Source organism: Armigeres subalbatus, chromosome 3 (genome assembly GCF_024139115.2).
Source record: "Armigeres subalbatus isolate Guangzhou_Male chromosome 3, GZ_Asu_2, whole genome shotgun sequence".
Taxonomy (NCBI): Eukaryota; Metazoa; Arthropoda; class Insecta; order Diptera; family Culicidae; genus Armigeres; species Armigeres subalbatus.
The window spans coordinates 243,402,161-243,471,373 of NC_085141.1; the positions used below are offsets into that span (position 1 = coordinate 243,402,161).

The following is a 69,213-nucleotide window of genomic DNA, read 5'->3' on the forward strand; positions in this document are numbered from 1 at the left end:
ACAACCTAGTCCGGAGGATGTGTAAAGACGAAGTTGGCTGGAACGCCGTTTTATCGGCTATCGTCCAAATCGTCTCGGAGCTACACAGAAGGTGGCGCGTGGACTCGAGGGATGGCTAGTTCAGGCGCAAATAAGAGGTGGTCCAAGGGTTCGGAGTCGGCTTCATGGGTCATACCGGTGCTCTGTGGTCGAACTCGATCCTTTTATCGAACAAGTGGCCGCGTGAAGAACAACATGGTATCGTCGCTTTCGCGGCGTCGGTCAACCGGGCGGGTTCCAAGCCCGAGAACGGAAAGGGGTCCTCGTCAAGGCTGGGGCAGGCGTAGGCACCGCGTCGGCAAGTCCCTCTGTGTGCTGGCGAATAGGCCCTATCGCAGAGAGGGGGTGCACGCGGCATCATCATTCTTGATACCAGTCGTGCAGAGGGAAGCAGGCGCGAAGTAGACCCTTCCCACCTTCCGAGGACATAGGGCTTGGTAAGGTCACCTAGAAAGCCGGCAATGCGCTGGCACGATACCATGGTGTTCTTCTATAAAAGCGAGTCACGATGTTCGATGCTGCAAGGACACGCAGCTAACCTCGAGGGTGCGTTATGCACTGGCCCCCCTTTGAAGCATTACTTTCTGGTTGTACCGAAGGGACGATGGGCTTGGCGGCAATGGAAACGGTTTAGCGGGTCGGGGATGCAGTCCTGCCTCCCTCGTTTGCTGTTGGGGGTGGCCCCTAACCCCGCACTTCCTGGACAACCCAGGATGTCTGTTGAGCAGATTCCCCCTCCATTGCTTAGGAAGAAAAAAAAAAAGAGGTACTGCCGAGAAGGAAATGGTTTGGTGTAATTGCATCCTTTTCATTATCTTCTGTTCCCGCATACGTCAGTGGTCGGGAATTAACCAAATACTCCGCTTCCGCTAAAGTGGTCGCCCAGAATTTCGTCGTTCATTCGACCACCGTCATTAAGCATCACCATTGCGGCTTTGACAGACCTCACCATTCGCTCCCACACGCCGCCCATATGAGGAACGAATGGCGGATTGAAGGTCCACTTACTTCTAGCATCGTGTTGGCGCAGTCTCGATCGATTCTTTGCAACTCTTTCCGAAGCTCCCGACTGACCCCTTGAAATTTTGAAATTGAATTTTTTTCCGACTGCCTGAAAATTGGTTCCATTGTCCGAAAAAATGTGAACCGGTGAACCACGTTGCCGAATGAAACGTCTGATAGCTTGCTTGCAAGATTCAGAGCTTAGACTATACGCTACCTCACAGTGGACGGCCCGTACAACCAGGCACGTAAATAGTGCTACGTAACGCTTCTCCTTGTGCCTACCTACGGTGACATCGATCGGCCCGAAGTAATCAAGTCCTACGTAGCTAAAAGCTCTGACATAGGGATGCAAACGTTGGATAGGAAGTGGCGCCATACGAGGTAGAACCGGCTTACTTTTCCGTAGCCGACATTTCAAACAATTACGAATAACTTCGGCCACAGCTGTCCGTAGTTTTGGAACGAAAAACGCTTGACGTACTTCGTTTACGATGATTTCCTTCGAACCATGTCCTAATCGAACATGATAATCTGCCAATATCTTCGTCGTTATTTCGTGGCTTCTTGGCAATATGACAGGGAAACGGGTACCCCACGCTACAAAGGCTGCTGAGCACGTCCTTCCTTCCATTCTGATGACACCATCTTCGTCCAAGAACGGTGAGTTTTTGTAGAGCTGACTTGACTTTTCGATATATATACATCCACTGGTCACGTGGAAGTTCCATATTTCTTTTCAGAATTATCCACAGAATTATCTTTTCAGAATCACCACAATAAACATTCACCTTTCGCTAGCTCTTCTTGCTGGATTGCCACAAAATCTGCTGAAACTGCTAATTTATGAGCGTTTTCAGTGTTTATTGCTTCAATGGGTAACCCAATCCGCTTTCGTTTACAGTTAGAGACAAAGCGATACACCATTGCCACTGTTCGCACTAATGTTCGCCATTTAGATATGCGTGTTACGTCGATGATATGTCGAAGAATAGCTATATGATGAAGCAGGTAGCATGGTCTTAGATCCTCCGACACAACGGACTTTGTCTTCGGTTGCTCCGGCCACAAATCTATAGTTTGACGGAGAAAATGTGGACCATTAAACCACGTACCATCCGGGTTCACGGTAGTTCCAGCTCCCCATTTTGTTATATTATCGGCTACATTCCTCCTCGACGGGACATATTTCCAGCAATTGATATTCGTCGTGTGGATTATTTCCGCTATACCGTGTGCCACATACGGTTTGTACTTACGGCTGTCAGACCTAATCCAGGATAGAACCGTCATTGAATCTACCCACAAGAATACTTCCTGAACCGGGACGGGCAACGTTGTTTGCAACGTGTTCATCATTCTCGCACCTATCACTGCGGCTTGCAGCTCCAATCGTGGTGTCGAGGTGAGCTTGAGTGGGGCGACCTTCGCCTTAGAACCTACCAGGGAGCAGCGGATACCCTCCGCTACTTGGAAACGCAAATAAGCTACACAGCCATAGGCATGACGCGTCGCCGGCATCACAGAATATATGTAGCTGAATACAAGTTACGTCCGTGATGGACTCATTCCCAAAAAAACATCTTGGAACTTCTACCTTTTCTATATTGGGAAGAAGTTTTGTCCAGTTTATCCATTTGTCGTAGATCTCATCCGTCACCGGTTGATCCCATTCGGTGCCACTTCTCCAGTTTTCTTGAATGATGATCTTTCCATGCACCAGTAGAGGAGAAAGGAACCCAACCGAATCGTAGAAGCTCATGACACACTGCAGAATGATACGCTTTGTGGGTCGCCTGTTTACAACTTGGTATGGAATCAATTTTTCTTACAACCCCATGGAAAAAGTGAACACATCTTCTTCCGGTTTCCAAAGTAGCCCTAACACACGTTCCGAATCTGTGGTTTTATCGTAGCACAATGTCTTCGTTGTTCGGCCTTCTTCTCCCAGTGCAGTAAGGTGAATTACTCACCCAATTGCGGATTTCAAACCCACCAAACGCATGTACCTTCCGCACGTCAAGTGCCCGTTGAATCGCTTAATCTTCGTTGTCAGCACTGTCAAAATAGTCATCGACATAGTGTCGATTAACGATGGCTTCTGCGGCGTCTGGATACCAATTCGCATGCTCTCGAGCATTCGCATCTTTTGTGTAATGTGCACAACATGGCGAACATTTCGCCCCAAATCCGCATCCGAAATAAAATAAAATCGGCCCAAATATGAGCCGCATCCGAATCTGAAGAAACATTTCTTTCACATCGCCTCCAAACCCAATTCGCCTTCCTCTGAAGTAGTTGATAATGTTCAACATAGAAACCAACAGGACCCTTCAGCAACATGTCATTGAGTGAGATTCCGAGTCGTTCCGGTAACACTCACAAATGGAGCTTGTGAGTTAGCGACCTATGCCTTCCTGGACGAGGGTTCTACCAAGACACTATTGGAGAAAAGCGTAGCTACCAAACTGGGGCTGAAAGGAGCTGTAAGACCATTAGATCTAACATGGACTTCTGGAGTTACTAGGACTGAAAAAACATCGATGAGTGGGCGTTTAAAGGTGTCGAGAATCGAACCAGCGATACTTATTAACAGATGTACACACTGTTGAACGACTAAATTTACCAAGACAAAGTGTTAATTTCAATACAGTGGTGTCGAGATTCGATCACTTGCAAGGATTGTTTGTCGAAGAACAGAATGATGCAGAACCGACCATTTTGATCGGCCTGGACATCCTCGATTTGATGGTGTGTGGTGCGCACCAGTGTGATGTTTCGTTGGACCAAGTACTGAGAAATTATTTCACTATAGAAGAGGCCGGAATTACGTGCCCGTATCTCGTGGAATCCGATGAAGACCGAAGAGCTCGTGTTATTTTGGAGCAAACCACAAAACGTGTTCTTTGGGTTTCTAAGAGAGCCTTCTTATAGGCCGTACACAAAGTGACGTATAAAACACTGCCGTAAAAAGAGGGTTGAGTGTAATTCGGGATACTGGCTCATCTGAAGTAATGGCATTCGGGCTAGTGACTCATCCGGGGTAATAACGTTCGGGGTAGTGGCCTTCGGGGTGATGGCATTATGGGTAATGGAATTATGAGTAGTGTCGTAGAGTCGAAAAAACAGAAATTCATCATGAATTATAATTTAGAGTCTGATGTCCAATATTTGAACGTTAACTGGACTGCTGATTGGATTATCCTAATTTTCTTCTTCTTCTTATTGGCATTACATCCCCACACTGGGACAGAGCCACCTCGCAGCTTAGTGTTCATTAAGCACTTCCACAGTTATTAACTGCGAGGTTTCAAAGCCTGGTTACCATTTTTGCATTCGTATATCATGAGGCCAACACGATGATGCTTTTATGCCCAGGGAAGTCGAGATAATTTTCAATCCGAAAATTGCCTAGATCGGCACCGGGAATCGAACCCAGCCACCCTCAGCATGGTCTTGCTTTGTAGCTGCGCGTCTTTCCGCATGGCTAAGGAGGGCCCCTAATTTTACTTTACCTTTTGACGTAGGACTTACGTCTCTCTTTACTATACCGGGTGTCATTTCAAAATTTCTTAATCGGCCGCGTTACGCTGTGTTGAAAGATTTCAAACGTTAATAGCTTTTACCCTAGTGAACAGATTTCTGCAGTTAACCCCTCAATCGACAGCTTTCAAGTATGCCTTTCATGTTAATGCTTGATAATATCCGAAAACTTTTTTCAACAGGCCTAAAACTGTTTTCAAAGCAAAACATTGAATTCACGAAAACCTATAAATATGGGTACCGCATAATTCTTGCATCATTCCATTACCACGCCACGTTCTGATTGGTGCAGACTAGACCTGTGCGCCGGTCATATCATCGGCGGCGGCGGCGTGGTGGTCACTTTTGCTCCGGCGGCGGCGGCGTCACGGCGGCGCGCCGTTGACTTTTATCGGCGGCGGCGGCGGCGGCGTGAACCGGCGTGGATGAAAAAATCAATGGCTGAAAAAATCAATTTTACCGTGGATTTTTGGATTAACGCGGTTTGATTCACACGGTAGGAATAGCCCGTATAAAAACCGACTTCAGTGGATTAAAATTTCAATATTCTGCGTTTGCCGATCATCAAACAGCACATTCAAAATAGTCAATTGCAGCCGATACTAACCAATACCTGATTTCAAAATGTTATTTGAATTACCACTATTTTGTTACTCTTTGATTTTGATTAATCAAATTTAAACAATAAATCCTGCTACACTTTTTCGTGACCCCTAAGTGCTAAGAATTAGATTTCGGAGTCATAGAACAAATAGGTAATAACTTTTTTCAAAAGTCTAACTTTTTTCAAAAGTTATTTCCAATTTAGGATTTAGATACACTCCAGTCGCTTTGATCTCAAAATAACTAAGTTTCAGAAAAAATCTAATATTTTCCTGAAATTTTCCTGAATATGTCAACAAAGCTCTTGGTGGAGTTTCTGAAAGAATTTCTGGAGGAAACTATGATTTTTTTAATTCCTACAGGCATTTTTCAGTAAATTTCATTAGGAATACCTTCGTAAAATCCTATGACAATGTCTGCACAATTTTTCTATTTTAGAAAGAATAATCCATTCAGATTTTTTTGGGAAGTTCCTTTAGTAAAACATTAAATATTCCTGCAGGAATTCATTCCGAAATTTATTAAAGAATGAGCTATTTTCTGACGGAATTCCTAAGAGAATTTTTTAATGGACTTTCCGAGAAAATTCCTGAAGTAGTGTTGGAAAGTGTAGTAGGAACCTTTTAACAAAATTTTGAGCAAATCCCCAGACATTTTGAAGGAATTCCTAACAGTATTTCCAAAATGCAACAGTGGCTGCTTCCGCATCTTCCTCGATTGCACACCCCAGAGCCAACGTCCTGTTCCAGGTTCTTTTGCTGGTCTTCAAGTTCTTTTGCTGGTCTCTCTTCCTGCATACGCACTACATGTCCAACCCACTGTAATCTGCCTTATTTTATCAACCTGCCTATGTCTGCATATACTTGGCTTAACTCGTGATTCATTCATTCGTCTGCTCCATTTACCATTTTCCACCACGCTGCCAAGTATTGAGCACAGTATTTTCAACTCAAACACTTTGAGAATTTGATAATCTACATCTTTTAACGTCCATGATTCATGGCCATACAGGACGACTGAACGAATCAACGATGTGTACAGAGCTAGTTTTGTCAGTGTCTGTAGGTAGCCTCACGAAGTTACAAAAGAATTTTCTGGAGGAATTTTCAAAGGATTACCCTGAGGAATTCTCTTTTAAATTGCTTAAAGTAGTTTTGGAAGAGTTACTATGGGAATTTCAGGAACAATCATTGTCAAGGAACTTGCTAAGGAATTCCTAGAGGAATTACTAAAAAAAATTTCCGAAGGAATATCAAATTGATTTACAAAAAAATTCCAAAGCAAAACTCCGAAGCTGACAGATATTTCCAAAGTAATCCGTTAATAAATTTCTGAAGGAGTTTTTAGAGATTTTAATTGGAATTTTGAAACAATTTCCTACACACTTATTTTTTTTACCAGGATCTCAGCAAAATGTTGATCTTTTACCGAGAATCGCACAGCCGTGCCCCAGCAAACATGCTTTTGTCGAGATTTTTGTCAAAATTACTGATAATCAGCAAATAATTTGCCGAAAATCAGCTAACAAACGCTATTTTTGACAGAATATCGGTTATTTATTTTGCTGACCGTGCTGTGCGGATTTTTGCCGAGCTGCAGAATAAAAACTGAGTGTGTAAGGAACTCCTAAAACATTCTCTGTAGATATTTCATAAAGAAGGATTTTCAGAAGGTATATCCGAATTTTTGAACGAAGTCTTGACGGAATGTCCAGAGGAATTTTCGGAGATATCTAAGACTGTCCGAAGTTTCTTCAGGAGTTACTTTGAAAAAAAAAAAAACCTGCAGGGACTTCTACGGATATTCCTTCAAGAACTTGTTCAGGAATTCTTAAGAAAATTTCGGCCTAGAACTTTTCAAGGAATTCCAAAAGAGTTCTTAGAAGAAGTTCTTGATGAATTTTCGGGGAAACACCTCAACGATTTTCCCGACGTTTTCTCAAACAAATTTCTGAAGGAACTTTTTCCGAACTAGTTCCTGATAGAAATTTCAGAATATAGCTGAAAGAATTTTCGAAAGACTTTCTGGAATTCGTTTCCGGAGGAGTTTTTGTAGAACTTCTTGAGGTAATATCCGAGGGAATTCCTGGACGAATCTCCATAGGATTTTTTGGAGAATTACAAAAAAAGTCCTGGAGAAATCTAGGAATTACTTCAGAAATACCAGTAGGCATTTCCTCTGAAATTCTATTAGAATTTATTTCATAAATTCCTTTGAGAATTCCTCCGGAAATTCCTTCAAATATTCCTTCAAATATTCCTTCAGAAATTCCTTTAGGGGTTGTCCATAAACCACTTAGACTCTTGAGGAGGAGGGGGTTCAAAAAATTCTACGTCAGTCTACGAAGGGGGGTAGGGGTATACGAAAAGTCTACGTAGACTCTTTTTATTTATTTTTATTTTTTTACTAAAATATCTTTTGATTTTCGGCAGGAACTTCTTTAGAAACTACAAGTGATTCTTTAGAATTTCCACGGGTAATTATGTCGCACTTCGAAGAAAAATTATTTAGAATTTACAAAGGAAGCATTTTGGAATATCCAAGAAGAAGTCTTAGGAAGGCATTCTTTGGAACTTGTAAGGGGAATTCTCCGAAATTTCCGTGAGAAATTCTTCAAATTTTTCTTAATTTCTGAAATTCTTGGAATTTTCGCGAGAAATTCTTTGGACATACATTTAAGCGAAATTTTTCGAAATTTAACGGCAAATTCATCGGCAGTTCTAATGAAAATTCTTTGGAATTATCGATGGAAAAAGAAATTGTTGAAAACTTTAAGGAGAAATTATTTGAATTTCCCACCAAAAACTCTTTGAGTTTTTACAAAAAGTATTTGTAATTTTCATGAAAATTTATTCTATTTTTTTACGATAAATTCAACACAAATTTAACTGAAATCCTCCATAATTTCCATCGAAAATTATCTGGAAAACTCTTTGGAATGTCCATAGGATTTTTTTTATTTTCTTCAGGAAATTGCTCCTACTTTGCAAGAGAAATGTCAAAATATCGTAGGAAACCTTTAGCATGGTTTCAACGGGAAATAATTCAAAATTTTCACGGAAAATTACTCGAAATTTTAACGGGAAAACTTTTGGAATTGCGATTTCAACGGAATGGAATTTTTAAGAAAAATATCGGAATTATCACGGAGACTTCTTCAGCGTATTACCTGGAAACTTTGAAGGTTATTAGTCGGGAAATTCTACGGAATTTCTACGACAAACTTTTTGGAATGTAGACTTGACGTTCTCGGAATTTCAACTCGAAATTTTTCGAAATTCTTAAAATTCTTGAGTTTTCTGCCGGTTCACATGAAGAACTAAAATTCAGATGCGTGACAGATTTTAAGCAGTGGCGCGCCTATGCAAGTGCCGGTGCCGGTGGCGCACACCTCTAGGAGGAATCAAATCCAACAGAAATTAAATTAATTGGCTTCGAGATTTGGTTTCAGGAGCTATGGACAGAGGATTGAATTTGATTTCGTTTTGATATTGTTGTTGGTATTGATATTGAGTTGGATTTTGTTCAGTTTGATTTTGTTAGGTTTGAAATTTGAATTTTACTGTAGTGTTTACAATGGATTTGAAAATGGATTTGTATATCTGAATTACTGAAAACGTGGTTGATTTCCAATTTTTTTCCAATCACATATGACATTTTGTTAAATTTGAAAAAGTCTACGTAGGCTTCAAGGGGGTGAGGGAGGGGTTTTGGAAAAGTCTATTAGGGGGAAGGGGGGGTGGCTTTGAAAATGTGAAAATTCGGCCTACGTGGTTTGAGGGAAGTTGTTTAGAAATACTTTCAAAATCTCTTAAAGTAGTTTAAACGGGAATTGTTTTCGAAAATACATTTAGAAATTCCTCCCTCCAGAAATTTCTTCAAAAACTTCTCCAAAAATTCATTTAAGAGCTCCTCAAAAAAATTTCCTTGAATAATCTAAAAAACTCCACCAAGAATTCCTTTGGATATTTCACCAGGGATTTCTTTAAAAGTTTCTTCGAAAAGCCTCCGGGATTCCTTCTTAGATTTCTTCCAGGAAATCCATTGAAAATTAATTAGATAATGAAATAGTTTTCGGTGGAGTTGCTAAGTGAGTTTTTGAAAAAAAAAACAAATAAATTAAACAACTAGCACTAAAAAAATCCGAAGGTATTACTGGAAGAATTTCGTAAAGAACCCATGAAGGCATTTTCGATGGAATTCCTGCAGGAAGTTCTGGAAGAATTGTCGGAGAATGTTTTAAAGGAATTGCTGGAAGAAGTTCTGAAGAAATTCCTTATGAAAATTTGGAAGAAATCCCTTATGCAATCTCTGGAAGAATTTATTTGAAGAATTCATATAATAATTGCCGAAGAAATTCATGAGGAGGTATTCTTTTAAAAAATTGAAGAGTTGCTAAACAGTTTTTGAAGAAACTCCAAATGGAATTTCTTGAGAAATTTATTAAGAAATATCCGGAGGAATCGCTAAAGAAACTTCCGAAGGAATTCCTTAACGATTTTCCTAAGGAATTCTTAACAACATTTTCGAAGAAATTACTGAGACAATTTTTTGTATGCATTCCATAAGGAATTTCCTGCAGAAATTCGTGAAGGATTTTCTGAAGAGATCCGCAATGGAAAGAATTTTCGGAGAAATTTTGTAAGACATTTCCGGAAGAATACATAAAGTAATTTTCCAAGGTTTTTTATTGAAGCTTTTCGGAGGAATATCTGGAGGAATTTACTAGGAAATATACCAAGTGGTTTTGGCGCTTTGGGGATGTATTCAAACCTTCACAAAAGCTTATGTGCCACAACAAACATAATTTGTGAGTCATCTACAGGCAGTGACACTCTGTGCAAGAAATTCTGCTCTTTGATTTTACTCCATCTAAACGATGGATATTTAGTAAATTCAAATAGCCTTCTATAAGTTGCACTTACTTAGTAAAGATTGTAAAATCGTTTGGATGAAGTAAAATTAAAGGGCAGACTTTTTTGTACTGGGTGTAGACTGCCTACAGATTTAGGTGCCCGACTGAATAAGGCTTTGGCTTAAACGAATTCCAAAGACCATTTCAACATTTTTTGTATTATTCTACTTAGTAGATTAAATCTATTATATACAGCCTAATTAAAATTCACAACTAATCAACCAACCAATTCATTATCCAATGTTTGTCATAACACTGTCTTAGAGGCACCATCACTTGAGGTAGATTTGAAATTGAATTCTGACGAGTTCCACCTCAACAACATTCTAACAACTAACTAACAACAACAATCATAACACGAGTTTAGTACTATTCCAATCAATTCCACCACGTTGTATTGTCTTACAAATACGTATTTCGTCTCTGTAAGGCCATCTTCAGTGTCTCTTATTTTACTCGACTCGACTCAAGTTAATTGATTTTTTTTTATTACGATCAGTCATCGGCGTGGCAAAATTATGATCGGCGGCGCGCCGACCCAAAATCGCCGGCGGCGGCGGCGTGAGTAAAACCACCGGCGGCGGCGGCGCGGCGCGGCGGCGCACAGGTCTAGTGCAGACGTCAACGATTGAGCTCACGCTAGGTCTGCTAAGAAGGCATAAAATAGCGCAGCGCGAATTTTTCCTCTTAATCTGACCGAAACAGGCAAAGCAATAACAGCATCACATCGTCGGATTTTTTGAACGGTTGCATCATCGTCTCAGCCACGCATTCGCAAACCTAAAGCCTTTTTAAGAGCAAGGCGGAATCGTCAGCATTCTCAGGTCAGCATCATCGGCATTTTCAGCCCGGCATTGTCGAGAAGCCAACAGTAAGCGCGGCACGGCGGTGTGTGACGATAGAGTGTCGACGACAACACTACTGATCAAGTTTTCTCGGCCGATGGCAGCAGCGGTTAATCGTTTGGTATTCCTGCAGACATCGATTCATAATGTTTTAAACAATCATAAACTCCCAGTTGAACCGCTCAAGAGAAACTTTACATCTAACATTGTGAATGGATTTTTTCAGAACCACTAATATACTTACTAAAGAGTTTTTCGCAATAGAATCATTTTGAAAATGTAGTACAATCAACCAATTAGAGAGCGTTCGCGTGACAATTTTATTAATTCGCGTTCATGGCGATGAATTGTTACAAAATTCTGTCTTCCTCGCTCACGACAAAAGAAAATGCGTTTCTTATTCTAAGATTTCAACGAAAATTTTTGAAATTTCTCCATTAGAATTCCAAAAATTGTCATTGTTTTGAGTCTAAATATTTCAATTTAAAATTTGATTTATTTGTTGATGTGAATAGGTAAATAGGTAATATAAAATAGGTAACGTGATTTTGTGTTTCAGCAAATATACTCTATTACCACTATTACCACTCTAACTAATTTGCAGAGTTAACGCAGTAGCGTCGCGGTATCACAAAAGACAAGCAATGTAGTGAAGAGACATTGCGAGGGGTGCCAAAACGTATAATTCAATGTGCAGCATAACTTGTCGAAATAATATGCTAGAAATCATCACATTATCCCATTTTGGAATCTTAGTTTAAAAATGAAATGTTGAAAAATGTAATTAAAATTAAAAAAAAAATGTAAAATTAGTGTAATATTTGCAATTATCGCACCCCTGGCAATCATTTTTAGGCGTTAGTCATCTTTGGTAACCCAAGATAGTGTGAATGTGCTGTCTGTTGTCCAATATATGGGGATTCTCGAAGTGGACCATGTTGTTAATATACTATACTATATACTATATATGTGACAAATCATTTTCGCTTGGTTGGTCAACGTAAAGGTAGAACCAACAAATGTATTCATCAAAGAGGTGGAACATCGGCTTAAGTTGCAATGCTATAATGAAGAAATCATTCGCTTTATTGATCAATGTAAAGGTGTAGCCATCAGCTGATTTACAATGGTATTATTCATCGAAAAGGCGGAGCTTCGGCGGATTTCCTATGCTATAGTTCATCTTTTTTTGGCAATTATGGCATTGAAAATACTTCGAATGTCCCATATATAATTATTTTGATAGTGAACTCTTTTATTCATTAGTAATTATTTAGAAAATAATAATTTTGAAATGTTTTATCACTTTAATTAACCACGACTAGCAATGAGCAAACGATGTTCAATGGTCTTATTCATCAAAGGGCGGAGCTTCGGCTAGCGTTCTGATATAATGATAAAATCATGGCTCACGCGAGTTTAGTTCCTGCTCAAATTTTATCTTGAGCGGTCGGTAGAGAACCAACATCCAGCGACAGGGACAGGCCTGACAATAGTCATCGTCGCAGCAAGAAAAACCGCAGTAGCGACGAGATTTATTGTCTTCATTGCTACTCGACGCATCGTCAATGATGCGCACAACGTTAGCTTTCGTCGTGCAACCAAATCGTCATGACGACAGCGAAGAACGATGATTTCATACCATTATTCTTCAAGCGGCAGCTGCCCTGCGAAGATTTTTATTATTTCTTTGTGAAAATGAATTTGAAGTAACGTATGAAGATGTTATAAATGCTATCGAAACATTTATGTTACCAAAGTTCGTACTATTTCTTTATTCTAGACGTCATTATGTTTTTAACTACTCCGTCTATAATGACGTGCAATCGATTATGTGAAGTAGTGACGACGGAAATCGTCTTTTTACTTTTGGCTGCACGACTATCTTCGTGGTAGGCATGCGGCATGAAGAAACCGAATAGGTGTCGCGTCGGGCAATGTTATGACGAAGACTATATTTTTTTCGCTATCTTCATACGACGAGAATGACTATTGTCAGCCCGGACAGGGGATGATGATATTGCCGTCTCTAGAAATCAAAGAATTATCTTTTTACATACATTCATCAACGACAAAAAAAATTCAACATTAGATGAAAAATCGATTGATAGCTTTCCATTTTGATATTTTTTCTCTAGATTGGTAACGAAACGTGTAATAATGCTGAGCAAAATATATATTTTTACATGCATGGTCAAGCCAAGTCCTACGTCCCCTTCCGGTTATGTCACAGACATTACCCACTGTTAGTTTTTTTTTAAGCGAGAAACCACTGCGTCTACTAATTGAACTTTTGTGGTGAAACCCCTATTTAATATTACGCGTCAAAAAGGCTGGAAAATCAATTGATGATAACCAACTAGGCATTATGACGCGTCTTCTCCCAGTCAGGTGAGTTGGCTTCGATAAAACCAACCACCCTTTTGGGATTTGTGGTCCAAACCTCTTCCGGTTGCATGTATGCACCATTTAAGAATTTAGACCTTCGTTTATATAATGCAACGCAATTGCAAATCATATATATCATATATAACGACATATATCACTTTGGACCAGGTCTATATTTTTTAAATGATATCTACTCGGACAGTGCCCAGTTATACTAGGCCCGTGAATGTACTTAGAGCACGTTTGTTTAGTTCGAGTAGCCTTCTTGTAATTATGGCGTTAGGCACAATAAATCTTTTTGATTGAACACATGTTGTGACGGCCATCCAGTTTGTCATCACCCTTTGTTCTTCCCATTTTTTGAGTTCAATTTTTATCGTACAATACGATACTCCACAGAAAGGCTCTGGGCCAATAAACTGTAAATTGGAACCTTGTTTTGCCAGTTCGTCTGCCTTTCATTGCCTTCAATACCACAATACTTTATCTAATTACAATTTTCAAATTATCTGAGCTATAGCAGTGCCCAAATTCTTCTGATATTAGCGAAATATAACTAAATGCGAATATTAGTTTTTGAATCATCCGGGTGAAGTCGATTTTGATATCAGGAATATTTCAAAGTCTATTTCCAAGTCTCAAAACACCCAAATCGGTTTTGCATTACCTATTCATCATCAGCACCATAAACGGACGTGTCGAATGAAGATTTTATCTCTGACAACCCCATTACGCTCATTCACGCCAAAAAACTGCCGTGTCATGAACAAAATTTTTGTGATTCCGTGCGAAGCACAATACCTCCTCGTTTTGCGTTACGAAATTCCGTTTTCTTCCCCGACAGCACCGTGACGGTGACAGTTTAGCACCCTTCAAGCATGAGCAAAATCGTGAGCAGGCATGAACTTCCACACCTCGCATTCCGTGTCGTGCCGTTGTTGGTGGAAGTGGGTCCTTCAGTTCGTGATAGAATCCGTTTGCAAGGAGTATTTGTGGAAATTTTACACTATCTTCGTTTGGGATTGGGAGGCTGCGAAATATTTTGCTGAGATTTCGAAATCACACTCGCAAAAATTGTTCAGCCCATTCCAGCGTCCAAAAGCCACGAAAGTCGGAACATCATGAATGTATAATTAACCGACGACGACCTCGGTCATCATGGTGTGGTGAAGCCAAACATTTGCACTTTTCTTTTTAGTTCGAGTGTTTGTTTTTTGTGCATTAATTTATTTTTCCTAGGCGAGCATCAGATTTCCTTTAGCGCTGGCTAGCCCTGGAGTAGACGATGCTTCGTAGACGACCGATTCAGCTGGCAGCGGGAGACAGCGAACAAATTTGTTACAAGTACGTTGCTGGTCGGTAGGGTGGCACACGATTGAAGTCCTGTTGACGACCACTACTGGGATAGCGTAAATGAGGTTGAAGGAAAGCGAAAGCGAACTAATTAATTTCAGATTGATTTTTCTTTTGCTCTTGCAGCTTTCCGGAAACTTTAAAAAATGGACACAGTCGAAAGATTAATGAGCTAATTTGTTCAAGCTTACGAATTGTCTTATTAGAGGTTTGTGGGTGATTCTTGAGTTCTATTGGTTCATGGAATTGAATCTAATATTTTGAGAATCGAAGCATGATATTCTTCCTTATTCATGCATTTTTTCGATACTTAAAAAATGAACAGTGGGTAATGTCTGTGACATAGCCGCGAAGTGAACATCGGAAAATGGCCATGGTTCTGACATGACAGAATTTGTCTGAATCTATCACAAAATCTAATTTAGATAAAAATCGTCGATATCAGCATAATTAAAACATCATTATTCAAATTTCCGTGACCAAATTGAAAAAAAAAATGATCCCAAAACAAAAAGCATATTTTATAAACCGTGGTTTTTTTTCTCACTGGTAATATATGTAAAAAATAGTTCTTTGTTATTTCCTAGAAAAATGGTGAGAAGATTTTCATTATTCTTGTTTGATGTAGTTTTCTGTGTAGAAGGATGAGTAGAATAGTATACAACGCTAACATATACCAAAAAGGCGAAGTTTGGAATTCAAAATATTAGTTCATCTTATTCAATGACTTTACGTTCCAACTGGAACTTGGCCAGCGTATTTTTAGTATAAGCATTTCTTCAGTTATTAATTTAAAGCTTTTCTATGCCCACCATTGCATGAAAAAGTATCTTTTATGGCAAGTACAATGGATACACTATGTCCAGGGTGTCGAGAATGTTTCCAACCCGAGAACATCCTAGACCAGACCGAGTTTATCGAACTCGCCATCTCCCGATTGGCAATCCTACACGCCTACTCGCAAGTCTTATATTGGTTATGCGTGGCAAATTATTTTCGATTGATCGGAGCCATCAAGCGGTTTGTAGTGGTGTTCATTATCAAAGGAGCGGAATTTCGACAAGAGTTGTTCGTTAGTATTGACAAAATCATGGCTCGCGCGAGTAGAGCTCCCGCTTAAATTTTGACATGACTGGTTGATAGGGATCCAACATCCAGCGACAATAATGATAACGTTGTCGTCATTGGAACCAAGAGAAAAAAATAGTTCTGATGATGATGAATCAACATGCAATCATCTTATCATTCATGTAGACCAGCGGTTCTCAACCTAAAATCTTGAGTCTAAAGGTCCGGAAGCCACAATTTGAGAGGCATAAAGTTTTTTTTTTCGTAAAGCTCAGTTGCTTCGTTGCACGAGAATTGGAAGCAACCTTCTACGCTTCTCGAAACCACTTTCCAAGCAGCTCAAAAGCCTACTTTCAAGAGGCTCTGATGCCTCTTTCAAAAGGCTCGGAGATGCCTCAAAAAATTCGGAAGCCTTCTTTCAAGAGTTTTGGAAGTCTCCTTTCAAGAGACCTGAGAGCATCCTTTCAAGAGACTTTCTTTCTTTTAAAAGGCTCAGAACCCTCCTTTTAAGAGGCCCGGAAGCCTCCTTTCAAGAGGCCCGGAAGCCTCCTTTCAAGAGGCCCGGAAGCCTCCTTTCAAGAGGCCCGGAAGCCTCCTTTCAAGAGGCCCGGAAGCCTCCTTCCAAGAGGATTGGAAGCCTCCTTTTAAGAGGCCCGGAAGCCTTTCAAGAAGGGCGGAATCCTCCTTTCAAGAGGCCCGGAAGCCTCCTTTCAAGAGGCCTGAAGCCTCCTTTCAAGAGGCCCGAAGCCTCCTTTCAAGAGGCCCGGAAGCCCTCCTTTCAAGAGGCCTGAAGCCTCCTTTCAAGAGGCCCGGAAGCCTCCTTCAAGAGGCCTGAAGCCTCCTTTCAAGAGGCCAGGAAGCCTCCTTTCAAGAGGCCCGAAGCCTCCTTTCAAGAGGCCCGGAAGCCTCCTTTCAAGAGGCCCGGAAGCCTCCTTCAAGAGGCCCGAAGCCTCCTTTCAAGAGGCCAGGAAGCCTCCTTTCAAGAGGCCTGAAGCCTCCTTTCAAGAGGCCAGGAAGCCTCCTTTCAAGAGGCCAGGAAGCCTCCTTTCAAGAGGCCAGAAGCCTCCTTTCAAGAGGCCTGAAGCCTCCTTTCAAGAGGCCCGGAAGCCTCCTTTCAAGAGGCCCGGAAGCCTCCTTTCAAGAGGCCCGGAAGCCTCCTTTCAAGAGGCCAGAAGCCTCCTTTCAAGAGGCCAGGAAGCCTCCTTTCAAGAGGCCAGAAGCCTCCTTTCAAGAGGCCCGGAAGCCTCCTTTCAAGAGGCCAGAAGCCTCCTTTCAAGAGGCCCGAAGCCTCCTTTCAAGAGGCCAGGAAGCCTCCTTTCAAGAGGCCCGGAAGCCTCCTTTCAAGAGGCCAGAAGCCTCCTTTCAAGAGGCCAGGAAGCCTCCTTTTCAAGAGGCCCGGAAGCCTCTTCAAGAGGCCCAGGCCTCCTTTCAAGAGGCCAGAGCCTCCTTTTCAAGAGGCCAGGCCTCCTTTCAAGAGGCCCGGAAGCCTCCTTTCAAGAGGCCAGGAAGCCTCCTTTCAAGAGGCCCGGAAGCCTCCTTTCAAGAGGCCCGGAAGCCTCCTTTCAAGAGGCCCGAAGCCTCCTTCAAGAGGCCCGGAAGCCTCCTTTCAAGAGGCCAGAAGCCTCCTTTCAAGAGGCCCGGAAGCCTCCTTTCAAGAGGCCCGAAGCCTCCTTTCAAGAGGCCCGGAAGCCTCCTTTCAAGAGGCCCAGGAAGCCTCCTTTCAAGAGGCCCGGAAGCTCCTTTCAAGAGGCCTGGAAGCCCTCCTTTCAAGAGGCCCGGAAGCCTCCTTTCAAGAGGCCAGGAAGCCTCCTTTCAAGAGGCCAGGAAGCCTCCTTTCAAGAGGCCTGAAGCCTCCTTCAAGAGGCCCGGAAGCCTCCTTTCAAGAGGCCCAGGCCTCCTTTCAAGAGGCCCTGGAAGCCTCCTTTCAAGAGGCCAGGAAGCCTCCTTTCAAGAGGCCAGAAGCCTCCTTTCAAGAGGCCCGAAGCCTCCTTTCAAGAGGCCCGGAAGCCTCCTTTCAAGAGGCCCTGGAAGCCTCCTTCAAGAGGCCCGGAAGCCTCCTTTCAAGAGGCCCGGAAGCCTCCTTTCAAGAGGCCTGAAGCCTCTCCTTTCAAGAGGCCCGGAAGCCTCCTTTCAAGAGGCCCGAAGCCTCCTTTCAAGAGGCTTGGAAGCCTCCTTTCAAGAGGATTGGAAGCCTCCTTTCAAAAGGGCCGGGAGCCTCATTTCCAAGAGGCCCGAAAGCCTCCTTTCAAGAGGACCGGAAGCTTCATTTCAAGAGGCGCAGAAGCCTCCTTTCAAAAGGCCTGGAAGTCTCCTTTCAAAAAGCCCGTAAGCCTCCTTTCAAGAGGCCCGGAAGCCTCTTTTCAAGAGGCCCGAAAGCCTCTTTTCAAGAGACTCGGAAGCCTCCTTTTAAGAGGCATAAAAGCCTTCTTTCAAAAGGCCCGGAAGCCTCCTTTCAAGAGCCCCAGAAGCCTCATTTCCAAGAGGCACGGAAGCCTCCTTTCAAGAGGCCCGGAAGCCTCCTTTCAAGAGGCCCGGAATCCTACTTTCAAGAAGCTCGGAAGCCTCCTTTCAAGCGGCCCGGAAACCTCTTTTCGTGAGGCCCGGGAGCCTCCTTTCAAGAGGCCCGGAAGCCTCCTTTCAAGAGGCTCGGAAGCCTTCTTTCAAGAGGCCAGGAAGCCTCCTTTCAAGAGGCCAGGAAGAGGCCCGGAAGCCTCCTTTCAAGAGGCCCGGAAGCCTCCTTTCAAGAGGCCCGGAAGCCTCCTTTCAAGAGGCCCGGAAGCCTCCTTTCAAGAGGCCCGGAAGCCTCCTTGCAAGAGGCCCGGAAGCCTCCTTGCAAGAGGCCCGGAAGCCTCCTTGCAAGAGGCCCGGAAGCCTCCTTGCAAGAGGCCCGGAAGCCTCCTTGCAAGAGGCCCGGAAGCCTCCTTGCAAGAGGCCCGGAAGCCTCCTTTCAAGAGGCCCGAAAGCCTCCTTGCAAGAGGCCCGAAGCCTCCTTGCAAGAGGCCCGGAAGCCTCCTTGCAAGAGGGCCCGGAAGCCTCCTTGCAAGAGGCCCGGAAGCCTCCTTGCAAGAGGCCAGGAAGCCTCCTTGCAAGAGGCCCGGAAGCCTCCTTTCAAGAGGCCTGGAAGCCTCCTTGCAAGAGGCCCGGAAGCCTCCTTTCAAGAGGCCGGAAGCCTCCTTTCAAGAGGCCCAGGCCTCCTTTCAAGAGGCCCGAAGCCTCCTTTCAAGAGGCCCGGAAGCCTCCTTTCAAGAGGCCCGAAGCCTCCTTTCAAGAGGCCAGGAAGCCTCCTTTCCAAGAGGCCCGAAGCCTCCTTTCAAGAGGCCCGGAAGCCTCCTTTCAAGAGGCCCGGAAGCCTCCTTTCAAGAGGCCAGAAGCCTCCTTTCAAGAGGCCAGAAGCCTCCTTTCAAGAGGCCAGGAAGCCTCCTTTCAAGAGGCCCGGAAGCCTCCTTTCAAGAGGCCAGGAAGCCTCCTTTCAAGAGGCCCAGGCCTCCTTTCAAGAGGCCAGAAGCCTCCTTTCAAGAGGCCAGGAAGCCTCCTTTTCAAGAGGCCTGAAGCCTCCTTTCAAGAGGCCCGGAAGCCTCCTTTCAAGAGGCCCTGAAGCCTCCTTTCAAGAGGCCAGAAGCCTCCTTTCAAGAGGCCCAGGAAGCCTCCTTTCAAGAGGGCCAGGCCTCCTTTCAAGAGGCCCGGAAGCCTCCTTTCAAGAGGCAGAAGCCTTCTTTCAAGAGGGCCAGAAGCCTTCTTTCAAGAGGCCCGGAAGCCTCTTTGCAAGAGGCCCGGAAGCCTCTTTCAAGAAGCCAGGCCTCCTTTCAATAGGTCCGTAAGCCTCCTTTCAAGAGGCCCGGAATCCTTCTTCCAAGAGGCCCGGAAGCCTCCCTTTCAAGAGGCCAGTAGCCTCCTTTCAAGAGGTCAGGAAGCCTCCTTTCAAGAGGCCCAGAGCCTCCTTTCAAGAGGCCCTGAAGCCTCCTTTCAAGAGGCCCGGAAGCCTCCTTTCAAGAGGCCCGAAGCCTCCTTTCAAGAGGCCCGGAAGCCTCCTTTCAAGAGGCCAGAGCCTCCTTTCAAGAGGCCGGAAGCCTCCTTTCAAGAGGCCCGGAAGCCTCCTTTCAAGAGGCCCGGAAGCCTCCTTTCAAGAGGCCCGAAGCCTCCTTTCAAGAGGCCCGGAAGCCTCCTTTCAAGAGGCCCGGAAGCCTCCTTTCAAGAGGCCCGGAAGCCTCCTTTCAAGAGGCCCGGAAGCCTCCTTTCAAGAGGCCCGGAAGCCTCCTTTCAAGAGGCCCGGAAGCCTCTTTTCAAGAGGCCCCAGGCGGATTTTATGGGCGAACGCTCCACCACGGACCAGGTGTTCGCCATTCGCCAAATACTGCGGAAATGCCGCGAATACATCGTGCCCACACATCATCTATTCATCAACTTCCGTATATGATACAATCGATCGGGACCAGCTATGACCAGCTAATGCATGAACGCGGATTTCTGACACGGTTGATCAAAGCGTTTCAGGGGCATTCTCGAGTCCCTTCGAAACCCGCAGAGGGCTACGGCAAGGTGATGGTCTTTCGTGTCTGCTATTCAACATCGCTTTGTAAGGGGTAATACGAAGAGCAGGGATTAACACGAGTGGTAACCCGGTGAAAATGGTTCTCGACAACGATCCGACGGGCACAAGAAGGCGAGGTGCGCAGCGTGCAAGGTGGATCGATCAGGTGGAAAATGACTTGCGGATCCTCCGTAGACTGCGTGGTTGGCGACGTGTAGCCATGGACCGAGCCGAATGGAGAAGGCTCTTATATACCGCACAGGCCACTTCGGCCTTAGTCTTAATAAAATAATAATAATGTTTTAATCTTCGCAAATGTTTCAATTTAAGGTGATTCTTTAGTATCTAGTATCTAGTATAAAGAACTTTTCCACATCTACGCCCCCATTAAGATCACAATCTGATATTATTTGAATAACAAGTCAACAAATCTTTGGAAAAGGTCTACCTTCCATATACAAAATATTTGTTTAGTATGATTCTTCTTCTTCTTCTTCTTCTTCTTCTAATTGGCATTACATCCCCACACTGAGACAGAGCCGCCTCGCAGCTTATAGTGTTCATCAAGCACTTCCACAGTTATTAACTGCGAGGTTTCAAAGCCAGGTTACCATTTTTGCATTCGTATATCATGAGGCTAACACGATGATAGTTTTATGCCCAGGGAAGTCGAGACAATTTCCAATCCGAAAATTGCCTAGACCGGCACCGGGAATCGAACCCAGCCATCCTCAGCATGGTCTTGCTTTGTAGCCGCGCGTCTTACCGCACGGCTAAGGAGGGCCCACTTTTAGTATGATTAATTAGTATAATTAACTGCCCTTCAAATTGATAAAAAAAACGGAGAATGTCGTTTGATCATACTAAATAAAAATCATTGCCCTAAATGAAAAACGTTGGAATTGATAGATATTTCTATTTTTCTAGCTTTTATTTCACACAAAGGTATTATGTCATACATTACAAGCATGCTCGAATTCATTGTAACTGCTATTGAAATCAAATAGAAACCAGCTCTGTTTGTATAGTAGAAATGGTCTGCTCAGCAAATAGATATTTTTAATGCGCAGTCTTGAAAAGTTTTGACAATCCGACTATCCACTCATTGACAATGCTCCATTGTCGTCTCGTTCGTCTATCTATATAGAAACATGTTTTGCCTGTTCATAAGCAATATTATTCATTCCGGCCGAACTTTTAATAATGCCATGCTTTCATTGGAAAGGAATTGTTTCAAAAGCGGCATAAACATTGTAAGCAAATATTTCGATGGTATGGGTGCTAATAAATTGTTTTCCGATACAAGTTGCTATAAATATTGAGATCCAAATTATTTTCAAACAGTTTCAGTTTCGACAAGAAAGTCACAGATACTTCTACTAACAAAATGAAAAACTTGCTGATCATTGGTTTTGGCCTGTGCCTTTTGGGGGTAAGACGCCTGTTCAATAAAAATTTAAATAAATTATCTTTCCGCACTTGTGAATTTTAGATCACTCTGGCCAATCCACAATTGCTCACGAACATTGGCAACACTGCATCCAGTTTGCTCGACAATCTGCTATCCGCTTCAAGCAACGCTGTCTCTTCTGCTAACGATGCTTTGACTACGGCTCTGAGTGAAGCTCAAACGGCTGTTAATAGTGCCCAATCGACTGTGTCCGGCATAGCTGGAAACGCTTTTCTTTCAATCGGTGCCGTCATGAACGCCAATCTCAACTCGGCCGTCACCCAATTGTCGGCCGGCATCGACAACGTAAACACCATTGTCAACCAAATCGTCGCAGCTGGATCTTCAGTATCGAGTACTCTGGTTACCGAGCTGAACGATGCCGTCAGTAGTCTGACCACTCTCACTGCAACTGTCGTGTCGCAAAGCAACTCGCTGTTAAGCTCCCTTGGTGTTATTACGGGATAACTTATAAGGATTTGGCTGCATCTAAATAAACTCAATATGACATACTAAAGCGATCGTTTTATTGTTTGCATATTGTAGGGGAACCGCACAACAAATTCCCTTACCTTCGATAGCTTTCCATGAAGTCTCTTCAACACTCAAAGAAGTACAATACCAGGTTCAAACCAAAAGTAGTAGCAAGCCGCGTAGTGTAATAATGGTCCAGAAGCTAATAATCATGGCATTAAAGCAATAGAAGATTTTTAGGAAATTTGTTGCTGTGTCTCAATATAAGCAATTCTATTAATTGTACTATACAAGGGAGTCCACTGCAGAATTTTTTTCGAAATATTATTTTGAACCTTTCGAAGTGTCTTCTTCCTGGTATAGCAGCAACTAGTCTATATTTTCACAGTATACAACATGGCTAGTCTAAAGTTTGTTGTTAAGACAAAGTTTTTATTCTCTATTTGAAAGTGGATTGATTATAGATACATTTGCATTGAATGCATTCAATATGATTCTTGATTGGAACCTTATTCATAGTGACAATGTGTCTACTGGAAGGTTTCTAATATGAAGATCTATGGAGAAATTATGAAGGCTGTGTTTTGGAAGTATTTGGGGAATTATCACAAGTAAATGAAAAAAATGTCTAAACGTTTCTAAAAAATAGATCACTTTAAATTTGTTCAGTATATCTTTTTGGCACACTCTATATTGTTTTTTACAGCCAGAAAAACAGTGAGCAGAATCGTTTTCCATGAAGGACAAATCTCCGTAAAAAAGTAGCGGCATTATAAAAATTGACTGCCATCGAGCCCTGAATAAGATCCCATCCCTAGATCTAAACGTCGGCGATAAACAGCTCACCATGAGACAACATTTTTTTTAAACAGCTTAGCTTTAGCCTAACTTTAGTTTAGCTTTAGCTTAGCTTTAGCTCACCTTTAGCTTAACTTTAGCTAAATTAACCATAGACCACTTTTATAACAACAGCGAGTATATTCATGAAAAATTGTGAAGAAAGAGCCGTCGCACGACATGTTTCGGATCAAAATCGAAATCGTCCCCTTTACAGGTTCCCTGGGGGCATTCCGGGCGTCACAAGAGTGGCCAAATTGACCATAGACCACTTTTATAACAACAACGAGTATATTCATGAAAAATTGTGAAGAAAGAGCCGTCGCACGACATGTTTCGGAACAAAATCGAAATTGTCCCCATTACAGGTTCCCTGGGGACATTTGGAAGCTTCCTGGGGATGTCCGTATTATAGATAGTAGAATCTATAGATGAGCGAAAGCATAGCTGAGTCGATTTTTTTGCCCGTGCACACGCGCATATGACGTCACAGCCCTTAACGTTTCCATTGAAATCGTGACGTCATGCTCGTTTGGAGACACGTTTGACAGTTCGTTTGGAGACAGAGGATTTATCTTCGCTCATCTATATATTCCACTATCTATAGTCCGCTCCGTGCCGCGAGCCGAAATGTGCCGGGATAAGGATGGGAGCATCTTGACGGACGAACGTGTGGTGATCGAAAGGTGGAAGCAGCACTACGAGGAACATCTGAATGGCGTGGAGAGTACAGGCAGTGAAAGTCAAGGCAGCGGAGGAGATGACTACGTCAGTTCAGCGGACGATGGAAGCCAACCAGCCCCCACCTTGAGGGAAGTTAAGGATGCCATTCAACAGCTAAAGACCAATAAAGCAGCTGGTAAGGATGGTATCGGAGCTGAGCTCATCAAGATGGTTCCGGAAAAGCTGGCCACTTGCCTGCACAAACTGATAGTCAGAATCTGGGAAACCGAACAGCTACCGGAGGAGTGGAAGGAAGGGGTTATATGCCCCATCTACAAGAAAGGCGACAAACTGGAGTGAGAACTTTCGAGCGATCACCATCCTTAATGCCGCCTACAAAGTGATATCCCAGATCATCTTCCGTCGTCTGTCACCATTAGTGAACGAGTTCGTGGGAAGTTATCAAGCCGGCTTCGTTGACGGCCGCTCGACAACGGACCAGATCTTTACTGTACGGCAAATCCTTCAAAAATGCCGTGAATACCAGGTCCCAACGCACCATCTGTTCGTTGATTTCAAGGCGGCATACGACAGTATAGACCGCGTAGAGCTATGGAAAATTATGGACGAAAACAGCTTCCTGCGAAGCTTACCAGACTGATCAAAGCAACGATGGATGGTGTGCAAAACTGTGTGAAGATTTCGGGCGAACACTCCAGTTCGTTCGAATCGCGCCGGGGACTAAGACAAGGTGATGGACTTTCGTGCCTGTTGTTCAACATTGCGCTTGTGTCATGCGGAGAGCCGGGTGTAACAGCCGGGGTACGATTTTCAATAGATCCAGTCAATTTATTTGCTTCGCGGATGACATGGACATTGTCGGCCGAACATTTGCAAAGGTGGCAGAACTGTACACCCGCCTGAAACGTGAAGCAACAAAAGTTGGACTGGTGGTGAATGCGTCAAAGACAAAGTACATGCTTGTGGGCGGAACCGAGCGCGACAGGGCCCGCCTGGGAAGCAGTGTTACGATAGACGGGGATACCTTCGAGGTGGTCGAGGAATTCGTCTACCTCGGATCCTTGCTAACGGCTGACAACAACGTTAGCCGTGAAATACGAAGGCGCATCATCAGTGGAAGTCGGGCCTACTACGGGCTCCAGAAGAAACTGCGGTCGAAAAGATTTGCCACCGCACCAAATGTGTCATGTCCAAGACGCTAATAAGACCGGTTGTCCTCTACGGACGTAAAACATGGACAATGCTAGAGAAGGACTTGCAAGTACTCGGAGTATTCGAGAGACGGGTGCTTAGGACCATCTTTGGCGTGTGCAAGAAGACGGTGTGGCGGCGAAGAATGAACCACGAGCTCGCCCAACTCTACGGCGAACCCAGTATCCAGAAGGTAGCTAAAGCCGGAAGGGTACGATGGGCAGGACATGTTGCAAGAATGCCGGACAGCAACCCTGCAAAGATGGTGTTCGCTTCCGATCCGGCAGGTACGAGACGGCGTGGAGCGCAGCGAGCGAGATGGGCAGACCAGGTGCAGAACGACTTGGCGAGTGTGGGGCGTATCCGAGGATGGAGAGATGCAGCCTCGAACCGTGTATTGTGGCGTCAAATTGTTGATTCAGTGTTATCTGTTTAGATGTTAACTAAATAAATGAATGAAAATAGTCCGTATGGAAGACTTACTTTCGGAAAAATCGCTATGAGACTCGTCATTAGTGTGGCAATATTGTTTTATACTGTTTGATATGGGTTCCATGGAGAAAAATTGAGTAACTGGCGAAATACCCCAAACACCAGTTTGCTGGTACCCCAAGGGAATCTGGAATAATTCCGAAATTATCCAGAAATTCCAAAAAAAACTCAGTATGCAGCCAAAACTAGAATAAAAATTGGATCTTGTGTCAAAATTTCATCAAGATTGGACAAAAAATAAAAAAGTTATGATTTTTTCAAAATCAAAAATCGCTTTCTCAAAGAGCTTGGCCTTTTGGGTGTTAAGCACATTTATGGCTTTGTGCTGTGAAAAAACGAAAGCATTTGGTCATTGTTATGAAAAGTTGTTAAAATTTTGCTTGGCCAATCAAAAAATCTTTAGGAACGTCAAAACATACAAACCGCCATGCAGAACAAATAAGGTTGTCAATCCAGAAAATAACTCACCACATAAAGGTCATTTGTCTAGAGGATCTATACTAAAAAATACGCTAGAACAAAACTACTTTAGTCCTCGATAAAACAGGGGGTGATCAAGTCTCCCCGGGGATCAAGTCTACCCACCTTCCCCTATTTTGAACCTTTCGAAGTGGCTTCTTCCTGGTATAGCAGCAACTTGTCTATATTTTCACAGTATACAACATGGCTAGTCTAAAGTTGTTTGTTAAGACAAAGTTTTTATTCTCTATTTGAAAGTGGATTGATTATAGATACATTTGCATTGAATGCATTCAATATGATTCTTGATTGGAACCTTATTCATAGTGACAATGTGTCTACTGGAAGGTTTCTAATATGAAGCTCTGTGAAGAAATTATAAAGGCTGTGTTTTGGAACTATTTGGGGAAATTTTTCATTATCACTATATCTTTTGTTCACTATATCTTTTTGACACACACTATATTGTTTTTTTTTTCAGCCAGAAAGACAGTCAAAATCATTTTCCATGAAACCAAACAGGATAAATCTCCGTGAAAAAGTAGCGGCATTATAAACATTGACTGCCATCGAGCCCTGAAGAAGAACCTATCCCTGGATCGATACGTTGGCGATGAAGTAAAATCGCGAACAAGTATGAAGCGATAGAGGGTGAAAAGGAGAAAGGAAGACCATCTATTGAACAGCATACAATCGAAGCGTGAATCTTCTTGCCTAACGCCCTGGTTGTGGACGGCTTGGTTAGTGGTATGGAATCCACCGTGCCAAGACAGGCTAAGCTTTAGCTTAGCTTTAGCTTAGCTTTAGCTTAGCTTTAGCTTAGCTTTAGCTTAGCTTTAGCTTAGCTTTAGCTTAGCTTTTAGCTTGAAGCTTAGCTTAGCTTTAGCTTTAGCTTTAGCTTAGCTTTTAGCTTAGCTTAAAATTAAATTTCACCAAAATTACTAAGGCGAAGCTGACCAGCCAGCTTAGGCTGTTCCAGTTCAGGCTGAAATTCAGTTGAGCTTCCACTCCCACCATGACCACTCCCACCTGTTCTGTTCCCACCTTGTACCTGAGCACCCAGCAGGCTGAGGCAGGCTGATGTTCAGCTCCTGTTCCCACCTGTTCCACCTGTTCAGCCCCCAGCCCACTGTCGCCCCAGCCCACTGGGTTCAGCCCCAGCCCACTCCCACCCCAGAGCTGTTCCCAGGCACTCTGGGCCAGGCCTGAGCCCGGGCTGTTCCAGGCGGGCTCGAGCGGGCTGCTCCAGCCCTGAGGCAGGGATTCCCAGGCCAGGCCTCACCCCGGACCCCAGCCCCTGTTCACCCTGTCTGAGCCTGGAGGCACGGAGGCACCCTGTTCCCAGCCCCCAGGCTCCAGAGCTGTTCTGCAGCCAGGCTGAGCCCAGCCTGTTCCCAGGGACCTGAGCAGGGCTGTTCCTGTTCCTGTACCGTCACTGGGGGCACTCACCCCCATCCCAGCTCCTGGGCGGGGCTGGGGCCAGTCTGCACCTGTTCAGCTCCCAGCTCCAGCCACCCAGCTCAGCCTCCAGGCTTCCCCCACCTCAGCCCCAGCCTCACTCCCTGTTCCTCAGCCCCTCACTGTTCTCACCCTCAGCCCTCCAGGGGCCCAGGTGGGGCTGGGGGCTGGCCTCAGCTCAGGCTGGGTTAGCTCCCCAGCCTCAGCCCCTGCCTCAGCTGTTCCACCAGCCTCAGCTTTGCAGCTTATGCTTTAGCTTAGCCCACTGGCAGCTCCCACTCCAGCCCCCAGCCTCCACTTTTAGCTTAGCTTTAGGCCCCGCGCTTTAAGCTTAGCTTTAGCTTAGCTTTAGCTTTGCTTGAATAGCTTTCAGCTTTACTAGCTTTAGCTTAGCTATTTAGCTTACCGGCCTTTAGCTCAGCTGGCTTAGCTTTAGCTTAGCTGAGCTTAGCTTTTAGCTTAGCTTTAGCCTTTAGCTTATAAGCTTAGCCTAGCTTAGCTTTAACAGCTATTTTAGGCTTCAGCTTCTGTTTCAGCTTAGCTTTAGCTTAGCTTTAGCTTAGCTTTAGCTTAGCTTTAGCTTAGCTTTAGCTTAGCTTTAGCTTAGCTTTAGCTTAGCCTCTGGAATGAGTTATTAAAAAACGACTAAATGATCGAATGCAGATTACTAAATGATCGATAACATCCTTGGTGCGAAATCTTGATCTTGATCTTGAAGAGATTTTCAAAATTCTCTTATTTGGACTTCCGACGAAAGTAAGGAAGAAATTTTTTGACAGATGAAAAAGAAAACGAGAATTTAAATTTCTTCCAAATTTTTGTGGGAGAAATTCGATGAGAGATTTTTTTGGGATGAAATTTGACGGTATAATTGAGTCTTTACTTCCTATATTGAGTGGAAAATGTTCTCGGTTCCATGGGCATGTATCCATTGTACTTACATTGTACTTAATTTTCACTCAAGATTCATACTCATGCAATGGAAAGCATAGCTTTCAATAAATAACTGTGGAAATGCTAATAGAGCGCTAAATTAAAAATAAGGCCAAGTTCCAGATGGAATTAAGAACCATTGAGCAAGAAGAAGAATCGTGTTTGACTGATTATTTGATTACATTTTTTCAAGGCAAAGCTAAGCTAAAGCTAAGCTAAAGCTAAGCTAAAGCTAAGCTAAAGCTAAGCTAAAGCTAAGCTAAAGCTAAGCTAAAGCTAAGCTAAAGCTAAGCTAAAGCTAAGCTAAAGCTAAGCTAAAGTTGTTAAAGCTAAGCTAAAGCTAGCTAAAAGCTTGAGCTAAAGCTAGCTAAAGTTAAGCTAAAGGCTAGCTAAAGTTAAGCTAAAGAAGCTAGTTAAGCTAAAGCAAGCTAAGCTAAAGTTGTTTAAAGGCTTAAGGCTTAAAGCTAAGCTAAGCAGGAACAGCTAGCAGACAGCAGTTAAAGTTAACAGCAGCTAAAGCAAGCAAGCAGCTAAAGCAGGAAGCAGCAAAGTTGTTAAGCAGCTAAAGCAAGGAGTTAAAGCAGCAACAGGAAGCAAAGTGAACAGCTACCTGGGGCACAGCCTGCAGCAGCAAGCAGCAACTGAGGTCCGTGGGAACAGAAAGCAGCCCCAGCCCTGAAGCAGCAACCCAGGGCTGAAAGCAGCCCCGTGGAACAGCCCCAGGAACGGTTAAAGCAGCTAAAGCAGCAACAGCATTCAACAGTGCAGGAACGCCCCAGCCTGGCCCCAGCCCCCACCAGGGCTGCCCCAGGGGGCTCAGGCTGGCCCTGGCACCAGCCCTGCCTCAGCCCTGGGTGAGCCCAGCCCTGAGCCCAGGGAGCCTGGTGCCTCCGCCCCAGCCCCACCAGCCTGGCCAGCTCAGCCCAGCCTGGCCCAGCCCGAGCTCAGCCCACCCAGCTCCGGCCCCAGTGCCAACTGGGGCCGTCCAGCCTGTGCTCAGCCCCAGTCCCGGCCCCGTCTGGGCCCGGGGAGCCTGCCCCAGGCTGGGCTCTCAGTCTGGGAGCTGGGAGGAGGCACCAGCTGAGCGTGCCTGAGTGAGGCAGGCTCCGAGGCTCCAGCCCGCCTCAGCCCAGCCCCAGGCTGAGGTCTCCAGCTGAGGCTCAGCCTGCCTCAGCCCACAACCCAGCCCTGGCTGAGCCTGGCCCAGCCTGGCTGAGCCCTGAGCCTGCCCGGCCTCAGGTGAGAACAACAGCCTGGCCCCAGTCACAGGTGGCTGTAGCCTGGCTGAACAGCCCCGCCTCAGCCTGAGCCTGAGTCTGGGAACCAGTCCCAGCCCTGGGTCAGCTGGGTGGGGCTGGTCAGCTCCCGGGCCCAGCCTGCCTCAGCCCTGGCCCAGCCCGTGCCCTGAACAGGGCTCCAGTCCCGCCCAGCTCCTGGGGCTCAGCCCTGGGCTCGTCCCAAAGCCCGCCCCAGCCTGAGACAGGGCTGGGGCTGGGGCTGGGCCCGTCAGCCCCCGTCTCAGTCCGTCACTGCCCCAGCCCGCCAGCCTGGCCTGGAGCCCTGCCTCAGGTGGTCAGCCTGCTCAGCCTCTGGGCCTGTGGGAACAGCCTGAACAGCCTGGGTCCAGCCAGGCTCCAGCCTGGCCTCAGCGCCCCAACAGGTCTGTGCCCGGTCAAAGCCTGCCTGTGGAACAGTTGTGCCCACTTAAGCTCAAAGGTGCAGCCTGGAAGCTCAGCCTGCCTCCGCCAGCCTGGTTAACCAGCCTGCCCAGACAGGCCTGTGCCTGAGCTGAACCAGCTAAGCCCAGTCATAAACCCAGTACTTCACTTCCAGCTTGCTTAAAGCCTTCACTCCAGCACTCCAGCTTGCTGTGCCCCTTCAAGCTTCAAGTTGCTTAAAGCTGTCTTAAAGCTTGCTCAGCTAACTCACTTGTGCTTCAAAAAAGCTTCGCTTCAAAGTTCCGCCTAAAGCTCAGCCTGCACTTCCTTCAGCTTGCTGTGCGCTGTTTAAAAGCTTGCCTGCCTGGCTCAGCCTCGCTTTCAGCAGTTGCTTCAGCTTTCGTTTAAAGCTAAGCTAAAGCTTCGCTTTAAAATAAGTTAAAGCTTCAAGCTAAAGCTTGCTTCAGCTAAGCTAAAGCTAAGCTGAAGCTGCTTTAAAGCTAAGCTGTTCAAAGCTGTTTAAAGCTAAGCCAAAGCTAAGCTTTAAAGCTTAAGCTAAAGCTAAGCTAAAGCTTAAAGCTTTACACAGTACGAACAAAAACCTGTAAATTTCGTTCAAGTAGATGTAACAAATCTGTCTGATGTTAAACGACAGAAAGTTATGGGTTGTTTTAAATTTACACGTGCTGGAATTTTACAGTTCTTATTTTTATTTGAAAACAAAAAAAAGGAGCAGAGCATGGGAATCGAACATTGGTCTGCAGAGTGAGAGCCGAACTTGTTATCATCTCGGGTATTTCCGCTTCTTGATATCGAGTCGATCAAGGTGTACCAGGTTAAACGTTTTGGTGATTCGATAATTCTTCATTAGGCTGAACGATAGCTTAAATTTACATGACACGGAAACTCCATCGAGACGGAATCATTTGAGACTCAGTATGCTGAATGCATTACAGATTTCTCGCCGGAAGAAGCAAAACAAAAAGTTGCAGCGATGAAATGCAGCGTCATAAAGGCTGCTTTATTTTCATATGCGAAGATATCCGTTTAGGTTGATTCTTATATGAGTAAAATAGGTGCCAGCTGCGGTTTGCATGAAATGCAGTGAAGTTTGTTTTGATTTGTTTTGACAGCCACGTGCTCGCTCACCAAGGTTTCCGGTAGAGTCATGTAAAATTAAGATATATTCAATTGAAATTTCAATGGTTTTATCATTTACATCACAGAATCTTAAAATTATGATCTGGTACACATTCTGTTTCCGATCTTTACATTTAATTATGAATTCCGTCGTGGCTAATTTTCATAATATTTTACTGTGTGCCAATAAGAAGAAGAAAAAAGAGGACAACAATATTCTTCTACTTCTTTTATTTCTTCAAGGGATCTACTGTCCAACTCTAATTTTGACTGCTTCTCAATTAACCAACCCACCCAGGTGGTCATTGCTGTCATCATTCGGGAGAGGTTTGCTCTCCCCTGAAGAACGGGAACTGCGGATATCCTGCCCGGGGTGTGAGTCCCTATGAACTCCAGAGCCAGAATCAATTTCGTCTTGGTCAGCCATAGAAAGTACATCTTTTTGCCACAGTCTGTCAATATAGCATTGCACTTTTTTATGGAATCTGATCTCATACTTTTACTTTTACTTTTACTCAATAAATTATCGATTATCAGCCCGTGACGTCAGCCCGTGAAGTCTGTTCAGCACTCTGTTTGTTCTCATAAGTTTTCATCGATTGCACAATCCGACTGTCTGAGAGATTCTAATCTCAACCTGATATCTACGCGTTCTACGTTAAACCGCTGTTGAACAAGCATGAAGACTTTCTTTACTACGATGGAGCTACAGTTGAACAAATTGATTTTTCTGCAAGTAGCAATCGGAGCTTATTAGCTTATTAGCAATCGGAGCTTAGAGGTCCTAAGCGATCAAGTACATGGCCATAATCCTGTTTGTTTGTTCTACATATATTCCTTATTTGATAACCGATTCGTATTTTATAGCATTTTATGTTTAGTTTATAGCAGTTTGATGTTTTGCTACTCAGTCCTTTAAACAGAAGTTATGCTATGTTGTGTATCCGATGGTCAGCCAAAGTCCAAATCAAAAATTAAATGGAATGAATATCAACAATTTTGGATGCACCAAAAACGTTCCTATCCCGACAACTTTAATAGTTGGTAACGCTCTACTCGTCATGCGAACACATAACTACATCGTGGTAACATCTAACGAAAAGTTCTCTGTCTGTTCGTCTTAACAACAGCCCTGTACCTCTACGGCAGTCGAGCACCCCTCCTGCGAAAGACGTAAACATCTTGTCTATCGCACCCTGACGCTGCTGCTACTAGAACTTGATTCCATCATGGAACAAGCTTACCATGCCGAACCGAGTGCTCTCGTCATGGAGCGCCTCTACAGAAAGAAAATAACTTTTAGCAAGCACCTCCACTTGTCAGCACCGTTTTGATGGGATGTGCTTTACTTGATGTTCGAATGCTTGAGCGAGATTCCAAAACGTTTTGTATGCGCAGTTTTTCGCTCTCGGGTAGCGCACTACCTTTCCTTCCATGGAGCATTACATATGTAGGTATGTAGCGTAAGGTACCGAGCCCGCTGTGGTACAAAACCGAAAAACATGCATCGTTCGCCGGAACTATCAACTGCACGAGGGTGGTGTAATTGAGTTGGTCATAAATTTATCCCTTTTTATCGCGTACCCTGCGGTTGGTTAACATTTTTATCTGTCCTCAAAGCATGCAAAATGTCACGGTAGAAATGTTTGGATCCAACACTGGGATGCTGTACCGAACTCCGCTGATAAGCTTCTTGTTGATAATTGTAGAAAGTAGGATGCAATTTTAGAATGCAAATGTTGGATTGGATTTCGTTGCTTGCTTGTCGTTACAGCGGTTTAGACTAAAACTTGACCTGAACGTGTTTTCTTTCAGTTTATTATTATTTTGAGCAATTCAATTATTCACGCCACGAATATGTTGCCCATCTTTCTACAAGTTTGGATAATTTTTCGAAATTCAACTCAATATACCTATGGATTATGACAAAAATGCATTTTATTAGTGTAGGACTGGATTGAACTAAGCAGCAAGGTGCATTTCGCTACGTTCACCAATGAGTCAACATTACGATAGTGCAACAATCCGCATCTGCACACTAAATTCTATAGTTCGGCAAAAATCCGCACTGTTGCGTTCCCAGCAAAATAAAGGCTTATATCCCGGCACAAATGACGTGTGTTAGCTGATTTTCGGCAACTTTGACAGAAATCTCAACAACAAATATATTTGCTAGGGCTCAGCTGTTCGAATCTCAGTAAAAGTTTAACAAATTGCTGAGATCCAGGTGAAACAAAATGAAATGTTTGAATGTTTTGAAAACTCATACCTATGTGAATATGTACATTATGTGGTAGATTTTGATTTGAAAAATGTATTGGAGGTAACCACTTTTCCTTCGATGAGACTTGAATCCACGACCCTCAGTACTGAGGTTTGGTGACCTGCCCAAAAGTGTACACAGGGATGGTTCCCACTATGTGGTCGGAGTTTGTCTCAAAACCACCACACAACACATCTCGTAAAATTGTTTCTGTAATGAGTTATTGCCAAACGAGTGAACTGGACTAAATGATTGAAACAATTCCTGTCCACTGCAGTACCTTTTTACAGTTCTTTGCATCCAGCTTCGCATGGTTATGAATCTATTATACGGTGTGGCCCTAAATGGCCGAAACGAAGCTATGACGGCGACTCTCCGTGGATGCGTGTGCACGCCGTGGAGGTCTGACTGAAAGAAGAAAAATCATGGCTTGCTGCTCGCCGATTGACACGCTGAGGTGTGAATCTATTGTAACACGCTGAAGGCATTTTACTCAAACCCCACGTTTCCCTTCTTCTCTCATGAAAAACGAAAAAAAAAATCTTCTAGCATAGGGTGCAATGCTTGTTTTTCTCCTGGGTTATTTAAATGAGACGAAAGTGAACATCGGTTGCAATTGAGCAACCGGTTAACTCCATTGAAAACTGCACACCATAATAAACTAGACTCAACATCATGGTTGTAATACCAGAACAATGATTCAGAGTTTGGGTTCCCAGATAGAACGTGATCCATACTTTCGTTGGATGATTAGAGAACAACAAATTTACGAAGCCTTCTTTTGTTTATCAAATACAATGACAATTTCAAAAAACATTCCAAATCTTACCCAAATGCAATCCAAAACTAAGCGGTGTTGAACTTCATTACTAATAAGATTTAGGAACAACCTAAAAAAGATAAGAAAATTCATGCTAATCCAAATCCAATCCAAATCCAATCCAATCAAAATCCAATCCAAATCCAATCCAAATCCAATCCAGATCCAATCCAAATCCAATCTGAATCCAATCCAAATCCAAACCAAATCCAATCCAGATCCAATCCAAATCCAAACCAAATCCAATCCAAATCCAATCCAAATCCAATCCAAATCCAATCCAAATCCAATCCAAACCAAACCAATCCAAACCAATCCAAACCAATCCAACCAATCCAAACCAATCCAAACCAATCCAAATCCAATCAAATCCAATCCAAACCAATCCAAACCAATCCAAATCAATCCAAACCAATCCAAATCCAATCCAAACCAATCCAAACCAATCCAAACCAATCCAAACCAATCCAAATCCAATCCAAACCAATCCAAACCAATCCAAATCCAACCAAACCAATCCAAACCAATCCAAATCAATCCAAACCAATCCAAACCAATCCAAACCAATCCAAACCAATCCAAACCAACCAAACCAATCCAAACCAATCCAAACCAATCCAAACCAATCCAACCAATCCAAACCAATCCAACCAATCCAAACCAATCCAAACCAATCCAAACCAATCCAAATTCAATCCAAATCAATCCAAACCAATCCAACCAATCCAAATCAATCCAAACCAATCCAACCAATCAAACCAATCCAAATCAATCCAACCAATCCAAACCAATCCAAATCCAATCCAAATCCAATCCAAATCCAATCCAAATCCAATCCAAATCCAATCCAAATCCAATCCAAATCCAATCCAAATCCAATCCAAATCCAATCCAAATCTAAATCTAAATCCAATTTTATTCTGATCCAAACCAAAGCCAATCCAAATCCATACAATTAATCCAACTTTTAGTTTCGCGTATAGTACACCATCAACCATTTGCCATCAACTAGTATTGCTAGCCAATAGTCCAAACTAATCTTACGCATTATAAATTCGAACTTCCGAATAGCTTTGTAAAATCCGGCAAACTTATTAATTTTTCAAATTCCAAGATATCTGCTTATATCTAGACCAACATTTGAAAAGGGCGTAACAGCCAAAATTTATTCCTTCTGATTCTTTGTCTGCATATATAGCTATATATGTAGACGAGGAATCAGAAGGAATAAATTTTGGCTGTTACGCCCTTTTCAAATGTTGGTCTAGATATAATAGCTCGACTGGTAGTCTCATGTACGTTGCCAAGTGGCTTCATGTAATCTAAATTTGTTTTAATCAAAATCAATGCTCGCAGGATTTTGAAATTTTCTAGATCGTAAACCATTTTCCGTTGGTCTTCCATACGCACCTTGTAGTTTCACAAACTACAATACATTTTTTTCGGCTACCTTTCAGACACACCTTATAGTTTTCTAAACCACAAACCGATCTTCCAGACGCGCATTATAATTTTGCAAACCACACACCCAGGGTTTGCAGAAATCGCTCTCAATAGATAACGAACAACGATAAAAGAGAGGCAAAAACTGTTCCGAATCATAACAATCCATGATAACAAATTTATCAAACTTGTACAAGTGCGAAAAAAAACAGAATCGGATAGGCACCTCCCACAGAAAAATGGTGATTCTGGCTTTGTTTTTGCTCATTTCGTGTTGGTTACTGCACAGCTGTGTAGAGCAAGTTGAAATGCATCATCAGAGCCAGTGCTTCACGCATTTGGAGCTTTCTAAAAAAATTGATCATGGGATATAGCCTCCCGAATCAGTTCTCTATCATGACAACTTGCGAAAAAAGTCTCTCGCGGGATGCTACATATCGTATATGTATACAGAGATGATAAGTGAGAGACTTGCTCTTTCTCTTTAGGATTCAATCCCTGCACACACCAATTTCTTACGGTCTTCCAGGCGAGGCTTCAATGTTCGTCAAACCACAAACCATTTTTCCAGCGGTCTTTCAGACGGGCCACCACAAATTTCCGACGGTATTCGAGACGCTTGTTGTGATTTAGAAAACCACAAACCATTTTCCGACAGACTTCGAGACGCATCTTGTGATTTAGCAAACTACAAACCATTTTTATAAAGACAGAATCACCGTCTTCGACCAGAAGTCGCACAGACTGAACACTTAACATCTAGCATGAGACAACGGACGACGGTCTTCCGACGGTCTTCGAGACGCGTCTTGTGATTAAGCAAACCACAAACCATTTTCCGACGGTCTTCGTGACGCGTCTTGTGATTTAGCAAACCACAAACCATTTTCCGACAGTCTTCGAGACGCGTCTTGTGATTAAGCAAACTACAAACCATTTTCCGACGGTCTTCGAGACGCGTCTTGTGATTTAGCAAACTGAAATATATCACTCGTCACAGTTTATCCAGTTGATGAAATCAGCGACAGGATCCAAAAAATAGACAGGATCGCCAAATTGTGTGGCCCTAAATGACCGAAACGAAGCTATGACGGCGACTCTCCGTGGATGCGTGTGCACGCCGTGGAGGTCTGACTGGGAGAGGAAAAATCATGGCTTGCTGCTCGCCGATTGACACGCTGATGTGTGAATCTATTGTAACACGCTGAAGGCATTTTACTCAAACCCCACATATTCCACAACAGAAAACTCGGATTTTTCATTTACTCTCGGAAATTTCAAAGTATTAAGGTTCCCCCAAACACACGCGACGCGACAGCAGCGACGCGATTCTATCACTTGGCGACAGCGATTCTGTCGCCGTTGGTATGGAAGCGTAAATAGAACATTGCCTGCAGCGACCCAACGACAGAATCGCTGCGACTAGTTGTCGCCGTCGCGGCGATGAAATCGCTTAGGTTTGGGGGAGCCTTTAATCTTGATTACTCACCTACTCTGGCTCTAGAGAGGGATTTCTCAAGAATTTTATTGAGGTTAGCTCCTTCTCCATGAAAAAGATCTAGAAAATGGCCACGATACACCGGATCAAGAATCGAACTTATGAGACAACTGAAAGTCTTTTGCAATGTTCCAGAAAATCAAAATAATATCGCTTAGTATGTCAAATTAAGTTTATTAAGATGCAACCAAATCCTTTTAACTTATTTCTTTCCCAACAGGGAGCCCAACAGCGAGCTGCTTAGTGATGTGACGGATGTTGTGAGAGTGGTTACGTTAGCGACGGCATTGTTCAGTTCGGTAACCAGAGTGCTTGATACTGAAGCTCCAGCAGCGACGATTTGGTTAACGATGGCGTTCACGTTGTTAAGAGCGGCCGACAATTGGTTGACGGCTGTGTTGAGATTCGGGTTTACAATGGATCCGATTAAAGAAAACGCGTTGCCAACGAGACCGGATACAGTCGATTGGGCATTACTAACAGCCGTTAGAGCTTCACTCAGAGCCGTATTCAAAGCAGTGTTGGAGGTAGTGACAACATTGCTCAAAGCACTGTTAAGCAAGCTTGTTACGTTCGTCAGTTGGCCCAGCAGAGTGCCGAGCAAGCTGGATAGTGTGTTGCCAATGTTCGTAAGCAATTGCGGGTTGGCAAGAGTGACCTGTAGATAACAATTACGGAAACATAATTTATTTCAATTTATATTTATGGTACGTCTTACCCCCAAAAGGCACAGGCCAAAACCGATGATCAGCAAGTTTTTCATTTTGTTAGTAGAAGTATCGGTGATTTTCTTGTCAAAACTGGAACTGCTTGAAATCAATTTGGGTTTCAGTATTTATAGCAAAACGTGTATCGAGAAATAATCTAACCTTAGAACCCATACAAACGAAATATTTTCTCAAATATGTTTGCAACTTTCAATATCTTTCAGAAGAATGCATGGCATTATTGAAAGTATGACTGGGACAAATGACATGGCTTATAAACAATTAAAACGTATTTCGATTCAACATAGACGAATGAGACGACAATGGAGCATTGTAAAAGAATAGTTTGTTTTGAAGATAAAACGTTCCAAGGCTGCGCATAGAACATATATGTTGCGTAGATCATTTTCCAATAATGAACAAAACCGGCTTTCATTTGATTTGAATTTATGCTGCATTGTGCTCGAGAATTATTTTAATGTAGTTCATTATTTATTGGAATGAAATACAAACACCACAACATATTGAATATTATTTCAAATAAACTTTCAATTTAACAATAACAGACCTTAGTATGGAATATAAAAGTAATAATACAAATTTAGATTTAAAAGAAGATGAACTTTATTTAATTTTGAAGGGCAATACGTGACTAACTTGTATTTCAATGGTCTTAAAAAAGTTTCTTCGTTACCTCTGGAATCTTAAATACTATTATCAACACATTTCCAAAGTTCTATTTAGCTCCAGAAATATTTCATTTTAATATATAATTGTTTTCTCCTACTACTCAATAACCGACGTAAGTTAATTAATTAGATAATAAATTGCCCGATCAATTTTAATCAATCATAATGTGAAAACAACCCCGTAACATGGTATGATAAACAAAATTATCATTCGTAGCCTTAAAAGGTATCTATTATATAATAAACACCTCATTGTCAATAACGCAATATTATAGAATTGAAGGTCATCAAAACATCTAGAATTGGAGCATCAAAACATGGTCAGATATGAATCGTAATACTATATTAGTTAGCCTAGTTGTGCTTCCAACAATGCTATGTATTCTTTTGTGAGATATTGATTTGCTAAGTAACATAATCTGTTTGAAGCATATTTTGTTTGCCTTTAAAAGGAAATGGGAGTATGGGTTTTGGAATCAAGCTCGCTATAAATACTACGTTCCGAGTTACTTTCAACCAGTTCCAGTTTTGAAGCTGTCATAGATACTTTTACTACCAAGATGAAAAACTTGCTGATCATCGGTTTTGGCCTGTGCCTTTTGGGGGTGAGACATCTTACAAATGAAAATTTGAAATATAATTATCATTCCGTATTCGTCATTTGCAGGCCACTCTTGCCAATCCACAATTGCTTACGAACATTGGCAACACTCTATCCAGCTTGCTCGGCACTCTGCTAGGACAACTGTCTACTCTAACCAACTTGCTCAACAGTACTTTGAGCAATGTTGTCACTACCTCTAACGCTGCTTTGGCTACGGCTCTGAGTGAAGCTCAAACGGCTGTTAATAGTGCCCAATCGACTGTATCCGGCCTCGTTGGTAACGCTTTTTCTTTAATCGGTTCCGTTGTAAACCCAAATCTCAACACAGCCGTCAACCAACTGTCGGCCGCTCTTGACAACGTGAACACCATCGTTAGCCAAATTGTCGCTGCTGGAGCTTCGGTATCAGACACTCTGGTCACCGAGCTGAACAATGCCGTCGCTAACGTAACCGCTCTCACAACGTCCGTCGCATCACTAAGCAGCTCGCTGTTGGGCTCCTTGTTGGGTAAGAAATAAGTTAATAACACATCTTAATAAACATAATTGTGCATTTTGCAAATACCTTGTTTGATTGCCTTGGGTACCCTATTCGCTGTGAAAACCAGATTTCCGTCTTTTGGGTGAGTTCCAATATTGTAAAAGAAAACTCCAAGGATACAAAACCACCCTAAAATGTCATCGCTTCTTAAATAAAAAAGTTTGATATGCTCATGCTTCATGGCGTATTATAGGTCTAGATTGTCCGATTGCCTTGAAATGTTCAGGGAAGAAGCGTTCTCATGTCTATTTTTTGGTACATGACTTGATTTGACCATGGTGCCAATCCGGCCGGATTTATTTAGGGGGGAGGGGAGTCCTGCGTCAGGTGCAGTCAAAAACGGGTCATTTTTTTAAACCATTGATAAATGAACGAAAGTGCCCAGAATGTTGATGCAAACGTGATCAGTCATTATTGAGCAGCATCAGAAGTTATTTTTGATACAATTGAATCACCAGGACATGGTTCCGGATGTTCAGGGAACCTGCTTCCCTGGGGCAGTGAACACTTTTCAAGTGGTCTAAAAACCAGTCTTGCGACATATCAAACTTCATGATTTTAGAAGACAATCTCAATAGATGAGTTTTTGAAAATTTTTGGATACATTGGTCACGGTCGGAAGTGTTCCCGGGAGCCTGGTTTCCTCAAGGAAGTGGACAAATTTTGATTAGCACCGAAACCCATCTTGCAACATATCAAACTCCATGATTCTGAAAGTCAAGTTCACTAGATGAGTTTTCAGAGGTTTGGACATATTGGCCACGTCGGGAAGTGTTCTCGGGAACCTGGTTTTTTTCAAGGAAGCCATCAAATTTCGATAAGCTCTGAAACCTGTCTTGCGACATATCTGACATAATAATTTCGAAAGACAATATCAACAGATGTAATTTTGAGAGATCTTGGACACATTGGCCACGTGCGGTAGTGATCACAGGGACCTGGTTCCCTTTTTAGCTCCGAAACCCATCTTGCGACATGTCAACCTCCATGATTTTAAAAGATAAGCTCACTAGATGAGCATTTAAAACGTTTTGGACACATTGGCCACGGCCGGAAGTGTTCCCGGGAACCTGGTTTCCTCATGTAATTGGATGAATTTCGATTAGCACCGAAACCCATCTTGCGACATATCCAACTCCATGATTTTGAAAGACAAGTCCAATAGATGAGTTTTTCAGGGGTTTTAAACACGTTGGCGACGTCCGGAAGTGTTCCCAGGAGCCTGGTTCCCTCAAGAAAGTGGACAAATTTCACCTAGCAGCAACATCTATCTTGCGACATATCAAACTCCATGTATGAATTGTCACACTTCGGGCAACACCCCCCTCCCCCTCTAAGTGTTACGTAATGTATGGGTTCCCCCTTGTTGTTTTTAAAACATTGCTTGAATTTATGAAGAATTCAAGACAAAGCAAATCTGCTTATGGATTATTATAGGCCTTCTTCGGGAGTGAAGGTAATATGTGGGTTCTATACAGGACTCTACAAGGCTTGATGGCTTTCATAAGTCTTTCTCAAAACCAACATAAATTTTAACTAATGGTTTAATGTCATTTCCATTCTCTAGCTATTGGAAGTCGAAACATGGATCTGTAGTATTCTTGCGGATCTGAATAAATGGCAATTGTATAAAACCGAAAAAGCTATTAAGCCATTATAAAACCTCTATAAAACTAGCAACTAGCACAATGCTTCTCTGAAGCATTGCAATTGTGACTTGGATTGATGACAACTCCATATTGTCAGTCTACACAAGGGATCGTAATGCTTCCTCATTCTCACGAGCAGAGATAGATTTTCGCCAAGAAATCATTGTGTAGGCTGATGAGAGATAATTATTTCTCACTCACTGTCAGTGCCTTGAAAAGTTGATTTGCTTGTTTTCTCGATTCATTCATACTTTTCGTGCCTTCAGCATTGCAAACAAGAGTAGCTTTAATGGAACAAAATACCTATCACCAATAATCGATGTGATGTGGCTAGAATGTTATTTTTTGTTGGTGTTCTGGGTTCGAATCCCGTTGCGGTCATAAAGTTTTTATAAATGCAAACTGAAATTTTTCTGCGAAAAATGTACGAGGCGTAAGAATGATGAAAAGAAAAAAGAATTTCATCAAGTATGCACGATTTTCGTTAATTTTTCAGGCTTGTTCTAGAGAAAAAAGCAGTGAGTGAAAGATGTAACTCACCACAAACTTAGAAAAAAAGATTCTCCTCCGACGAAAACGAATATTTTGAACCTTGAGCTAACACAATTCTAAGATGGACTCTATACGGACTTGGGCTTGGGTTCCATCTGCCGTTCATCCAAACCTTTAACGATTCGCTGTACTGCTAGACGTATTATAACGCCATGAAGCATGAGCATATCAAACTTTATTATTTAAGAAGCGATGACATTAATTTAGGGTGGTTTTGTATCCTTGGAGTTTTCTTCTATAATATTGGAACTCACCCCAAAGCCGGAAATCTGCTTTTCACAGCAAAGTGGGTACCCAAAGCAATCAAACAAGGTATTTGCAAAATGCACAATTGTGTTTATTAAGATGTGGTCAAATCCTTTTAACTTATTTCTTACCCAACAGGGAGCCCAACAGCGAGCTGCTAAGTGATGCGACGGACGTTGTGAGAGCGGTAACGTCAGCAACGGCATTGTTCAGCTCGGTAACCAGAGTGCTTGATACTGAAGCTCCAGCAGCGACGATTTGGTTAACGATGGCGTTCACGTTGTCAAGAGCGGCCGACAATTGGTTGACGGCTGCGTTGAGATTTGGGTTTACAACGGAACCGATTAAAGAAAATGCGCTACCAACGAGGCCGGATACAGTCGATTGGGCACTATTAACCGCCGTTTGAGCTTCACTCAGAGCCGTAGCCAAAGCAGCGTTAGAGGTAGTGACAACATTGCTCAAAGTACTGTTGAGCAAGTTGGTTAGAGTAGACAGTTGTCCTAGCAGAGTGCCGAGCAAGCTGGATAGAGTGTTGCCAATGTTCGTAAGCAATTGTGGATGGGCAAGAGTAGCCTGTAAATCACGAATACGGAATGATAATTATATTTTAAATTTTCATTTATTAGATGTCTCACCCCCAAAAGGCAAATGCCAAAACCAATGATCAGCAAGTTTTTCATCTTGGTAGTAAAAGTATCTATGACAGCTTCAAAACTGGAACTGGTTGAAAGTAACTCGGATTGTAGTATTTATAGCGATCTTGCTTCCAAAACTACTCCCGTTTCCTTTCAAAGGCAAACAAAATATGTTTCAAACGGTTTATGTTACTCAGCAAATCAATATCTCACAAAAGAATACATAGCATTGTTGGAAGCACAACTGGGCTAACTAATATAGTATTACGATTCATATCTGACCATATACTATGTTTTGATGCTCCAATTCTAGATGTTTTGATGACCTTCAATTCTATAATATTGCGTTATTGACAATGAGGTGTTTATTATGTAATAGATACCTTTTAAGGCTACGAATGATAATTTTGTTTATCATGCCATGTAATGGTTATGTTTTTACATTATGATTGATTTGAATTAATCGGGAAATTTATTATCTAATTAATTAAATTACGTCGGTAATTGAGTCGTAGGAGAAAACAATTATATATTAAAATGAAATATTTCTGGAGCTAAATAGAACTTTGGAAATGTGTTGATAATATTATTTAAGATTCCAGAGGTAACAAAGCAACTTTTTTAAGACCATTAAAATACAAATTTGTCACGTATTGCCCTTCAAAAATAAATAAACTTCATCTTCTTTTAAATCTAAATTTGTATAATTACTTTTATATTCCATACTAAGGTCCGTTAATGTTAAATTGAAAATTAATTTGAAAAAACATTCAATATGTTTGGTGTTTGTATTTCATTCCAAAAAATAATGTACTACATTAAAAGGATTCTCGAGCACAATGCAGCATAAATTCAAATCAAATGAAAGCCGGTTTTGTTCATTATTGGAAAATGATCTACGCAACATATATGTTCTATGCGCAACCTTGGAACGTTTTGACTACAAAACAAACTATTCTTTTACAATGCTCCATTGTCGTCTCATTCGTCTATGATGAATCGAAATACGTTTTAACTGTTTATAAGCAATGTCATTAGTCCCAGTCATACTTTCAATAATGCCATGCATTATTCTGAAAGATATTAAAAGTTGCAAACACATTTGAGAAAATATTTCGTTTGTATGGGTTCTAAGGTTAGGTTATTTCTCGATACATGTTGCTATAAATATTGAGAACCAAATTAGTTTCCAGCAGTTCCAGTTTTGACAAGAAAGTTACAGATACTTCTACTAACAAAATGAAAAACTTGTTGATCATCGGTTTTGGCCTGTGCCTTTTGGGGGTAAGACGTACCATAAATATAAATTGAAATAAATTATGTTTCCGTAATTGTTATCTACAGGTCACTCTTGCCAGTCCGCAATTGCTCACGAACATTGGCAACACTCTATCCAGCTTGCTCGGCACTCTGCTGGGCCAACTGACGAACGTAACAAACTTGCTCAACAGTGCTTTGAGCAATGTTGTCACTACCTCTAATGCTGCTTTGGCTACGGCTCTGAGTGAAGCTCAAACGGCAGTTAATAATGCCCAATCGACTGTGTCCGGCCTCGTTGGTAACGCTTTTTCTTTAATCGGTTCCGTTGTAAACCCGAATCTCAACACAGCCGTCAACCAATTGTCGGCCGCTCTTAACAACGTGAACGCCATCGTTAACCAAATCGTCGCTGCTGGAGCTTCAGTATCAAGCACTCTGGTTACCGAGCTGAACAATGCCGTCGCTGACGTAACCGCTCTCACAACGTCCGTCGCATCACTAAGCAGCTCGCTGTTGGGCTCCCTGTTAGGAAAGAAATAAGTTAAAAGGATTGGGCTGCATCTTAATAAACTTAAATTGACATACTAAGCGAAATTAGTTTGATTTTCTGGAACATTGCAAAAGACTTTCAGTTGTCACATGAGTTCGATTCTTGATCCGGTGAATCGTGGTTATTTTCTAAATTACTTTTATGAAGCTAAACTCAATAAAATTCGTGAGAAATCCCCCTCCAGAGCCAGAGTAGGTGAGTAGCCAAGAAAAGTGAGGAGTGAGAAGTGAGACGTCTCACTCTTCATCTTTCTCTTCTGACTGTAAAAAGTGAGAAGCGTGAAGTGAGTAGTGATCTGTGAGTAGTAGTAGAGATCTCTCACTTCTCACTCCTCATTGCTCACTTCTTACTGTGAAAAGTGAGCAGTGTGAAATGGCTAGTCTCACTACTCACTTCACGCTTCTCACTTTTTTCAGTGAGAAATGAGGAGGAATGATAATTGAGACGTCTCACTTCTCACTTGCGAAGTGCATATTTATAAAATAGGCCCAACGTAAGCAGCATATTATGTCTTTATGGTGTATGGGTCCTGGAAATTGTAACAAAATCGTTTTATGAAACTTAACATGTTATTGGATTTCCTTACAATTGTGTTAATATTTAATTGTAGAAGGCTTTTGGTACACCATGTATGAAATAGAATTATTTCGTTTTTAAATGTTACATTATCCTCGGCAGTTTTAATTAGGTCCCCGGTTACGAGAAATAAGAACTGGTAATGTTTTTTGTCTATATTAAATCTAATTTTACACTCCCATCGAGAAGTGAAATGCTGTATATTATAACCTCAGCAACCTCACAAAAAAAAATCCCCCGAAGACGGGTGTTGAACCTGGACCCTCCACACTCAGCGTATCTCGACTGATGCGCTAACCATCTGGACTATATACCAGATGAGGAAAGATGCTATCATAGTCTACGTTGCATGATATGTTGGTGTAACAATCATAATGTAATCTCAAGTGGAAGGGTAATAAGGGACAGCAAAGAGTGATACGAGTGGAATAGGCATCAAGCAAATTGATGTCCTGTTCCGTCATTAAACTAAATGGAATAGGGAAGATTGTGTGGGTCGAAGTAATATTGCTGTCCACTGTCATATACTTGTTCTAGGAGGAACCAACGAGTTCACTTAGATGTATTGATCGAAACCAAATACATAAACCAACTTAATACAATGAGCTAGCATAATAACTATGACATTCTCTGATCTGTTTGCATGCGAGATTTGGATACAAAACACTTAATACAAAGAATGTCACACAAAATTGTTTTGGGTGTATAGATCGTAAAAAGCCAGACATGAACAGTCACGGAGGTGACTAGGTTCGATTCCAGGTCCGGTCTAGGAAATTTTCGGGTTTGATATTTTCTCGACTTCCCTGGGCACAAAAAAATCATCGTGTTAGCCTCATGATATACGAATGCAAAAATGGTAACTTGGCTTGGGAACCTTGCGGTTAATATCTGTGGAAGTGCTAAAAGATCACTAAGCTGCGAAGCGGTAATGTCCCAGTGGAGGATGTTATGCCAATAAGAAGAAGAACAATTCGGTAAATAATTCCTAATCCATTTAGGGAAACGGTTCGGCACTTCATCCCATAGCTCCTATTTCCATCCCATCAAAAACAAAGCTATGAAAAGGAATTTTGTTTGTTTCTTATTTTTGTGATTATTTTGTGAGATTGGTGCCGTATTTCTTTGTTTTGCGATGAGATGAATATATGTTCAGTGAGATGGAAATCGGAACAGTTCCCCTATTTGTTTTTTTTTTCTGCGATTTCAAACAATTAAGAAATGATCAGCATGAGTAGTAACAGCTGTTCTTTCATTAGCTTATAAGTTGATTCGACGTCATAGACGCTGAAGACATGAACACATTTAAACACGAGATCCAGATATTTCATAACTGGAGTATAAAAAGTTTGCTACAGCTCAATATAAAGAAATGTAACTTAATTACTATAAGCAGAAAACGAAATATTCCAAATATGACAATCACTTTAGGTAGCCAAAAGGTAACAAGATGTGATAGAATATGGGATCTTGGCATAATTATAGACTCTAAGCTTACGTTCATTGACCATTATAATACTATTATAAACAAATCTAATAATATGTTAGGATTCAGAAAAAGGTTTGGCTACAACTTCCACGATCCATACACTATAAAAATATTATATATTTCTTATGTCAGATCGACACTTGAATATTGCAGCCAAGCTTGGTCACCTTACACAGTCACGCATGACACAAGACTTGAGTCGGTACAAAAGCAATTTTTATTATATGCACTACGCAAGTTAGAGTGGACTCATCTTCCACTCCCGTCTTATGAAGCACGATGCATGCTAATTAGTATACAAACATTGAAGGAACGACGGGAATCATCGTATCTTTCATTAATGATATTATCCCGAACAAGGTCGACTCAAATGCAATATTATCTAAATTAAATTTTTATATCTCATCAAGACCTTTGCGAAATCGAACTTTATTTGCCTATTTGCCTGGACCAACTGGACATAACATGGCTGAATAGCGATCTACAGGAGGTTGTGAGAACTGTGAGGTCTGCATGGGAGGTTTTGAGATTGAGTTCTGAAGAATGCTATAAAACTCTAATACAACCTCACCTGATACTTGGGATAACTTGGTCTATGTTCCACTTAGTGTTGATATGAACCTTTCCGTATCTGACGTCTATTTTTAATAAGTCAAAAGCACAGTTTTTGACCGATTCTTTCGCAACAACTAGCATTTTCTCCCAATTTTCTTATATTTCTAAAAATTCTAAAAATTTCAATTAAATCCATACCTCGGAATTTGGGCTATATGTCACACGACTTGCAGCATTACATGTGACATGACAATCGCCAGGAGGACCTGTGGGGTGGACATTTCCTACTTTTGGTCTAAACAAGTCATGTGACGGCTCAACCTTCATGATTTTGTCACATAAAGTTGAAAATAAGCTTTTAGCGGTATTCCTCAGTTATGTACGAAACAATTTGTATGGACCCCTCGATTTTCGTCAAATATTGACTTACCAAAACTGCCATTACTCAGACATTTCTCATTCGATCTTTTATGTTAGCAATCGTTGAAGAGATTTTTTGTAACTTTTAAACTGTTTAATAATTGTGTTTAATAATTCGTGAGTCTTGGTTTTGGTGACAATAAAGATAAATTACGATTTCCGAAGGGATGACATTTTGGGTTGGTTTTGTATTCTTGGGGATTTTTCGGTCATATTGGAACCCAATCAAACAAAGCATTTGCAATGTGCACAATCGTGTTTATTAAGATGTGGCCAAATCCCTTTAACTTATTTCTTACCCAACAAGGAGCCCAACAGCGAGCTGCTAAGTGATGCGACGGACGTTGTGAGTGCGGTCACGTTAGCGACGGCATTGTTCAGCTCGGTAACCAGAGTGCTTGATACTGAAGCTCCAGCAGCGACGATTTGGTTAACGATGGCGTTCACGTTGTCAAGAGCGGCCGACAATTGGTTGACGGCTGTGTTGAGATTTGGGTTTACAACGGATCCGATTAAAGAAAAAGCGTTACCAACGAGGCCGGATACAGTCGATTGGGCATTATTAACAGCCGTTTGAGCTTCACTCAGAGCCGTGGACAAAGCAGCATTAGAGGTAGTGACAACATTGCTCAAAGCACTGTTGAGCAAGTTTGTTACGTTCGACAGTTGGCCCAGCAGAGTGCCGAGCAAGCTGGATAGAGTGTTGCCAATGTTCGTGAGCAATTGCGGACTGGCAAGAGTGACCTGTAGATAACAATTACGGAAACATAATTTATTTCAATTTATATCTATGAATTGTCTTACCCCCAAAAGGCACAGGCCAAAACCGATGATCAGCAAGTTTTTCATTTTTGCAGTGGGAGTATCTAATACCGTCTCAAAACTGGAACTGGTTGAAAGTAACTCGTATCGTAGTATTTATAGCGGACTTGTATCAAAAAATATTTCCATTGGCATTCACAGACAATCAAAATATTTCCCAATCGAATTATGTTGCCTGGGAAATTGATATCTCACAGAAGAATGCATAGCATTGTTGTAAGCACAACAAATACAAAATTGTATCACGATTCTTAGTTGAGCTTACATTATGTTTTGATGCTACTTTCAAGGACGATTTCAATTCTTACAAGTAGGTAATTGATAATGAGGTGTTTGTTCTGCAATATATAACTGCCAGGGCAACGAATAACAAACATAATATGCCATCTGTTGTAGAATTTTTTTTTACATTATGTCCAAATAAAATTATTCGTGCAATTTATTTAAGCACTGAGTTCAAAATTTGAACTATATGATGAAAATAATAGGCATTGAGTGGTAGGGAAAACAATAATTTTGTCTTGTGATTTGAACTTAGAGCTTCACAAATATTTCAATTATAATATTTTTGAAAATGTCTGCAAAAACGTCTACTTTAACCTAACAAGTTTTTTTTTTGTTTTTACATGTTGAATTCAACGGAAGCGAAGCTAATTTTTGAAAGGTTAGTGGAATACGATTTGGCTAAATATTGCCCTTCAAATTTGTGGAATTATTTTTTCCAATGAATGTTTAAGTCCATATATTTTATTCTAATCTAAAGTGATTCAATTATTTTTACCCTAACTATAAATTGAAAATCCTTGCGCAGCAGCAAAACGTTGAACATAACAGTAAAAATATTTTGGTCTTGCGGTATTTGGTTGAATAGTTCGTTTTTGAGTGATAAAATGGCTTACTTTTCCATACCTTACATTTCCATGAGAGCTGTGATGACCATTGAAGCACCTTAAACATTCATTCTAATAATGGAAAACCAACAATGAAAAAACAATTGTTTTATTAGTACATTTTGCTCAATTAGCATGGATGAATGATCAAACGGGGAAGGTTCGTTTGGCCGAAACCCATTTGCCAAAGCCATTTGTCCGGATGCCACTAGGCCAAAAGTTGTTTGGCCTAATATACCATTTGGCCGAACAGACCATTAGGCTGAAAGTCATTTGGCCGAAAAAGTCTTTTGGCCCAAAATGCTCATTTGGCCGAAAGGGTCGTTTGGCCGGAAGGGTCATTAGGTCGAAAGGGTCAATAGGACGAAAGAGTCATTTGGCCGAAAGGGTAATTGAGCCGTAAGGGTCATTTGGCCGAAAAGGTCGTTTGGACGAAAGGGTCGTTTGGCTGAAAAGGTCGTTTGACCGAAAGAGTCAATTGGCCGAATAGATCATTTAAAAAGTGAGAAATGAGGAGACGTCTCACTTCTCACTCCCTATTTATCACTTCTCGCTGTAATAAATGAGGAGCGCAAAGTGAGTAGTGAGACGTCTCACTACTAACATCGCGCTTCTCACTTTTTACAGCAAGAAGTGATAAAGGAGGAGTGAGAAATGAGACGGCTCACTTCTCACTTTTCAAATAACCTATTCGGCCAAATGACCCTTTCGGCCTAATGACTCTTTCGGCCAGATTACCCATTCGGCCAAATGACCCTTTCGGCCCCTCATTGTCTCTCCAAAATACTCCGATTTGAATTAAAATGTGTTCCACTTTTCTTCGTTAGATCAATTTATAAAAATCGTCAGTTTTAGCAATTCTGCTGTATTATAAAAATATCCCTAAATATTTCAATCACAGTTTGCATTGTGATTTGATTGTTTCAAATGTCCAAATATTTAATAAATGAAAGAAAAAAACAAATGTAGATCGATTTTATTTTTTGGTAGGCACAGCCCCAACATCCCCTAAGGCCTGATGCAACTTTAAAGCATTGTATTCCCTTTATATGGGGTCCACATAAGATAACCTTGAAAAAAGTGTTGAAATCAGTTTTGGCCCAAGCGGCCTGACGAAATCGGCAATTCTCGAGGCATTCGAGACACAGAATAAGCACAAATGTCATTCATTCCTAGAATACTCGAATTCCCCGCAACTTAAATTTGAATCAAATAGAAACCAGGTCAGTTAATAACGTGAAAATAATCCACTCAACAAATATTTTTCTGCCGCAGCCTTGAAAACTTGTTACTACAGAACAAACTACTCGTTGACAATGCTTCATTGTCGTCTCATTCGTCTGTGATGAAACACATTTTGACTGTTTATAAGCAATGTCATTCATCCTAGTCTCACTTTCAATAATGCCATGCTTTCTTTTGAAAATATCTGTTTCAAAAGTGCAATAAACATTATCAGAAAACATTTCGTTTAGGATAAATTATTTCCCGATACATGTTGCTATAAATACTGAGACCTAAATTGATTTCAAGCAGTTCCAGTTTTGACAGGAAAGTCACAGATACTTCTATTAACAAAATGAAAAACTTACTGATTATCGGTTTTGGCCTGTGCCTTTTGGGGGTAAGACGTACCATAAATATAAATTGAAATAAATTATGTTTCCGTAATTGTTATCTACAGGTCACTCTTGCCCATCCGCAATTGCTTACGAACATTGGCAACACACTATCCAGCTTGCTCGGCACTCTGCTGGGCCAACTGACGAACGTAACAAACTTGCTCAACAGTGCTTTGAGCAATGTTGTCACTACCTCTAATGCTGCTTTGGCTACGGCTCTGAGTGAAGCTCAAACGGCGGTTAATAATGCCCAATCGACTGTGTCCGGCCTCGTTGGTAACGCTTTTTCTCTAATCGGTTCCGTTGTAAACCCAAATCTCAACACAGCCGTCAACCAATTGTCGGCCGCTGTTAGCAACGTGAATGCCATCGTTAACCAAATTGTCGCTGTTGGAGCTTCAGTATCAAGCACTCTGGTTACCGAGCTGAACAATGCCGTTGCTAACGTAACCGCTCTCACAACGTCCGTCACATCACTAAGCAGCTCGCTGTTGGGCTCCCTGTTGGGTAAGAAATAAGTAAAAAGGATTTGGCCACATCTTAATAAACACAATTGTGCACATTGCAAATACTTTGTTTGATTGCTACGCATGATAAGAGAATATTTCCTGACGGAATTCAGGTCAGTAGCCATCGATAGGTTAACGCACAACTGTCATTTTTATTTTTTCACGCATGCTGCGACGCAGCAAAACTAAATAAACAAAAATGACAGTTGTGCGTTGCTTCCGTATCGAGTGGTGTGCCCCCGAAAACGCGAGCACTTTGAAACTTGGATTCCGTCAGGAGTGACCTTAACCGTCTTAGATGTGAGTTCCAATATGACCGAATATTCTCCAAGATTATAAAACCACCCTGTCATCGCTTCTGAAATCATAAAATTGGATATGCCGGTATACCATAAATGTCATGTCATAAGTCTAGCAGGATACCGCACCGTTAAAAGCTCGAATGACCAGCACTTGAAACCCTTAGCCCATGTCCGTATACTGTCCATCTTAGAATATTGAAGACTCAAAGTCAGCCAAAGAAGTCAAAAATACCTTGGTCTACGTTCCGCTCACTGTTGATAATAACCTTTCCGTATCTGGCGTATAATTTTAATGAGTTGCGAATATCGAGCAAGCTGTCAAAAAGGGCCGCCCAGAAGCCATGTGATCATACATGGAGGGAGGGGGGATTTACAAAAAAAAACACAATAAACCACATGAACCGTTTGTTTGAGAAACTGCATATTTAACATTGCCTGAATGAGATTTTTATATATTCTGAATCTTTGTCCTTGTGATCTGTATAGAAGAAATCGGCCATTTGGACATTTGGACATTTGGCCGAATAGTTCATTTGAAAAGTGAGAAATGAGGTGTGAAAAGTGAGACTCTCACTACTTATTCCGCGCTTCTTACTTTTTACAGTGAGAAATGGGAAATAAGTAGTGATAAGTGACGCGTCTCACTTTTCACACCTCATTTCTCACTTTTCAAATGTCCTATTCGGCCAAATGACCTATTCGGCTAACACCTCTACACCGATATAAATATTTTTTCAAGGTTTTCGAGATTATTTTTGCGATTGGCAATTAGGTAAATGATGTGTATTTTGTAACATAGTTACAAAATAGGAACCGTTTTAGTACATTTAATTGAGTTTGATTGATTAGCTTATGCCATGAGAAGCCGATTTAAATCATCTTGTAGGATTAAGTACTAAGATTCGAGCAAATACGTATTACCGGTAGCGCCTCTGGTTGTCAAAAAATGCAACTACCTTACATACTGAATCACAAGCAACTTGGGTGTCACTTGCCGTTTTTCTTCTCAGAAAAATATGATGAGATGACAAGAGAATTTTGAGGTAATATTTCTTCTAATAATTTATTTACCTTTAAGATTCCAAAGGTTATAAAGAAACAATTTGCCAATCAATAGCTCTTTACTAAGTTGAACGGCAATTGAAGAGGACGTAGTCCCTGTGAGTTTGTGACCATTATTAGCCGGAACAATCGTTCAATCAAGCTTTAGTGAGGGAAATTGTAGAATCTTATAAGTACGTTCTTTGTAAAGCATTTCTATGTTGTTTCTAGCTATCAGAATCACGAAAATTGGTGGAAGAAAGTTACTAGGCCCAAGTGCGCGGGAACAAGAATTTCCGATGTAAGATGTAAAATGTTACACAAAAAAAGCTTGTTGAAAAATTTAGTATTTCAAAATTAGTACCAATAACTAATTTTAGTAAATAAGTCGTGGCTGCTCGAGACTCAGGTAAGGCATCGAATAATTCTGCTCAAACAACTCGTGTAAAATTGGTGTTATGTTGTGCTAATGTGACCTGTGATTTATGTTTTTCCCTTTTTGGTGTGTGAAGGAACTTGAAATCTTTCACGCGAAGGTGTTCCGTCCGGTCTGAAGATCGGATTGTAGGTTGCGAGAGGTCTCGATCACTCCGATTCCTCTTGGTGGTAGGTAGGATTGTAGTAGAATTGATAGGACTGGTAACAAAAATTAAATTCCTATTAACGAACTCGGAGATTGTTTTAGACAAAGGAAAGATTGATCGATTGTTTTTTTTTAGAATTCATTGTCTGGGAAGGGAACTGGGGATTAAATCGTAAAGGTTGTGAGTGATTTGGTCGGTTCGTTCTACTGTTTTTCCATGATTTTGAAGGACTCGCCCTGAGTCTCGCCGGGTATCTTATCTTGCTGCTTCACAAGCAAGAGATTTAGGTCATCTTGCTTGGCGCTTAAGTGAAGCCAGTTAAACGGAAATCAAAGAACGGTTCCAACTCCAAAACTCCTCGTTACAATTTTTTAAACATTCACTTAATATTATTCGTCGAGAATACACATATTTTAATACTAAAAAGCACGTACTTTGGCCGTCAACCTGCCCTCCCTCATGTGAATAATTTGGATGAGAAACTGCATATATCCATTTTACACAATTTCGAGAAAACAACGAAAAAACTGTTTTTAAACAAAGTGACACTGAATATTTCGATTTCTTCGATACATATCAATAGTTTTTGCAAAACTCCACATCATGGGGAACTTCCAGTGCGAAAACTGTAAGCAGTACTCCATAATTGCTTTTAAAAGTGCATGTACATATATAGTTTCTCCCAACAAACAACAAAAAATCATACATTCCTGTACAAAAAAAAACATTTTCGTATTTTTTACCAGAATAGGGTAAGGGGGGTATTTTGAACCACCATTTCGACGGCTCATATTTTGGACCACTAAGTGCAAATTCCTCTTGGTAGTCCAAAATAAGAGCCCTTGTGAGGGTGGCCCAAAATACATCCTATACCCTACGTATTTTGGACGAGGATTCAGAATATATAAAAATCTCATTTTGGTCAAAAATGTTACATATGCAATTTCTCAAACAAACGATTCATGTAGTTTATTTTGGTCTTTTTGCAAACCCCTCCTCCCTTCATGTATGACCACATGGCTTCTGGACGGTCCTTTTCGACAGCTTGTTCAATATTTGCAACTCATTAAAATTATACGCCCGCTACGGAAAGGTTATTATCAACAGTGAGCGGAACGTAGACCAAGGTATTTTTGACAACTTCAGATTGATATTCTACAATATTCTAAAATGGACAGTACACGGACATGGGATAAGGGTTTCATGTGATGCTCATCCGAGCTTTTAACGATGCGGTGTCCTGCTAGACTTATGACATGACATGAAATATCGGCATATCAAATTTTATGATTTCAGAAGCGATGACAGGGTGGTTTCATAATCTGGAACTCACCTCTAAGACGGTTAACTGTTATGCGTAGCAATCAAACAAAGTATTTGCAATGTGCACAATTGTGTTTATTAAGATGTGGCCAAATCCTTTTAACTTATTTCTTACCCAACAGGGAGCCCAACAGCGAGCTGCTAAGTGATGCGACGGACGTTGTAAGAGCGGTAACGTCTGCAACGGCATTGTTCAGCTCGGTAACCAGAGTGCTTGATACTGAAGCTCCAGCAGCGACGATTTGGTTAACGATGGCGTTCACGTTGTCAAGAGCGGCCGACAATTGGTTGACGGCTGTGTTGAGATTCGGGTTTACAAGGGAACCGACTAAAGAAAAAGCGTTACCAACGAGGCCGGATACAGTCGATTGGGCATTATTAACCGCCGTTTGAGCTTCACTCAGAGCCGTGGTCAAAGCAGCATTAGAGGTAGTGACAACATTGCTCAAAGCACTGTTGAGCAAGTTTGTTACGTTCGTCAGTTGGCCCAGCAGAGTGCCGAGCAAGCTGGATAGAGTGTTGCCAATGTTCGTGAGCAGTTGCGGACTGGCAAGAGTGACCTGTAGATAACAATTACGGAGGAATAATTTATTTTCAATTTATATTTATGGTACGTCTTACCCCCAAAAGGCACAGGCCAAAACCGATGATCATCAAGTTTTTCATTTTGTTAGTAGGTGACTTTCTTGTCAAAACTGGAACTGCTTGAAATCAATTTGGGTCTCAGTATTTATAGCAACATGTAGCGGGAAATAATTTACTCTAAACACTCATACAAGCGAAATTAATATCTTTCAAAAGAATGAATGGCATTATTGAAAGTGCGACTGTGATAAATGACATTGCTTATAAACAGTCAAAATGTGTTTCGACATCACCACAAACGAATGAGACGACAATTGGAGCATTGTTAACGAGCAGTTTGTAGTAAAAACTTTTCAAGGCTGCGCAGGAAAATACATGTTGAGTGGATTATTTCCACGTTACAAACTGACCTGGTTTCTGTTTGATTCAAATTTATGTTGCAGCGAATTCGAGTATCCTCGGAACGAACAACATTTGTGCTTATTCTGCGTTTCGAATGAGTCGAGAATTGTCGATTTCGTCACGTCTCTCGTGAGACGATCATGTAATTTAAAAGGGAATAATCGACAATTCTCACTTCATACGAAACGCCATATCTCTTAAAGGCGGAAAATAAGCACAACGTTAAGCTTTTTCAGTGGAGTGTCTTCACCTGTCATAACTCGAGTTTAGTACTATTCCATTTAATTCTACCAACTTGTAATCTTGATACGTATTATGACATCAACTATATGGCAATCTTCAATGTCTCGTACTTGATTCGGAATAGTACTAAAATCTTATGTCTTATGACAGGCACAATTATATCTTTTTATGGAATACAAGCAGAACATATGATAGTAATTTGTGCAACAAACTTTTCAACGGTATGTTTTCCAGCACGGTCGTACGTAGTACGAGTGCTTACCGAACTGGATCTTCCAGAGGGTTTATTCTGGACTTTCGAAGGTAGATTTGACTATTTCCTATTTTGTATCATTATTTTGAATCGTAGCGTTTCTATAAAATAGGACAAAGTTTGATACAAACACCTTGATAAAAATATCAAAGGACGAATTAGTGGCGTTACTGACCGAGACTCGGAGCCCTGATGACCATGCGTGGAATATTGATGGAATATTCCGTTGAATCATTAGCTGAAGGAGAGTTTTCTCAAGAGCAGGTGGAAGTTTTGGAGACAAATATTCCGAGTCTAGATAAAGTCGCGTAGCAAAACCATTCACACACGCAAAGCATTACCATTCATGGTGATCAAGTTTTACAAAACTCTGTGTGTCACGATGTCATCAGCAAAGACTGTTCCGTAATTGTCGCGACGCCCCGTTGCACCTTTGAATGACAAGCTTTCCACTCAAGTTCCCACGGAAATTGGTAATACGTTAGCTTCTGAAAATGTCGAGGCAGCCAAGGATGCAGTTGTTTCAGGTGTAAAGTTCTCGAGAAATCCAAAGACTCAGAAATAGGCGCTCAAAAAACCTTGACGAATGAGTCTCATACTCGAGGCATTTTTCACCTGCCACGCTTACTCGTTTACTGGACACCACCATTACGGGATAGCAGATTTTGCCTATCGCCCTTACCTATTGCCTATCGATTCAACTCCTCAACCCTTCTTTAATAGTATACAAAAGAAAATCCATAGTTTCAAGCGTTGATCTGAAAACAGCAATCCACAGGACCATAAAAACAGTAGAAAATTAGATCAATTCAATTTTTTTGTAGAATCGTCGTCATAATTGGTCTTAATACGGTCCTTAAATTGGTCCTCAAACTTCTGAGGTCGGTGTGAGGCAGTACAACCATGCTCATTTCGTATGGTGAGTACAGCTGAAACATTCGGTTAATTGCCTTAATGTAGGCAATTAAAATGAAAATAAGTTCTACGAGCACACGCGCGTTTCACTGGCGTTTCCACTGGCGCATCTCACCCCGCATAGGGGAGGAGAAGACCACCAGCTGACATCGAGAGAAAAAGTAGAATCATTGAAATTTCACACGGTGTGGTATAGGAAATGAAGTATGTTTTTGTTATAAAACAAAAATTAGAAACGCTTCTCAAAAAAATCTTGGTTTACGGGATTAGAATTTTAAAAGCACACAAAATAGACATGATATCTCGATTTTTAAATTTTTTTCGAATAAGCAGTTAATACTTAAGATTGTTGAACTTCTAACCCCACAAACTAAAAATTGTTTGGCAAAAAAATCTATAACGTTGTAGAGACATTTTGATTTTCATTTTCTATATCATGCCATGTCAAATTTCCATGGTTCTACTTTTTCTCTAAACTTTTCCAGGTGGCAGCACTGATGAAGGAACCTCCCCCATGGTTTCAAAATATTTCGGGTGATTTAAAAAAATCAAATTTCTGCACAACAAAATTATAAATTAGATAACTGTCATCGGAAATCTATTTATCTATTTAATACCTTTTTTTTTATTATCTTTATTAATGAGGTTTTCGGCCCTTGACCGGTTCACCTCAATCTTATATCTTCTTGTATATATATATATTATATATATATATATATATATAAATCTCAATGTTTGTATGTTTGTATGTATGTTCCAGCATAACTTCTGAACCCATGTACCGATTTTAACTAAATTTGGAACACACATTCTTTATCTTAAGGAGACGACGGGGGGTCATGCTCTCAAACTCAGTGTTATTTTATCTGGAGAGTATGTTTGTTTTAGGGGAATATGGGGTAGAATAGTCTCATATATTATATATAATATAAAAATGGATTTCTGTCTGTCTGTCTGATCATTATAAACTACTGAACCATTCGGCGTGAACACTAGTATGCAGAGGTTTTTGGAGTCAAGGAAGTTTTTATGATTCTTGGAGACCCCTCCCCCTTCTGAATGGGGGGCTCCCAAATAAATAAATAAATTACAGCATATCTCGAGAACTACTCAAGCAACTAAAGTTAGCATGTTGAGGTTTTTGAAATTCAGAATTGTTTCTTTGGTGATTCGTGACCCCTCCCCCATCTGGAAGGGGGGGGCCATCATATAAAAGAAACATAATTTGTCTGCATAATTTGGAAACTGATCAAGCAAATGGAACCAAATTTGGCATGAGATAGAATAGGCAAGAAATGTTTCCGTGGTAGTTCGTAAGCCCTCTACTCTCTTCAAGGAGGGAGGGGGGGGGGGCTCCCATACAAAGAAATCGAAATTTCCACATAACTCAAAATCGAATCAAGCAAATGGCACCAAATTTGGTATGTTAAAGGTTTTTTAAGTCAGGAAATGTTTCTTTGGTGGTTCGTGACCTCTCCCCCTTTTGGAAGGGGGGCTCTCATACGAATGAAACATAAATTTCTGCATAATTCAGAAACTAATCAAGCAAATGGAACTAAATTTGGCATGTGAGAGTTTTTGAAGGCAAGAAATGTTTCCTGCCTCATATGTATCCCTAAAATTGTAGAACACATCTATACAGTATTTTGTTTGAAAAGCTCAAGTTCGTTGAGCATAATAGAGCCATGTCCACATTATTGGTTTCTAATAATTCGTGAATTTTGGATTTGGTGATAATGCAACTTGAATATGATTGGAGAAGCGATGACATTTAAGTTTGGTTTTGAATTCTTGGAGATTTTTCGGCCATATTGGAACTCACCCCGAAAACGGAAACCTGGTTTGCATAGCAAAGTGGGTACCCAAATCAGTCAAACAAATTCTTTGCAATACGCACATTTGTGTTTATTAAGATGTGGCCAAATTCTTTTAACTTATTTCTTACCCAACAGGGAGCCCAACAGCGAGCTGCTAAGTGAGGCGACGGACGTTGTGAGAGCGGTTACGTTAGCGACGGCATTGTTCAGCTCGGTAACCAGAGTGTCCGATACTGAAGCTCCAGCAGCAACGATTTGGTTAACGATGGTGTTCACGTTACCAACAGCGGCCGACAATTGGTTGACGGCTGTGTTGAGATTTGGGTTTACAACGGAACCGATTAAAGAAAAAGCGTTACCAACGAGGCCGGACACAGTCGATTGGGCATTGTTAACCGCCGTTTGAGCTTCACTCAGAGCCGTAGCCAAAACAGCATTAGAGGTAGTGACAACATTGCTCAAAGCACTGTTCAGCAAGTTTGTTACGTTCGTCAGTTGTCCCAGCAGAGTGCCGAGCAAGCTGGATAGAGTGTTGCCAATGTTTGTGAGCAATTGCGGACTGGCAAGAGTGACCTGTAGATAAGAAGTATGGAAAATAATTTATTTCAATTTATATTTATGATTCGACTTACACCCAAAAGGCACAGGCCAAAACCGATGATCAGCAAGTTTTTCATTTTGGTAGTGAAAGTATCTGATACCGTCTCAAAACTGGAACTGGTTGAAAGTAACTCGGATCGTAGTATTTATAGCGGACTTTTATCAAAAAATATTTCCATTCACAAACAATCAAAATGTTTCCCAATCGAATTATGTTGCCTTGGAAATTGATATCTCACAAAAGAATGCATAGCATTGTTGTAAGCACAACAAATACAAGATTGTATCACGATTCATAGTTGAGCTTACATTATGTTTCGATGCTATTTCCAAGGACGACTTCAATGCAAGTCAGAAGTAGGTAATTGATAATGAGGTGTTATTCTGTAATATATAACTGCCAGGGCAATGAATAACAAACATAATATGCCATCTCATATAGAAATTTTTACATTATGACCAAATAGAATTATTCGTGCAATGTATTTAAGCACTGGGTTCACAATTTGAACTATATGATGAAAATATCAGGCATTGAGTATGTAGTAGGGAAAACAAAAATTATGTCTTGGAATGAGATGATATTTGACCTTAGACCTTCACAAAGAGCTTCAATCACAAGATTCTCGAAAATGACTGCAAAAACGTCTGCTTTAACCTAACAAGTTATTTTTTTTACATTTTAAATTTAACGGAAGCGAAGTTAATTTTTGAAAGGTTAGTACAATGCAGGCATTGCAATATCATCTGAGCACAGGATATCATCTTTGCTTGTGCAAAGATATTATCCCTAATCATAGAGCAGTCCGGAAAGATATTATCATTTGAGCATTTGATGATGATCCTGATAGCTAGCGTGGTTCGAGGTTTGTTCACGTTGCGAGGGCGTTGCTACAACAAAAGCAGTGAAAAAACTTTTCTCCATGGCGAACATTGCACTTTGTTTACTGAGCTGATAGATAACTAGGATCGATATCCCAGCATATCATCAGTATCTTTGCTCAGAAGATCAAATGATGGGATAAATTACAATGCCTGGTACAATGCGAGTTGGCTAAATATTGCCCTTCAAATTTGTGGAAATATTTTTTCCACTGAAAGTCCATATATTTTATTCTAATCTAAAGTGATTCAATTAGGTTAACCCTAACTAACGGGTGGCAATTGAAAAATGGCATTAATTTCTATAAGAATATTAATGCTTCCACAGAAATATGACTTTATGTGAATGAATATCTTACTCCAACATTGCTTAAAACATGTCGTCGAAACAGGAAGTTTTGCGGCGCACATTGTACATTTTTTCAAGCGATCAAAGATCATGGCAAAAGTACACGGTTGAACATTTTAGGCGTGAAAATGTTTCGAAAACTGTCATAGCATTTTTTGGTCTACTGAGCTCCATTGTATACAAATGCCAAAGACACAAAGCAACTCATAAGCAGGATCAAAGGCAGCATTCCGAGAATCGATGTGGCAGAGCCGTCCAGCGGTCATGTCATACCAGCAAGACTAAGCTGCGTCGCAAGGCGAACCACGGACCATATGCTAATATTCATTTGTTTAAGTTTGAAGGCTACGGCCAACTCTTTGTATAACATATGTCAGATTGAACAGTATTTCTTCGTAGTTTTTTTTTTTTAAATCATTAACCAGAAGCAAAACATTAAACATGATAGTAAACAATTTTTTTGCAATTCCTGATCATAATACCTGGTTTACAGTTGGCATTTGAGTGATAAAACGGCCTACTTTTCCATACCAATGAAATGGGTGCTTTAATGAACATTATGCAACTCAAATGGGTTGCATAAAATCCATTATAGCACTCATTTCGGTGCTATAATGGAAAACCAGCATTAGAACAATAGTTATATGACCACATTTAGCTCAATTGGCTTGGGTGAGTGTTCAAATAGTGCATTCTCTAACTCACGTAATGAATAATGGCCATGACATCAAATTTTCCAAAGGCAGGTTTATCTATTTCTTTATGGTCTGTCGCGCACACAATGGGGCACGATAACATAGATTCTGTTTGTTTTCTGCAGCAACGTGATTTTTTGGCAAGATTGATCATGTGAACTAAATAAAATTGTATCATTTTGGTACAGATTTATCATATTTAAGCCATTTTTCGTCAAAACTCGATTTTTTCAGCACTCGTAGTATTTATCCAACTCGGCAAGCCTCGTTGGATAAACGTACAACTCGTGCTGAAAAAATCATCTTTTTGCAACTAGTTGCACAAACTACTATTTTGCTCTTGCGGATCATAAAACCTGATTTAACAGTTCTTTTTGAGTGATAGAATGGCTTACTTTTCCATACCAATGAAATGGGAGCTGTCATAACCATCAAAACACCCAAAACATTCAATCGAATGTTAATAATGAAAACCAACAATGAAAAAAACAATAAATTTATAACTATATTTTGCATCATAAGCATGAGTGAATAATCAAATAGTGTATTGACTGCATAGTGTAATATTTGAAATAATTTGATGAACAAAGTCTAGTTTCGATCGTGATTCATGGAGTTGTGTAATGCGGCTCGATAATAAGGAATCTGATTGCTTTCTGCAGCAGCTTGATTTTTTGGCAAAAACGGGCATGCGAAGTAAATAAACTACACAATTTTGGTCCCGATTTTTCATATTAAACCCCATTTTAAGTCATTGCGTAAAACTAGTGTGTGCAATTTGTTGCAAAACTCGATTTTTTTCAGCACTTGTGGTACGTACGACCGTGCTGAAAAAATAAAGTTGAAAAATTAGATGCACAATAGTAGTTTGTGCAACAAGTTGCAAAAAGAAAAAATCGAGTTTTGCAACGAGTCGCACACGCTATTTTTTGCAATGACGAAAAATGGACTTAAATTTGATAGATTTGTACCAAAATTATACATTCTACTTTACTCCAAACGATCATTCTTGCCAATATATTATGTTACTGCAGAACAATCAGATTCCATGTTACCGCGCCACATTGCATAGTTCGATAAGCCGTGCGGCGATAGATGTACTCGCCTTTGGAATTTTTTGATGCCATGGCCATCAAAATATTTCATTTATTACGCGACGCAGAGAATACACTTATTTAAGCTAATTCAGCAAAATGTAGTCATGTAAATACTGTTCAGATGTTAGTTTTTCATGTTAGCATCCAAACGAGTGCTATAAGGAATATTATGCAACCCATTTGAGTTGCATAATGATCATTAAAGCACCCATTTCTTTGGTATGGAAAAGTAGGCCGTTTTATCACTCAAATGTGAACTGTAAATCAGGTATTATGATCAGGAATTGCAAAAATTACTTTTTTGCAATTCCTGATCATAATATCTGGTTTACAGTTCGTCTTTGAGTGATAAAACGGCCTACTTTTCCATACCAACAAAATGGGTGCTTTAATGAAAAACCAACATCAGAACAGTAGTTACATGACTACATTTTGCTGAATGAGCTTGGGTAAGTGTGACATGAAATAGTTTGATGGACATGACATCAAACATTTCCAAAGGCAAGTACATCTATCGCTTCACGGCTTATCGAACTATGCAATGTGGTACGGTAACATGGAATCTGATTGTTTTCTGTAGCAACATAATTTATTGGCAAGAATGATCATGTAGAGTAAATTAGACTGTACAATTTGGTACAAGTTTATCAAATGCAAGTCCCGTTTTCGTCATTGCAAAAAATAGCGTGTGCAACTCATTGCAAAACTCGATTTTTTCAGCACTCGTAGTATTGAATGTAGTAGTGAATGTACAACTCATGCTGAAAAAATAATCTTTTAGCAACTTGTTGCACAAACTACTATTATATGTTCTGCTTGTTTTTCATAAAAAGAAATAATTGTCATAAGACATTAGAGTTTATTACTATTCCGAATCAAGTACGAGACATTGAAGACGGCCATACTGTTGATGTCGTAATACGTATCAAGATTACAACTTGGTGGAATTAAATGGAATAGTAATAAAACTCGTATTAATACAGGTGAAGATATTCCACTGGAAAAGCTTAACATTGTTCATATAGTTGTGCTTATTTTCTGCCTTTAAGAGATAAGGCGTTTCATATGAAGTGAGAATTGTCGATTATTCCCTTTAAAATTACATGTTCGTCTCGCGAGAGAATCGATGAAATAGACAATTCTCGACTCATTCGAAACAGAGAATAAGCACAAATGTCGTTCATTCCGACTCCGAGGATACTCGAATTCCCCGCAACTTCAATTTGAATCAAATAGAAACCAGGTCAGTTTGTAACGTGAAAATAATCCACTCAACATATATTTTTCATGCGCAGCCTTGAAAAGTTTTTTACTACAGTACAAACTACTCGTTGACAATGCTCCATTGTCGTCTCATTCGTCTATGATGATATCAAAACACATTTTGACTGTTTATAAGCAATGTCATCTATCCCAGTGGCACTTTCAATAATGCCATGCTTTCTTTTGAAAGATATTTCAAATGTGACAAACACATTATCAGAAAATATTTTGCTTGTATGAGTGCTCAAGGTAAATCATTTCCCGATACATGTTGCTATAAATATTAAGATCCAAATTGATTTCAGGTAGTTCCAGTTTTGACAAGAAAGTAACAGATACTTTTACTAACAAAATGAAAAACTTGCTGATCATCGGTTTTGGCCTGTGCCTTTTGGGGGTAAGACAAATCATAAATATAAATTGAAATAAATTATTTTCCATACTTCTTATCTACAGATCACACTTGCCAGTCCGCAATTGCTCACGAACATTGGCAACACTCTTTCCAGCTTGCTCGGCACTCTGCTAGGCCAACTGTCGAACGTAACTAACTTGCTCAATACTACTTTGAACAATGTTGTCGCTTCTTCTAACGCTGCTTTGAATTCGGCTCTGAGTGAAGCTCAAACGGCTGTTAATAATGCCCAATCGACTGTGACCGGCCTCGTTGGCAACGCTGTTTCTCTAGTCGGTTCCCTTGTAAACCCGAATCTCAACTCAGCCGTCACCCAACTGTCGGCCGCTGTTGGTAACGTGAACACCATCGTTAACCAAATCGTCGCTGCTGGAGCTTCAGTATCAAGCACTCTGGTTACCGAGCTGAACAATGCCGTCGCTAATGTGACCGCTCTCACAACGTCCGTCGCATCACTAAGCAGCTCGCTGTTGGGCTCCCTGTTGGGTAAGAAATAAGTTAAAATGTTTTGCCCACATCTAAATAAACTCAATTTGACATACTGAGCAAACGTAGTTTGATTATTTCGAATCTCTGTTTAACATTTTGAAAGATTTGTTTCTTCATGAGATACATATAGTCTTGATGCGGTCAGTCATGTCCATCGTTCAGGAATATCGGAAGTTTATTTCCATTTTTGTCACAATTTTTCATAAAGTCGTTGGCATTGTCGTTGATTTTGATGATTAATCGTCGTTGACATCTTCTTCTTCATGATTCTACATTCGTACTGGACGTTAAACAGACCTGACATGATACGACGGCCCTCCAAGTCGGCTACCTTCTAGCAAAACTGTGGCACAACCAACGAGAAGGGAACCAGCTCCATAGTACTGGGCAAGATGTGCCAACGTGTGATTGGGTTGCAGCCGCATCAACGCAAGGATGTTGATGAAAGGCCGTTTCTTCAACTGCATCATCAACGTGCACTGCCCACACGAAGGGAGACCCGACGATGAGAAAGAAGCGTTCTATGCACAGTTGGAGCAAACATACGATGGATGCCCACTGCGGGACGTCAAAATCGTAATCGGCGACATGGTCGCATGGGTAGGAAGGGAGGAAATGTATAGACAAGCTGTGCAGTCGCCTACACTAGATGAGGTTAAAAAAGCTGCTAAAGAGCTGAAAAACAATAAGGCTGCGGGGAAGAACCAGCTCCCGGCTGAACTTCTCAAACATTGAGCAGTTTTATGAAGTTCTGCACCATATTATGTCGGAAATATGGGTAGACGAGGAAATGCCTGCCAGCTGGTTGGACGGCCTCATTTGCCCACTCTTTAAGAAAGGGCACAGACTGGATTGCGCCAATTACCGAGGAATAACCCTCCTTAATTCGGCGTACGCCGAATGTCTCGTATTCTGTTCAACAGATTGGGACCGCTTGTCCTTCGTCGGCGAACACCAAGCAGGTTTCGTGAGGGTCGATCAACGACGGATCAAATGTTTACCTGAGATAAATCGTTGATAAATTCCGGGAGTACAACTTGCAGACACATCATCATCTTCTTCTTAATGGCATTACATCCCCACACTGGGACAGAGCCGCCTCGCAGCTTAGTGTTCATTAAGCACTTCCACAGTTATTAACTGCGAGGTTTCTAAGCCAAGTTAACATTTTTGCATTCGTATATCATGAGGCTAGCACGATGATACTTTTATGCCCAGGGAAATCGAGACAATTTCCAATCCGAAAATTGTCTAGACCGGCACCGGGAATCGAACCCAGCCACCCTCAGCATGGCTTTGCTTTGTAGCCGCGTGTCTTACCACACGGCTAAGGAGGGCCCCTCACAGCATCTGTTTGTTGAATTCAAGGCGGCGTACGATTCTGTGAAACGGAATGAATTATGGCAAATTATGCATGATTTACATGATTTTCGGGCGAAACTGATATAGCTGATTAGGACGGATCGATGAAATATCGACGTCATTTGTTACCTTACATGGATTAAAGCAGGGTGATGCACTCTTGAATCTACTGTTCAATATAGAGCTCGAGGGAGCGATTAGGAGAGCTGGTGTGCAAAGAAGCGGTACCATTATCGGAATTGATCGCCGTGCCGTGAAAGAGGCTTTTGTGCTTTTTAAGAGGGAGACAGCGAGGATTGGAAATACCAACAAAACGAAGTACATGGTCGCTGGCAATCAACGTGGGTTCATTAGTAGTGGTGGTAGCGAAGTTGTGCTGGATGGTGAAAAATTTGAAGTGGTAAAAGAATTTGTGTATCTTGGAACATTAGTGACGTACGATAATGATGTTACCCGCGAGGTGAAAAGGCGTATTGTAGCTGCAAATAGTGCTTATAACGGACTTCGTGACCGGCTTAAGTCCCGTAGTCTGCAAACGAAGACAAAATTCGCGCTGCATACTACTCTGATTCTTTCGGTGGCCGTATAACCATGAAACATGGACGTTAAAGAAGGCTGATCGGAGCTTTCGGAATATTTGAGCGTGAGGTGCTGCGGATAATACTCGGCGGTAAACAGGAGAACGGTATCTGGTGGCGTCGCATGAATCACAAGTTGTACCAGGTGTATAAAGGGCTGGATATTATTGAGCTCATACAACACGGTAGACTACATTGCTGGTCACATTGTTCGTATGCCGGAAGACCGCAAAGATAATATTTAGTAGAGAATCCGGAAGAGGCCGCAGGCTCCGTGGAAGACCGTGTACACGATGGCTTTTTGCACTTGAAGAGGACCTTAGGGCGCTCAATGTTCAGGGCGACTGGAAGCGATTGGCCCAGGATCGAGTCCAGTGGAGAAGGATACTCCATTCGGCGTAGGTTCATCGAAGAACTGAAGCCCGTCAAGTATCAAGTATACAATTTAAAGCCTATTTTTCGTCATTGCATAAAATGGCGTTTACAACTCGTTGCAAAACTCGATTTTTTCAGCACTGGTAGTATTTATCCAACTCAGCAAGCCTTGTTAGATAAACGTATAACGTATGCTGAAAAAATAATCTTCTTGGAACTAGTTGTACAAACTACTATATTGCTGTAACTTATTTGTCTGTTAAAATTTTTTATCGCAACTGTCACCAAAAGAAGCGAAATTTAATCAAGTTTTAGGAATTTTATGGATTTTTAGGATTGGCCACTCGGTTCCGGAGTTATTCCGGATTTAAAATGGGTGTTAGCCTTTGGCAATTTCTTAGAATGCATACTTCGGAAATGATTATTTTAGATATTTTAATTGGAAACGGCGTATAAACGATACCAAATATGATCAGGATTTTGATCGGTCCAAACTATGGCCTGTATTTCTGATTCAGGACGTTTCACTGGAAGCTGTTAGGGGGTTACAACTACCATCAAATGCCATTACTTTTGAAATCATGAAGTTTGAAGTGGCGCATGATGGGTTTTTCTTATTTCCCAAGACTGATCTTTGAACCGGTAGTCGGTAAATCCGTTTACCGGTTCTAATCGGTTCAAATATGGCCCAGAAAGTACAAACATACCATAGATTGCCATAACTTATAAAATCATGAAGTTCGATGTGTCAATATGATGGAATTTGCCTATTTCCGTGGAGTGAACCCGTAACAGGTTCCGGCGGAACGTCCGGAATCCGGAATACAGGCCATAATTTGGACCGAGTAAATTTCTGATCATATTTGGTATAGTTCATGCGCCGTTGTCAATCAAAATATCTAAAATAATCATTTCCGAAGTATGCATTCTGAGAAATGGCCAACTAACACCCATTTCCCTACAAACATTCACAAGTTTAACTAACATCAGTGTGATGATTTAATTCAGCGCTGTGTTGAATTATTGATCGCAACATCTGTTCAAGCTTTATTCACATAATTTTTGCGAAGTTTGCTTTTCTTGTTACTCTTGTTACGAAGTACTTTTCTTGTTACTCTTATGAATTTTCTTGTTTTATAATACACGAGAAAGGCACCATCACCGCCAGGTGGATTATTCTGGGTTTTTACATTAGACTAGATCAATATAACTGATTTTCCATTTTTCAAGCAATTCAATTTTTGATTTCACGCGCTTGGAATCATAAGGGCGTAACTGTATTGATCGATTTCTCTTCATCGATTTTATATTTCTTTTTATATTTTTTTCTTTACTTCGCTGTTTCAAAAGCAACAACAAGTTGTATGCTATTGCACGGTTGTAGGGAGTGAGTGCTAGTAATGGACCCCTAAACGACTAAAATTTTCTTCAGTCGCTTTGTTACAGCAAGCCTCTTGACAAATTGTTGTTCTGCTGTACCAGATGACAAGCAACAGGTATTTGCATCGTGTTTCGTACATAAAACTAGCCAAAACATTCATTTTTACCAATAAAGAAAGCATTTTAAAATTATGTAGCTAGCATGCCTATTATGGCCACCCCCGGGTCCATAATACGCAACGTCGAGTTTGTTTACATACGTATTATGGTCCCCCATTTGATTTACATGTTCCATTCCCACATGTTCCTTGTGCCTATAATGGACCCCCTTGTGTGCTAGTAATGGACCCTTTAAATAGCATATTTACATTTACAAATAAGTTAATATAGGGGAAAAGACGGCTTTGGCAGGTTTTGTTCTATTATTGGCAGGGGGGTTTTTGTCGACCAAATTTTATGAAATTTGGCCACAATATTCTTTGATATGCAAAGAATGTTTAGGCCAAATTTGAGCCTAGTCAGTCATAAAAAAAACCCTGCCAATAATAGAACAAAACCTGCCAAAGCCGTCATTCCCCCTAACTAAATTTCTGTTTCCCTGTATGTAACAAATGTATGGAACTGCTGTCCTGTTACATGAAGCAACTTCACCCGACGGAAGTTTGCAGAAAATAGTCGATTCCAGCGTTTAATTTGGGATTTGGTTCAGGGGGTCCATTATACGCACGGGGTCCACTACTAGCACTCACTCTTTATGCTTGTTGTTTCTGGTGCAATATGCAATCATGCTTTATCACATCAATCCATTAAATGTTCGGCAAACTACCGCAATTCGCTACATTGATCAAAAGGAAACCGAA

At 41.3% G+C, this 69,213-nt stretch overlaps 8 protein-coding genes across 10 annotated transcripts; 3 read left to right on the forward strand and 5 right to left on the reverse strand.

Moving 5' to 3' along the window:
- Positions 1–21,657: 21,657 nt before the first annotated feature.
- On the forward strand, positions 21,658–22,252 carry LOC134227491 (uncharacterized). The gene is made up of 2 exons (XM_062709023.1): positions 21,658–21,716; positions 21,777–22,252. The coding sequence occupies exons 1-2, from the start codon at positions 21,672–21,674 to the stop codon at positions 22,200–22,202; spliced, it is 471 nt and encodes a 156-aa protein (XP_062565007.1). The 5' UTR covers positions 21,658–21,671; the 3' UTR covers positions 22,203–22,252.
- Positions 22,253–37,237: 14,985 nt separating this feature from the next.
- LOC134227493 (uncharacterized) lies at positions 37,238–37,910 on the reverse strand. The gene is made up of 2 exons (XM_062709026.1): positions 37,803–37,910; positions 37,238–37,742 (listed from the first exon to the last, which is right to left on the reverse strand). Exons 1-2 carry the CDS (start codon positions 37,845–37,847, stop codon positions 37,287–37,289), a joined length of 501 nt encoding a protein of 166 aa, XP_062565010.1. The 5' UTR covers positions 37,848–37,910; the 3' UTR covers positions 37,238–37,286.
- A 1,047-nt stretch (positions 37,911–38,957) lies between these two features.
- LOC134221533 (uncharacterized) lies at positions 38,958–44,558 on the forward strand. Of its 3 annotated transcripts, none has more exons than XM_062700726.1 (2): positions 38,958–39,085; positions 39,148–39,646. In XM_062700726.1, the coding sequence occupies exons 1-2, from the start codon at positions 39,041–39,043 to the stop codon at positions 39,601–39,603; spliced, it is 501 nt and encodes a 166-aa protein (XP_062556710.1). In that variant the 5' UTR covers positions 38,958–39,040; the 3' UTR covers positions 39,604–39,646. The 3 variants fall into 3 exon arrangements, with proteins under 3 accessions (XP_062556710.1, XP_062556711.1, XP_062556709.1); XM_062700727.1 differs by lacking the exon at positions 39,148–39,646 and adding an exon at positions 44,055–44,558 and having other exon boundaries at positions 39,005–39,085; XM_062700725.1 differs by lacking the exons at positions 38,958–39,085; positions 39,148–39,646 and adding exons at positions 43,908–43,994; positions 44,055–44,558.
- Positions 42,142–42,862, reverse strand: LOC134221535 (uncharacterized). The gene is made up of 2 exons (XM_062700729.1): positions 42,711–42,862; positions 42,142–42,648 (listed from the first exon to the last, which is right to left on the reverse strand). Exons 1-2 carry the CDS (start codon positions 42,753–42,755, stop codon positions 42,193–42,195), a joined length of 501 nt encoding a protein of 166 aa, XP_062556713.1. The 5' UTR covers positions 42,756–42,862; the 3' UTR covers positions 42,142–42,192.
- Positions 44,559–47,797: 3,239 nt separating the features above from the next.
- LOC134221534 (uncharacterized) lies at positions 47,798–48,461 on the reverse strand. The gene is made up of 2 exons (XM_062700728.1): positions 48,365–48,461; positions 47,798–48,304 (listed from the first exon to the last, which is right to left on the reverse strand). Exons 1-2 carry the CDS (start codon positions 48,407–48,409, stop codon positions 47,849–47,851), a joined length of 501 nt encoding a protein of 166 aa, XP_062556712.1. The 5' UTR covers positions 48,410–48,461; the 3' UTR covers positions 47,798–47,848.
- A 2,299-nt stretch (positions 48,462–50,760) lies between these two features.
- On the forward strand, positions 50,761–51,467 carry LOC134227495 (uncharacterized). Its single transcript, XM_062709029.1, has 2 exons — positions 50,761–50,896; positions 50,957–51,467. The coding sequence occupies exons 1-2, from the start codon at positions 50,852–50,854 to the stop codon at positions 51,410–51,412; spliced, it is 501 nt and encodes a 166-aa protein (XP_062565013.1). The 5' UTR covers positions 50,761–50,851; the 3' UTR covers positions 51,413–51,467.
- Positions 51,468–54,706: 3,239 nt separating this feature from the next.
- LOC134227496 (uncharacterized) lies at positions 54,707–55,343 on the reverse strand. The gene is made up of 2 exons (XM_062709030.1): positions 55,275–55,343; positions 54,707–55,213 (listed from the first exon to the last, which is right to left on the reverse strand). Exons 1-2 carry the CDS (start codon positions 55,317–55,319, stop codon positions 54,758–54,760), a joined length of 501 nt encoding a protein of 166 aa, XP_062565014.1. The 5' UTR covers positions 55,320–55,343; the 3' UTR covers positions 54,707–54,757.
- Positions 55,344–58,931: 3,588 nt separating this feature from the next.
- On the reverse strand, positions 58,932–59,574 carry LOC134227497 (uncharacterized). The gene is made up of 2 exons (XM_062709031.1): positions 59,501–59,574; positions 58,932–59,441 (listed from the first exon to the last, which is right to left on the reverse strand). Exons 1-2 carry the CDS (start codon positions 59,543–59,545, stop codon positions 58,986–58,988), a joined length of 501 nt encoding a protein of 166 aa, XP_062565015.1. The 5' UTR covers positions 59,546–59,574; the 3' UTR covers positions 58,932–58,985.
- Between the last annotated feature and the right edge of the window lie 9,639 nt (positions 59,575–69,213).

What these genes read in the sequence shown, in the direction of transcription:
- LOC134227491 (XM_062709023.1), top strand. Translation starts at nt 21,672, where the DNA reads ATGAAAAACTTGCTGATCATTGGTTTTGGCCTGTGCCTTTTGGGG. An exon ending in TTGGCCTGTGCCTTTTGGGG is followed by an intron (nt 21,717 to 21,776) that starts GTAAGACGCCTG and finishes TGTGAATTTTAG; the next exon opens with ATCACTCTGGCCAATCCACA.
- LOC134227493 (XM_062709026.1), bottom strand. Translation starts at nt 37,847, where the DNA reads ATGAAAAACTTGCTGATCATCGGTTTTGGCCTGTGCCTTTTGGGG. An exon ending in TTGGCCTGTGCCTTTTGGGG is followed by an intron (nt 37,743 to 37,802) that starts GTAAGACGTACC and finishes TGTTATCTACAG; the next exon opens with GTCACTCTTGCCAACCCGCA.
- LOC134221533 (XM_062700726.1), top strand. Translation starts at nt 39,041, where the DNA reads ATGAAAAACTTGCTGATCATCGGTTTTGGCCTGTGCCTTTTGGGG. An exon ending in TTGGCCTGTGCCTTTTGGGG is followed by an intron (nt 39,086 to 39,147) that starts GTGAGACATCTT and finishes CGTCATTTGCAG; the next exon opens with GCCACTCTTGCCAATCCACA.
- LOC134221535 (XM_062700729.1), bottom strand. Translation starts at nt 42,755, where the DNA reads ATGAAAAACTTGCTGATCATTGGTTTTGGCATTTGCCTTTTGGGG. An exon ending in TTGGCATTTGCCTTTTGGGG is followed by an intron (nt 42,649 to 42,710) that starts GTGAGACATCTA and finishes CGTGATTTACAG; the next exon opens with GCTACTCTTGCCCATCCACA.
- LOC134221534 (XM_062700728.1), bottom strand. Translation starts at nt 48,409, where the DNA reads ATGAAAAACTTGCTGATCATCGGTTTTGGCCTGTGCCTTTTGGGG. An exon ending in TTGGCCTGTGCCTTTTGGGG is followed by an intron (nt 48,305 to 48,364) that starts GTAAGACAATTC and finishes TGTTATCTACAG; the next exon opens with GTCACTCTTGCCAGTCCGCA.
- LOC134227495 (XM_062709029.1), top strand. Translation starts at nt 50,852, where the DNA reads ATGAAAAACTTACTGATTATCGGTTTTGGCCTGTGCCTTTTGGGG. An exon ending in TTGGCCTGTGCCTTTTGGGG is followed by an intron (nt 50,897 to 50,956) that starts GTAAGACGTACC and finishes TGTTATCTACAG; the next exon opens with GTCACTCTTGCCCATCCGCA.
- LOC134227496 (XM_062709030.1), bottom strand. Translation starts at nt 55,319, where the DNA reads ATGAAAAACTTGATGATCATCGGTTTTGGCCTGTGCCTTTTGGGG. An exon ending in TTGGCCTGTGCCTTTTGGGG is followed by an intron (nt 55,214 to 55,274) that starts GTAAGACGTACC and finishes TGTTATCTACAG; the next exon opens with GTCACTCTTGCCAGTCCGCA.
- LOC134227497 (XM_062709031.1), bottom strand. Translation starts at nt 59,545, where the DNA reads ATGAAAAACTTGCTGATCATCGGTTTTGGCCTGTGCCTTTTGGGT. An exon ending in TTGGCCTGTGCCTTTTGGGT is followed by an intron (nt 59,442 to 59,500) that starts GTAAGTCGAATC and finishes TCTTATCTACAG; the next exon opens with GTCACTCTTGCCAGTCCGCA.